This window comes from Athene cunicularia (assembly GCF_003259725.1).
Source record: "Athene cunicularia isolate RWA chromosome 2 unlocalized genomic scaffold, athCun1 chr2_part1, whole genome shotgun sequence".
Lineage (NCBI taxonomy): Eukaryota > Metazoa > Chordata > Aves > Strigiformes > Strigidae > Athene > Athene cunicularia.
In genome coordinates, this window is record NW_020799095.1 from 53,199,247 (window position 1) to 53,271,335 (window position 72,089).

The 72,089-nt window shown below is 37.9% G+C and overlaps 1 protein-coding gene across 1 annotated transcript; it reads left to right on the forward strand.

The window, feature by feature from the left end:
- Positions 1 to 7,404: 7,404 nt before the first annotated feature.
- Positions 7,405 to 47,377, forward strand: RAMP3 (receptor activity modifying protein 3). The gene is made up of 5 exons (XM_026843702.1): positions 7,405 to 7,410; positions 15,209 to 15,238; positions 17,879 to 18,011; positions 28,073 to 28,123; positions 46,022 to 47,377. The coding sequence occupies exons 2-5, from the start codon at positions 15,220 to 15,222 to the stop codon at positions 46,275 to 46,277; spliced, it is 459 nt and encodes a 152-aa protein (XP_026699503.1). The 5' UTR covers positions 7,405 to 7,410; positions 15,209 to 15,219; the 3' UTR covers positions 46,278 to 47,377.
- Positions 47,378 to 72,089: the final 24,712 nt, after the last annotated feature.

Genomic DNA, 72,089 nt, shown 5'->3' on the forward strand with positions numbered 1-72,089 from the left:
TGACGTATGAAGGATTTATCTTGAATTTAGGGAACCAGACTGTAATCTTTTTGTATGGGGAGACGTCCTGATGTTACCGTGACTTTTACAAAGCAAAACTGTTCACTGGAGATTTCTTTTCAGAGAGTGAGTGGAGTGAGGGACAATGTCTCTGTAGCTCAGAAAGCTACAGAAAGACATTTTTCACCAGAGACACACATGTAAATCAGTTGTGCTAGACATCTTTGACTGTGCTAGTTGCTTTCTTACTGGAATAACACACACACACACACAATCTTAAGGGTATCTGTTAACTGCTAATGCATCACTTTTTCTTGGAATTGAAAAGGATAGATATAATCAAGAACTGATGAAATCAGGCTAATTTCCTAGTAGAAAAGCCCTGAAAGTTTTATGATGTGAAATCGAGGTTTTTAATAAGGAAAGCCTATAAGTGGTAGAAAACTGAAGTTCTTCTCTGAGTAATACAAACACACTTTTAATATCAGTTATTTCAAAAGGATTTTTACTTGAATTGAATGTGCTTTCCTACCTCTGATTAAGCAGAGATCCATAACCTCTGTCACTGAGGTAAAACTCTTGCCAGGATTCCTCTGTGTTAGCCCTTACTGAACTCAGTGTGAAGCCTGTCTGGGTGGGGACTGGGACCATACTTCTGTAACCTCAGACCACTGCTTTCTGCCTATCTTTCTGCCTAGAGCTCTTGAAACGTTATCACTATGTAGAACCATCTGTTCTGTTGTCCCTCCTTAGTGAGGATGGCAAAAAAAGGCAGTGTGCTGGAAGCTCACTGACTATAGGAGAAGTTGGATTTGCTGGGGGGGGGAGGGTGTGTATTGGGGAGGAAGGAATGTGTGAGCTGAGGTACCTGGTACACAGGCACGTTATCGGTACTGTTTCCCCTATGAAGTGCTGATAACATCCAGAATGGGGTGAGATGCAGTGCTGGAAACAGCAGCTGTCAGGTGAAATCCTCTGTACTTTGCTTAGCAGAGCTGTAGATACTTAGAAGATATTTACTTATTGCAGGATCCAAGTGACTCAGAAGTAATTATGTATTTACCATAATACCAGTTTCTTGTATTCCATTTCTATGTATGGGAACTGAGGCAAAGAGAAACTTAAGGGCTTGATCAAGACTTTTAATCGACTAAGTAGGTTTTTCACACAAGTCATCGTTTCGGCATCCCTGTCCAAATAGTTGCTCCTTCATCCTTTACTTAATGTCTGCATTTCAGTGGTGCTGTTTGTATACTAGTTGAAAGATGTTACCAGAGTAAAGCTGGATTTTTATTTTTTTTTTTTAATTCTAGAGGAATCTTTCTCAGTATCTGTATGTATACCCATATAGAAAGAGTTGGTGTGATTCTTATCTGGAACAGTTTTCCTATGCAGATTTCAAAGACTGTTTATAGTAGTTCACATTTCATAATCCTGTTTCACAGCTGTTAGTGAAGCTTAGCATTTTGGCCAGAAGTGAACAACTGGACAGTTAGAAAGCTGGGAACAGAGCCTGGCTCCAGGCTCCCATTTTTACTTTATATTTTGAAAACCTTACCTCATCCTGCAAACAATAGTCAAAGACCTTTGTATTAAAGCCCAAATTATTAAGGTGTATTAAGGTCCTGAGCTCTACTTGCATGGAACATGGTGTCTGTAACTCCTGGGGAGTTTGCACTCTAATGAGGATAAAAACCCCAACGACTGGGAAACAATTTTAATGGGTTAAAGTTTGAAAAGGAAATCAAGGGTTTTTTTCCATTATTTTCTTATGAATATGTCATGCTGTTCTGCAGCTGCAAAGGGTAGAATGAAGAAAGGGACACCATTGTGGGAGTCCTGAATTTAATAGACCCAGGCGGGTATGCATGTAAAACAAATAAACCTTTGCAAAGCAGAACATCTGATTTTGAGACAGACCAAAGAGTTTTAACAAAATGCTTCTCTACCAAAACGATGTTTCATTTTTGAAAGACGTGACTTTCAACACCAGGCAAACAGGAGCATCAGCATCCATCCTGAAAGCAAAGCATCGTGTGTAAATGCAGCCTCCTTTCCAACTTGCAGTTGGACTCCATCCTTCCCACCATGCTTCACTCTTTTTTGCGTCTCCCGGTTTCTTTTTCGGGAAGGTGTTGCCCGTTTTCGTGCGGTCTGCACGGACAACGAGAGACAGGTTCACACTGTGTGCACCTGACAGGGCGAATGGCAGTATTCTCTGTCCAAGTTCTGTTGTCTGTGGTGACTGCAGGCGGGCTGCAGGTGGTAGCACAGAGCATCAAATGCCATCTCCAGCTGTCTTGGACCCAGCAGCTCGGAGGAGTGCTACTCCGTGTTGGAAGGTAATTCCAGATCGAAGGTGGGAAGGAAGAAAATGGGCTTTTTGAACCTGATTTACAGCAATGAGACCCAATCCTGAAAAGCATTTAGCTAGTAAACCCTTGTCCTTAAATTGGTAAGATATCCCTACCTATATAGTAGTTAGGGCTTTAAATGCCTTTGAGGTATGAGGCCTTAGCTTTTAGGTTTGTTTTAGCCAAACCTGCGAGGCAAACTGTCAGAGGCTGTGAACTGAAGCTAGAAATATATACTGAGGTAGACAGGCACTGCTGTAGGTACAGATACATGCAAACCACGAGATTTTAAGGAAGGGGTCTTAAACATGCCTGGGTAGCCTCAAGGGAAACTCTGAGAGGTTTTGCCCATTAGGTTGTATTTAAACATTGCAGCACCAGCAGTTTTTGTATGGTATGTTATTTCAGTTTCTCCCTCCTCTCTACTGATAACAGAGATGATTCATGGCTTGGGTTGGAGGCAGACAGATGAAATTCCAGTTTCTCCTACCAAGAAAAGAAATACAGTGAGGGGGTCCTTTACAAAACAGCATTTGATACCATCGATGTCTTTGCTATTGAAATTAGTGCTTGAGAGAGAGGTATGAAGAAAGCAAACTGTGTTCTCATTTAGGGCTTGTAAAGAGATTAATTTTCACAAACATAATGAAGCCTGTTTTAATTCACACCTTTTTGTTTTAGTTAGAAAGCTGTCATATGAACCATCTTATTTCAGAAGAGAAGTGTAGAAGTGTATTACTTTGTGTTTTATAAAAACAGCCTGTACTTTTTTTTTTTTTTTTTTTTTTTTAAAAAAAAAAGGGTCTTTTCACAGCCAGGCTTGCATTGAGATAAACTGGAAAATATAAATTAAGAAAATGACATTATTTTAATTTGACTGTATATGTAGAACAACCTAAAAAGCTGCCTGAAGACCTTTTAGGTCATTTGGGAGGAAGATGTGTGGCTATGAAAAAAGGCATAGGAAAGCAGAATAGGAGAAAGGCTTGTTTTCCAGAAGCTTTTAGGCTTGATCTCAGTTCATACGCTGGCTTTCCTAAAAGCAGTTTGAAAAGAGGAGACAGCTTCATTCCTTTCTAAAGGCTTTTAAAGAAAGTCTGTTTGTGCTGTTAGAAATGGTCTGAAGGCTAGAAAGAGTCCCAGCCTTCGTCTTGAGAGCAGCTTGACATGACCTACCATATTGTCTTGAACAAGGGACATGTCTGCATAACAGTTGGTGGCATCAGTTTATTCCTTGGAATACAGAATATTGTCTGTGTGAAGCCAGATTTATGGCCCTCTGCAGACGGGATGTCACTTGCTCCATCTATGCTGCAAGCCAGGGAGACTGATCTGAAGAGGACAATGTGATAGGCACTGCTGGGGCCCTAAGCACAGCACCGGGCTGATGAGAACACATCTTGTTCACATCTAACCAGATTAAGCTGAGTAAGCAAGGAACTATGCAGGAGCACCACACCCTACAATAAAGCATCTGTCTTATTACTTTCACACCCTAATAAATGTGACTAATTTGCCCTTATTTTGGAGAGCACGATCTGGGGGAAAATTCTGCGGTGTTGTGAGAGGAAATACTGTAATTCACATTGGCCAGTAATGACTGTCACTTCTTATGGGAATTCAGTTTTGTTTCCAAACGTTGGAAGCGACAGATTTCTTTTGCAGCCCTTTGTGTGCAGAGAGATTGATACTAAAGACTTGCATTTTTGTCATCTCAAAATACATAGTTCAGGATTTGACAGGGTGTGCTGCTCTTCCTCTGCATGGCCCTCTGGCCTTTAGTAGAAAGGAAAAGAGAGTTCACAGCCATAGGTTACTGTGAAGAGACTGGGAAATATTGGGACAGAAATAGCATCTTGTAGAATTCATTCAAGTGCTCATCAGTAGGACACAAAATCCAGGTTTCTTGCAAGACTTAAGCTCTTGGACTTTAGCTTTGGTCTGTAGTCTTTCTAGCTCACCCTCTATGCACAAAAGAATATCTTCAAGACTGTGAGGCAGATGTCATCCTGACGTGATGGTGCAAAGGTCACACAAGTGCTTGCAGTCACTGTCACTGCCTGAAGAGACTTGGCTGTCTCTGGGGTACCTGGACACATTTTGCATCTTTGAAGTGGGGCAGACCCTTTGCTCAAAGGGTGTCTCAACATTGGCATCGGAGCTTTGCTGCCTGGTAGCCATGTGGGGCTGTGGAATAGATTTTCTTTCCATGTTTCTTTTTGGTGAGTCGCTGCAAGTGTTGTGCTGTCCTTCTACTCCCCTTGAGTTCTTGAGCTATCCCAGCTTTACACCTCAGGGATCTCGCATATCAAGAACATAGGTTGTCCAATTTAGTACTAGAAGAGATTTCTTTAAATGTATTTATCAATGTGTGATGTACACTTACTATCATGCAGCATTAAGCTTACATGTTCAAGTGAAACTGGAAAAAAAAAATTGTTTTGGCTTTCAGTTTGGAGATGCTCAAAGCTAATATTTCCATAGAAACATTGACTGTCATACAGTATGTGTGAAATCTTAGAAAAGAAGATCAATACACAGGTTTGTTATAAGCTAAATACATACTTAAAAATAACTCAGAACTTACTGCATGATATTAAAAAATCATGGGAATCTCCTTCCTTAGTTTTGACCAGTGGACCTAGGCTGAATGTATTTCCAGGGGTATGTTTGGGGTGGGAAGTGTTCTGCCATAAAATACTTAGTGATGCACGCTGAAGTAGATGTAATGTTGCTGCAATAACTATTGGGCCAGTTTCTCTATAGCTAGCTCTATAAACCAGAAACACCAAGAATGTCAGAGAAATGTGAAGGAAAGGTCAAAGGAAAATTAAGCTCCTCAAATACTTGTGTTTTTATGTCTTTCTGCATCTTAAGATTTTGGAGAGAAATGTCAATGCTTTTTTTTTTCCTTGCATTTAATTAAATATTTTTAATAAGGGGGGGGGGGAAATCTCCTTCTGTGTAGTAACATGAAATTTCAAGCCAGGTATTTTCAGTGAGTTTTAATTAAAGTAGGTTATAAGTCCTCTTTTTCTTACCTTTCTGGTGGGGCAGTACAGAATGGATAGAATATACATTACAACACTGTAAGTATGTTTGATCCTATATGAAGATTTTGGCTGCTGCATGCCAAATATGCCTTAGACATATTTAGGTTTTCTTTTCCTCCCAACTACTTTATCATGCAATGAATTATAAAAAACCTTGTCAAAGAAATAAAAAGTGTTGGCAGAAATAATTGAAAATAAACACCTCCTGTAGGAAGTGAGGGATTCTCCATCACTTGCAATCTCAAAATATGCAGTTGAAACGTTTAAGAATATCCTGTCATTTGAGTTGATAATTGGAAGACTTGCTTTACCTTGTTACAAAGGGGTAGATCTGGATGATCTGAGGTATTCCTTCTGGCCTTGAAGTGTATCACTCCACAGGGTTTTAAAATAAAGGTGTTTGTGGAGGAAAAGAATTGTTGACAGAGGTCGAAGGAAGCCCTCATTCTCCCCTACTGCCCTTTCTACTGATTTCTTGCATGACTCAAAGATCTTGAGCAGGATTTTCCTCAGACTTCAGGGTGAAAAAAAGTTTACCCCAGTTTGGGAGCAAAACTATGGAAGATTTCAGCCCAAGAAGAACATCTCCAAGACTGCAAAAGCAGTCAAGTTTAGGTAAACTTTTTTTCAGCTTCACTGGTGGTGTTTGAGTTAAACAAACCCTTATGTTCTATAGATCAATCGACAATAACCAGTATTGGTCAGATTAAGTCTACATTTGCATTTTAGTTACTGTTTTTTGTACTGAAAGATCTTAATATGCAGTGAAGTGACTGGAGGTGTATCAGGTGCTCTTTTCTTTAAGCCAGGGTGAGTTAAAGCACATAATTTATTCCTCCCTACATCAGTAAAGAGTTAAAAAAAGGATCCCATAGCAATGCAGGGAGGTTGGTTTTATGCAAAACTAAGCAGCCAGCTCTAATGCCACTAATTAGAGCCCTGGTTACAAAAGAGAAGTGTTAGCTGAGGTGACAGTTACACAATAATACAGTTAGCTCTGATGCCTTTTTTGAATAGTGGGACATAAATTTTTTTGCAGCTGGCTTTATGCAGATGTTTATTTGTATAACCCCCAAAAGGAGCTTTCATTTTGTTCTCAAGTCATTGAAGGCATTTTTATTATTTATAGGGTGAAAGCTTGAGAAAAAGACTCTGCAAAGATGTTTTGGATAGTGACCATAATAGGGTGGCTGCGCAGCAAGGTATGGGGCTACACACCAACTCTCCCAGAGTTCAAAAATGTGCAGATCTGAAGAACATCTTAGGATCTCACTCTAGGGTTCATCATGTTCATCATTTCAACCTGGCTGCACAAATAGCGATGAATGATTTCTTTTGCACTCTTTAGCAATCCTCTTAGCTCAGGAAGAAATATGGTTTAACATTCTTCTGTAGTATTTACTTTTTTTGGGGTTCCATACTTGTTCACTGTCATATTCCTATTTTCCCATGTTAATGTAAGCACTGCTGATCTGATGCTGCTGAAATGTCTTTTGGTCTTGGGCTGGTTGAGAAAACAAAGTCAGACATACTGTCCTCTCTTTAAATTTTCTTAATAAAATGCTGACATGAAATAAAAACAAGACAGAGATTATTAATGGCTGTAAAAAAAACTTTAAAAGTTTTACTGTGTTGTTACTTCCGTATACCTTTGTTACTGTAAGGTTTTTTATGGAACGCTTACTAGTAAATGCTTTGTTTCTATTAATCAGGAGTAATTGTAATCAACTTCTAGTACAGTGTTAATGTATGAAGACTGTAGATGGTGGAAGGAAAAAATAGTTTAAATCTTTCACTGTCATTATCCTCTTAGTCCATTAGTATCACATGCTATTTGAAAAACAAAGCAAAAGAACTGTGTTAAGAAATGTGAAATGAAATAAAATACAGAAAGTGCAAACGGCGAAGCACTGGGTTCTGCATGAGCAGCCAGACATGCTCTGCCTTGCCAGCTAGGCACTGTGCCTTGAGAAGGGATACCTGGGAATTTATGCTGCTCTGGGGTTCAGTTCTGCTCCTCAGATACACTGAGAGTAATTATATACTCCAGGATTGTCCTATGTCAGTCTGCTGCTGTGCAAAGTTTCCTATGTGGATATCCATCCAGGGAAAATGATGGTGTGCAGGGATCATGATGCCATACAGGTCTAGCAAGGATCTGTTTTCAGTGTTTATTCCTTGGAAAAAGGATGCTAATTGTAAAGAGCCATGCACACCTACTGTGAGCAGGTACATACATAGCAGTATAAGTAGACATGTGAAGCTCTGAGATTTTGGCAGTGTTTTATTGCTCTCGTGAGTTCTTTATGTCGTTTACAGTATTCTGTGATCATACAGTTCAGTATCCAGAGCTCTGGAGGTGAGCTGGGCTACTGAAGAAAAACAAGCCATGTTTGAATGATCAGGCCAACATGAAAGCATGACTCCACTGCACTTATGTTGTGCAATGACTTGACGTGGTACGTAACAGCATTAGGAGTCTGGTGGATGTGCAGGGTGGGGATTTTTGTTGTCTGGTCAGAAAAGGAAAAACCATTTTCCCAGGCCTTCTGTGATGGCAGTATCTTGATTTAAATGTTCTGCCTGTCAAGGGAAGAAGAAACTTTTAATGTCTTCAAGTATCCCATGGTTTTAAACACTTCCTCAGGAGGGAGTGTGCTGTGACCCTTGTCTGTGAAACCTTTACAGGTCATTTCCCCTTCCCAAGGTTATTTAAAGAAAAATAAAAAAGTTGCTTGGCTTCTCTTTCAGGCTAATCCACAGGAGCAGATTAGAGTCCTTATTTGCCTTGAGGGACTGTTTTTTTATGATCATTCACAGGTGGATAGGTATAGAGTAAAGTCAGTATTATGCTGACTTTGTTTCCTTATTACAGGGAAAGCTTATGTCACATCACATTTTCTTTTGTCTTTTCCTAACTTTTTGACTAATGACAGGCAGCTGGGTTACAATAATGAGCACCCATTAGATCAAATAATGTGCTTCCAGGTGATCAGGTGCTACAATGTCAGACTGAGATCCGAGAAGTGGATGCCCACCTTCAGCAGCTATCATAGTTCACATGTGTCTCTCCACAGTAATTGCAAGCTGTCTGGCCTTTTGCGGGAAATAAATCTGTACTATGCTGCCTCATTTGTTGATGTACCTTTCCATGACTTACAAGTCAGTTCACAATTATCTTTTAGGCACAGAGAGATCATCATGTACTTCAGTTGCTTTGGTAACATTTTCAGAGAGAAGGAGGTAGTGGTGAGACAGGTCTTGGCACAGGACCACTACTGGGGTCACACTGTACTCAGCATGATGGTGGTTCCTGCTTGTGACCTTAGAGAAATGTCTTACTAGTGCTGTCATCATTTCCGTAGTTGATGTAAAGTGGAAACTGCAGTCGTGGCACATAGGCTATAATGAACCTGAAGAAGTGCAGAAGTTTAGGGGACGAAGAAAAGATGTTCGCTTCCTCTTGCTAGGAGCATATTTATCAGTAATCATAAATTATTAAGAGCTATGATCTGTTTGGTTTAGAGATTATACATCTGTGTGCTAACCATTGTATCCCAAGACCCAGAATACCAGGTCTCGCAGGCAGAAGTTAGATGACAGTGAGGAGCATGAAGCCTTTGAAAGGCCTGTAGATATATCCTGAGTAACAATCTTTTCCCTAACATACTGAAGAACACACACAAGTGAATTCAGCCAGAGATGGTCTGGGTTTGTTAGGAAAGCTGTTCTGCTTGTCTCTGCCAGCTGTAGCTCCTCCTGAGGAGCCACCTTAAATCAGATCATGGTCCCTGCATTGTTGCCGAGTGTCATCTTTAAGCAGTTGCTGATGCCACAACTTACTTTCTACTCTAGAAACAAAGGTACTTCTCTTATTCTTCAGTTTTAATCTCTGGAAGGACCTCGAGTTGGATTTCTGTTGAGCACATTTGTCTATACCATTCTTCTAAAAGAGTGTGAAGAGAGTTTACTACAAGCAGTTGATTCTGCTCTTGGAGTATTTAGTTTCTCCACTGTCAGAAAGTCAGTGGCTGTAAAAAATAGCATTTTATATTTCAGTTACACAGCGCTTCAACTAAAACAACAGGACAGAAAAGAGGTGAAGAAAACGTGACATTTCAGGTTGAGTCGCGCAACTTCCGTTACAATACAGACCTTAGTGTTTGGTCAGATTGCTGAGTAATCCCCTCTCTAAGTATGTCATTGAACTGGTATGGTTAATCTAAATATTTAATAAATAGTTAACATATAATAAATATTTAAATAGAACATGCTGGTTATATATTTATATAAATAAACCCTACTGGTTTCAAACAAAGTAGCAGAAAACCCATCCAGCACCTCTGGAAGTAGACATAGACTGTTCAGAAACTGTGAAATATTATTTATATGCTGCCAGCAGTGATTTAAGAACTTCACAAAGGGATGTATTCCTGCTCTGAAAAATTCGTAATTGAAATAGGAGTTCAGAATAATTGTCACATTTCTTTGCAATCACTGGAAAGCTGGGGAACTCTGAACTAACATGAGACTGAACAGTTGATGCCCTCAGTAATGCTGCCTGTTGATTTGCACTGATGAAATGAAAAAGCATAAATTGCTTCCTTTCATGCTTTTCTTGCTCTGCAGGAAGAAGACTCTAATGTCCAAAATTGTTAACAGTCTAAAATTACCTTACCAATTCAAAAGCAATAACATAATGCCTCAAACTGTGATAAAATACATCACTGAACTGTGCTTTCAGTTTTGAGTATTATATTTCTATGGCTAATATACATCTTCCATATAGATGACACAAGAAAAAAGTATTAAGAAGGATTCAGCATCAAAGCCGGGGATAATGCAAAGCTGACTTCTGTGTTACGCTAGCTCTGTAGAGAGCTTCTTGGACATAGAGACAGATCAGTCCACCCTGCCAAAAGGTTTACCTTGCTCCTGCCGCTCCATGTGCTGAGGCATGTTTTTTCTGGGTCAATTTCTAATGCAAGTCTAACACTTCTTTCAAGTACTATATTTATTGTAAGCTTCTGTTTATTCTCGGCATCCTTCCTTTGTGTTGGGTTCCTGTCACTGCCTGGCTTGGTGAACTTCAGTTGCCTCATTTCCTCAGCTGCTTTCACACTATGTGATGACATTCTTGCGTCCTGTCCCTGTCCCCCCCTCCCCATTCTGCTCCTGTTGTCAAAGGGACAGTTAGTAGCTGAGAACAAAAGATGCGCTTCTGAGCCATATATATTGTATACAGTGAGGGTTATTTAAAGACGGGCAGGTGGGGCTTCAGTTTTTGTACCAATAGTGTTAGTTTTCCTTTCTGTACTTTTGCAACAGCCTCTAGACTTGAAACAATATGGTCATTCGTGTTAGCTTTCTCTTTGAGGTTGGGCCTCCTCAGGAGATGTGCTTCATTTTCTCCATAAATACATGCATGCATTTCACTGTGTAGCAGGTGGAGGTATCTAGCAGGACCAGTTTTTGAATCATGTTCATTGAGCCCGGGTGGAAGGCTGCGCTTTGCTGTCTGCTTGCTGTCATGCTGTCAAGACTAAATGCATTAACGGTGCCCTGAACAGCCCACTGGGTTCTCCCTCGCTCCCATGTGTGGGCCTGGGGTCCCCCATCGTGCCCTGAGCTACACTATAAGTGGGCCTGGCTTACTGGCTGTTCTCCTGTATGTGCTCTGGACCTACATACTGGGTCACCTTGTTGAGGGTTTAACATCCTGGTGTGGTTAGCTGGAATAAGAACTGGGCTCAGAGAGGCAATCTATCATTTGAAAGATATCCCAGAGCTGCAGTTTGTGAGGGTGCGAAGTAGGCCTGTAAGAGCAGTAAGCATAAAGGCTTAGATCCTTCAGCACAGGCTGCAGCAGAGCGAGGACCAGCCAGCTTCCTATGACACTTGTGCAAGTGTCATGTGTGGCTGTTGAGAAATACATTGCTTCAAGCTTCCACAGCTCTATAGAAAGCTATCTATGTTAAGCCTCTTCTCTACGAGTTGCAGGTAGTGGCACTGTGGGTGTTAAGCCAATTCGGTTCCGCTACCTTTTATCATGTCTTGTACATGTACGTGTATCAGTCAGGTCCTCAGCAGACTGAGGTCGTCAAAACTCAGTGGTCTTTGATACTAGTTAATGAACAGCCCCTTTTCTCCCACCAGCCAGTGGGGAAGAAATGCTAAGTTCTTTGACATGTTTCTCTTACTGTCAGAAGCGGTTTCTGCACTCTCAGGTCCATGGCTGTATCCTAACTTGGTCTCACCACTGCCCCTCATGCCAGTGCTGTGCTTGACTTACAAAATCAGAATTACAAAAGAAATGTGGGTAATGAGATCCAATCAACGTGAAAAAAATATGTTAATAGAGTATTAACTCTATTAATTCTCTCTTCTGTATTTCCGACAAATCATGGGTGCGTGACTGCAGAGTAGCAGTTGACATTTCAAACTGAGTTTTTAATTGCTTTCATGAACTCTGTGTTGGAGCAGTTCTTGCACGGTTATGTGATGCTATCAATGAAACTTCAGATTCTTCAGAGAGGCAGGTGTTTTTTTAGTGCCTAACTTCCAATATAGATCTGATGTCCTGACATATAGTTAAAGATCAGATGACTGTAACTGGCAGGATTATCTTCAAAAAGAGATATAGAAGTAGGATCCTGATGTGAGGTTTAACTTGAGGACATTACATACGCTTTTTTCTTATGAAAATTATGATTGTAAAATATATGGTTTTGAATGAGATATCACAAATGTCAAAGAACATACATAGGATTACACTGATGTAATTGCTGGTGAAAAACTGCATATAGCGGGTCAAGTAAAACAAGAATTATTTGGTATCTGTATTCTGATTGTTTGATATCTGTTTTGGAGCTGCTCAAAAATCTCACTGTCCTGTCAGTAATTGCAGCATCCTGAAGAAATGTTCTGACCAGGGAAAATAATATGCTAAGATTTCCTTCTTATATACTTCTACAAGGTTTTCAAAACTATTCTTACAAAGTGTTCAGAGGAACATGCAGTAGGAAGAACACAACAATTCATATGCTGCTTCAGATTTATGAAGTAGCTGCAATACAGAGACTTTTAGTTCTACTTTGAAGCCTCTGGGAGAAAATACCAGTGAATAATAACAGTATGGCAGAAAAATAAACATTGAGAAATGGTTATCCATTTTACAGAAAACCAGAAACTTATATACTTGAAAAATTATAGGACAGTTACCCTCTCATGCATCCCAATATTGAATTTACATATTTCTGTGAATCCCATTCTGAATTATTTTTTTAATGTCAGAAGAATGTCTGTTTACAAAAGGAGATTAGAGAGTAGATAAAAAGAGGTTACAGTAAAGGTCTACGATCAGAGCCTCTTTTTTTCATATACAAGATTTTGAAGTAAGCTATTAAAAGCTTGTTTTTTTCTTGGTTTTCTTATTTTCTGTTACTTTATCCTATTTGGCTTATCTTTTCTTTTGCTTTCCAAAGGCTCTTCAAACCTATTTTTCACCGTCTTCCATCTGATGGTGCTTTCCTTCACCTCTTGCTCTGGCTCCAAGCTAGTTGTTTCCTTGGCATCTCATTCCATTAATGCTAGGGGCGATCATACATGATGCTACAGTGTATGGAGAAAATAAAAGTTAAAGGCTGTTGCTGTGGTCCATTATTAGTATGATTTAACGTGCAGGCAACTGGTACAGTTAAACTGAACCTCCTTTTCCCTCCCTTAAATGTTGGTAAAATGGCAACTGTTTGTTTTGGGATCATGACAACATCTTCCAACACTGTGACGCACTTTGGTTCCTCTGTATATCTTCTAAGGAGATGTGATGGCATTAAGCTTTCAAGAAATAAGCTGAACTTGCCCCTTCTTAAAAGACCTGCTGGAAGGGTCATACTTTTTGTGTAAACTATCACGTCCAACAAGCTGTAGTCTCCTGATTAAATGTTTTTTATGAGTTGAATATCTGGGAGCAAAGAAAACAAAGAGTGGTGGGCATTATAGCATGTGGTGGTCTGGATTGTTGTTTTACCCTTCTTTTGAAGGTATCTGAATTCTTTTGGTTGAGGCTAGGTGCAAAACATCCTGTATTAGCTAGGTGCAAAACATCCTGTATTAATTTGTTATGAGCAGACCAGAAAATGCAAAAAGCATGTTTCCCTGTGAGCACAAACCTGTGAGCCTTTATTTGGTATTTGGCTTATCACAGCTTCCCTGTCCAATGCTGGGGTAGTCACTCAGCCTCTTGTCTGTAAAACACAGACACATTGTTTTCTCTTAGTGGTTCTCTTTCATTATAAGTCCTGTTTTATTTGCCACCCTATGATCTTGTGAGGATTACTGAAGCAATAATTGTGAAGGATCTAGAGCTCAGTGATAGGAATTGATAGAAAAAGAATTTGTGTGGTCCTCAAGGGGAGCATCTAGCACACCTATGTGAGTCTAGACTGTTCCTCAGAATGTGTGGGTTTGGCTTCCTCATAAACTGTGTGCTTTTAATTTAATCTTCAGTTTTCTGCTGTTGATAAGACACTTCTTCAAGTTAGGATTAAAGAAAACCTACCCAGCAACTCAAGTGTATTTACTAGTATAACAGCTAATAGCCTGGAAAGAAAAATGCTCTATTTGTAAAGGAGATGCAGCCATCAGAGTGTATAATGGAGTTTCATCTCTGTGACTTTGGATGCAACAGTTTTCTGATACATGGATTCCTGCTCTTCAAAGTTTCAGTACATTCTGGCTCATTAGTAACTAAGAGATTAATGCTTGTCTGGAAGAAAAATATGTTACTTAGAAGGATCTAAATTCCTCTGAGATGTATGTATGCAACAATTTGCAGTTAACTGACTTGAGAGTTTGGCATAGCTTAGTGAAAGTACAGTCTAGATCAGTATGACTGATACTGTGTGTATCTTGATTCATTTTACTGGAGTGATGTGTACGGTATAAACAAGGAGCAGGAGGCACCCATCTGTGTGAAATTACGCATTTCATTTCTGACGCAAAGTTAACACTCTTAAGATTTGTCAGTATTTTTTTTCTTTTCAGTGTGACATCAAAAATAATTGAAGCCACATCCTGCTTAGCTGTATTTGCAAAATCCTAAGCATGGCTGGAGCTGTGTGAACACAGTGGGTTTCTGTTAATTTAATCCATCTGGATGTACTGCAAATAGCTGATCAGATGACTCCTGTTGGCATAGTCTGTGATGCCATTTGGATGATCTTCTGACATACCTGGGTTAGTGTAATGTCCACGTGACGTATTGTTTTTCAAAATGTATGATTTACCTGTGCAAAAGGTGGAGACCATGAAACACAACACAACACAACAATTACTTTTCTAAATGAACAGAGTATGCACTTATTTATGATTCTGTGCTTTCTTGATTTTAATAACAAAAGGATTTTTATTTTGTTCTATAGTTTAGAATGTGCAGTTCACCTACATTTTGAATGAATGTGTTATCATCTCTAACTTATTCACCCTCAAGAAGCTTAAAGTAAAAATTTCCCTGTCTCTATTCCTTAATGTTGGAAGCTACAGGAGAGTGATGTGAACAGACCCATAACAAGTCTGCACAACTCAGCCATTTAAACAATAGATAAAAAGGAATTTAAAAACATAATATTCTCTAACTTTCATTCAGACACAGTCTTTAATAAAACTGAAACTGTTCAAATGAACATTTTGTATTCTATTGAAACCTAAAGTATGCTCAAGTTTGCTTGTAACTGCACTAATTCTTTTATGTAACAGTATGGAGGTATCTAACTCATCTCTTTTTTTTTTTCCTCCCCCTAGTTAATGGTCTAATGACGCTTGGATTTGCAGGTGAGCTTTACTTCTAAAATTCAAAATTCTGTTGCTGTTTTCTTAATGGCAACCATTTGAGAAGTGCTTTCATCCTATCTCATTTCTATTAGTCAACCATCATACATTGTTTTCAACTGGTCTTGCCCATCAGCTGTATAAACAGAGAGTATTGTAGTGTTTTGTAAAGGTTAGTCTCAATAGTGATGGTAAAATTGTATAATTATTCATAACTTTGAACTCCTTTGGCCAGAGATTTAGACAGAAACTCTTGTGTCATCAGGTTGTTCCTGTCAAATTACTCTATCAGATATTTTTCTATAACATTGCAAAAGATTGAAGTTCTGAAGAGAGCCAACCAGAAACACCAAGGCCATGGAAAATCCATTTAAATATCCTGCTGGGAAGAGGCTGGAGTATATTGTCTGCGCACATGACGTAATGGAGGAGAAACTTGTATTCTGTTGGATTTACAGGGTTATAAATCAAGTGATAGCTGGCTGTTTAGAATACCCTGCCAAGGAAGGCAGCTTTGCTTAACTTTTGTCAAAGCATCAATGCAGGATTTCAGTTGCCAGCTATGCAGTTTTCATATCTGGATTTGAATTCTGCCCAGCTTTAGTGTTCATCTGCAGATCTAGCTGTGGAAAGTATAGTTTATAACTGATGCAGCTGCCAGATGAATTGATGGGAATGCCTAAAGGGTCCATGCTGTCATGTTAGCTTCCCAAGGAAAAAACTGTGCTGCCCCTTTTTTGTAACTTCCACAGTTTCTATCACTGGTGATTAACTGTGGTTCCGATTTTATTCTGACATGGATGAATCCGTAGTGTCAGCTCGAAGAGCTTTGACAATCAGACATGACGAAGGACGTGGGGTCAGGTCCCAGTAAGACAGCCATACACCTGGAGAGGTTTGTGGTCTGTATGGCTTAGGGTCTCAGGTGCAGCATAGGCTGTCCAGTTATGGGCCTGATGCTCTTGGAAAGTATGTGAAAGCAAAGTATTTCTTTGGTCTGATGTGATGGGTGTCTCTGCTTGGCACATGGCATCACTGAGTCAGTGACTTCCCCAGCTGTGGAGTTAAATTGCAAGGTGCTCTTGCCTAGGCTCCAAAGGAGCCATCTCCTTGGTGGGTGAGACGCTTAACATGCATTCCTGTTTTACAATCACATGCCCCATTTTGAATGGAGATGTTCAAGTTTCTGACTGATGGCTGGGTCATGATGTGAAGCCTGAAATCAGTCATCTTGACTTAGTTTTTTTGGACCAAATAGTAAGGAGAAGTGCCCTGTTTAGAGCGAGAGCTGTGCCTCACTTCTCATCAAGCAAAGGCTTGCACGCCTTTGACCTCACTTCATCTGGCAGTGTGTTTGGCTGTCACCACACAAAACTAGAACCGCTGTCTATTTGCAGCAGTGATGGGATCCTGCTCTCAACATAACTAACAGAAGGAAAAGAAATACCTCCTCTCCCTGCTATAAATTAGGGTCTCAGTGAAAATGTAGGTTCAGAAGAAAAAGGTTCAAGATCTGATTCCACTTAGACTTCCTTTTTCTATGATTAAAAAAAGGATGAAGTGGTCTATTCTTGGCTTTATTTTTTTTAAAAAAAAGTGCTTCCTCCAGAGTTCTTGGAGGATTGCCTGACAGGTTTGCAGTTTTTTTCAGGTAAATCCTTTTCTCAGATTTTTCTGATTTTTTTTTTTTTTTTTTTTTTCCTGACTAATTTAATTTAGACATTTATATTAAATGTATTGGCATACATATACTTACAGGTAATTTTTAATGGTGTACAAAATGTATGTATTTTGTATATAGAAGAACAATCAAAATAGTGGCAATTGTAAAGGTAAAGCAAGACATATTTAACTACTTAAATGTTTCAGTCTTATCAAAATCAAATACTTTAGTTAGTCTGAACAGAATTGTTTCAGATTTTTAATTTTATAAGAAATATCAAATTACTACCTTTGTATTCCAGTGCAGGCATGGGCTGGATGAGAGGAACATTTTACTTTGACTCTAAATATTGTGGAGTTGCCGTTACAGGTTGCAAAAGATACAGGGTTAATCAAGTCAAGGTTAACTCTTTCCTTGTGAGTAGCTGTATGCTGTAACATCAACATCTGATAATGGTAGATAATTCCTTTAGTGACCATACTAAAGAAGCATCTTAATTTTGACTGGGAATTCAAGGCCTTTGCCTGATGAAAGATACTCAAATGTTTCTGATGAAGTACATTTACAGTCATATAGTTAGTTGAACAGGATGCATCTGTGTAAGCTTGGGAAATGCTTTCTACACTGAAGTATATGATCAGTAACTCCAGTTAACTTTTAACTAAAAATACAAATGGGCAGTAGTAACTTAGTATGAGTAGAAGCTAAGTAAGATTAGAAAATTGACTAGGTAGGTTCCTCTATGCTAGGTCTAAAAGATGCTACTATATATGGTAATGTACAGTATTACACACTGTTATTTTAAAAATAAATTTACATAGAGGTATATTTTATCTATTTTCTAAAGTTGTTTAGAAAGTTGAATGTTAGGTTTACAATGATGTAAGTGGCAAGCAGAATTATGTGAAGGAGTGAGTGATGTGTTCATGCTTCTTCTGTTTCAATGTTTCAGATTTAAGGGGCTTTCTGATTTTACCTAGGTGCATGTCAACAGACTAATCTCTGCAATGAATCTCTCATGTTAGAAAAGTTGCCTGCCTGTGGAAAATCCTTTGAAGACATGATGAAGAAAGTGGACTCTAAAAAATGGTGCAACCTGACAGAATTTATCATGTAAGAGTTTGTTTTGGTTTTGGTAGTTCTCACCTTACAGTGGTGTTTGTCCTTTAAAAAAAGGATCGCCTCAAATACCTACCACCCTAATATATCCCTAATGCATGTAAAATGTTTGTGTTCCAGATAAACTGAAATCCTCCTATATTTGCCAGTTGCAGAGGGCTCAGCTGTAGCTCTTAAGTCCCTGTGGTATGGTCACTTGTGCACAGAGACCCAGCTCTTAACTCCAAGAGTGAATGAAATAGAGCACTTCAATAAAAACTAACTAGTGGGCTAATCAGCACTATCTGCTATTGCTTTTACCTCAGACAGTTGTGTTTATATTTAATCCATGTTTCTGTGTATTTTAGGCAAATGTTACTTAAATTTCTTTTCTGTGAAACCGCTAAAGCAATGCACTTTTAGAATCATGCTGTTTTCTCTGTTGGTAGCAATGCAGTTCCCTCCTCTGATTTCTTTTTTTTCAGTAAGACGATAGGAACACTTCCTCAGACACAGAAAGCCACCTCTTGTGTGAAATTGTCTTGTCCAAATGTAAAATGATTTGCTGTATTGAACCTTGCTGTGGCTTGTTTCTTTGCCTGCCAGATAGCATGGAGAGAGTGAGCACCAGACACTTTATTTTAATGAGTAGAATAGTGCAAGACTGACAGTAGCGACCGTGGCATTTTTATTTTCTTATATCTATTCCTGTTCTGTAGTTGCTGGGAGTATTTAAACATTTCTCTCTAAAGCTGCACACTTCAGATTCTGCTCTGAAGGGAACTCACAGGGCTTGTGTTATCGGTGGCATTTTTGGCTTTGTGGAGCATCTGCTTTTTCAAAGGATGTCTGCTTGTGCATAAGCCTTGGTTTTAAGAAGTGATGAGTACCCTCTACACCAACTGAAATCAGAGGAAACTGCAGGTGTTCAGCACTTCAGAAAATGAGACTCAAGTGAATTCGCTCTGGTGTGGTGTGAGCCAGCCTGAAGCAGAAAAATCTTCCTGGATTTGAAACTCTGCTAGTGGTGTTTCAGGAGCTGGCAGGGTAGCCACAAGCTAGCTGTCACCACATCTGTTACAGCATCGTTTAGCCCCAGCTATGTTCTTGTGTCGTGTGATCTTTGGTTGTGTCTCCTATTTAGTATCACTTCATGTGATGCAAGATTTTTCGGTCACCTTATGCAAGATTTTAACTAGCTGATCACCGATAAACACGATAGATAATGAAGTTCTATGTTGCAGCACTTCCCTGTTTTAATTTTACGTCTGACACCTATGCTGAGATGTCCCACCTGTTGATAATGTTTCATAATCTGACAACATATTAGCAATTTAGATACTATTCCTTCTTAGCACTTTAATTTTCATACCCTATCTAGGGGATATCTTCTTATCCAGCTGTCAGAAAATGCATTCAAATGTGCATATACAAAGGAAAAAAGAAAATCCTTGCAATGTAGGTACTGCTAAATTTATTTAAGAAATACCTGTATGTTAAGGGGCTGTAATTCTAATTTTACAACTCATCTAGGTACAAGTTGTTTCACATATTTTGAAGGAATTACTGTAATTTTGCTCCATTTGATCTTCATTACAGTTGTATTATAATCACAAACCAGTACTTTACTAGTATCTTGTTCATATTGATAAGTGTCCTCAACTGATGGGACTACTTGCAGTAGACAAAGGTACCTACAGGAGTCAAAATATTAGACTCTGCCTTTGTTGATGCAGGTGAAGAAGCAGGCAGCTTTTTCCAAGCCTTGCATGAAAATTTCTTCGAGTTTAAATATTTTGGTGCAATGTTCTTCCAAGGTTTGGAGGTGACTGAAGTCTGAGTTATCTTGACTTTCAATTAGAGTTAAGAATCCACCTTGCTCTCATTCTTTCCAATAGCACTTCCTGTTCAGTGTCACTTTTATTCCTGCCTATCTATGGGGATTGTTTTGTCTGAACAAATCGATCAGTCTGAGGCTTTGCTCATTTTTCTTCATATGCAGTACCAAAAGAAGAATTCCAGTCTCTTCCAAAGAAAAATATGTTACATTTTTACATAATATACAGTTTTATAAAACTTCTTTTTATCACATATATTTCAAGTTCTAGCTTAGGAGAAAGTAGAGGGAGGAATTTGTTTTGCAATTATTTCCTGAATTGAGTATTATCAAGCATTATCCATCTCTTTACAAAGTTATCGTAAGAGTTCATTGCACTGAAGAAACAGCACATTTACATCTACCTTTAGAAATTTTACCTTTTGGAGGACATTGTGATTTGATGTCATGCTTTATATAAGAATTTTATAGGCTAATTTCTTCCAGCTCATTGGAGCAACCCTGATGGATGGGCTTGAAACAGTTCTTTATTTAGAACATTCTGACAAATTAATGAAAAGACGGTATATCTAGCCATAGTCACTTAAAATTCAGATATTTAAACCTGGTAGTATTAGTTTACCCTGTTTTTACATCTAGCCTCCAGCTGTAAAAATTAGTCAGTCTGGATCAGATAGTGGGTTAAAACTTTGAGTTTTGTATGAAAGAAACTTCTTCATACAGTAATTTCTGCACGGCACTTTTCACTTACAGAGATGTTGCAAAATTTGGCTTTGTATCTTATATCAAAATGTATTTATTTATGGAAATCTGCTTAATTTCTAAACTCTTTGTTTTATGGTGGATTTTTAGCTCTTCACAGTAAATGGCTGTGGTTGGTTATGGGATTATAAATAGCAATTACCTGCATTGCTTCACTGTTTGGCCAAACAGTCATGAGAGATTTCAGAGACTTCAATTTTCTGTAACTTAACTATACTGTAAGATTTTCTGACAGCTCCTTTACTTATTTCTTAACTTTATTCTTGACAAACTTGTGTAATTTCAAAAGCAGCCTTTTGACTGATTTTAAATAGAAGAGGCTCTCATCTGTGGCAGCTGGTACTGGAAACCAATATAAGAGTTTTAGCCTCTACAGCTGATCTTGGTCTTGCTGGAAATGTATAACGATGACATATAGACCCTAAAATTTCAGGTAAAATTTTACACAAGCACTGTCAGGAGAAAGTTTTCCCTATTAGTTTTCACATTTTTCTATGAGGATTCATACAGAAATTAGGATACAAATACTCTGAGTCAGATTGTCCAAAGGTATTTGAATACTTAAATATGATGAGGGATCCAAGTGGGATTTAAAAATATTCTAAGTCATTTAGACATGTGGGTTTCAATGGTTCATGCTTGGACACCAGAATGTGAAGGACAACCAGTAATACTTTACCAGAAAGATAAAACCTTCAAAAGACAGCTGGAGACGTTCACTGACATGAGAGGAGGTGATCAGCTGTTCACAGTTTTGCTGATGCTTTTAGGCTATTCAGAGGGAGCCCTGAAGATGGAAATGTGATTGAGTGGTTTAAATGACAGGAAATTATGGTACATGGAAAGTGAACAAGCAGAGTCTGAAGTGTGGGTGAAAGCTAATGTGGGGAGTTAACGAAGGCAAATAGACTTTTAGTTTGCCAGAAGACTGGAAGCTGCAGAGAAAGCTTTTTCTTTTTAAGGTATAATATAATACTTCTGTTATGTTTTTATATACATATATATGCACTAACATATATATATTTCTGCATTTTATATATATTATATATAGTAACATATACATTTCTGTATTCTATTCTTAATATTTAGCTAAAGCAGTTAAGTATATAAAATCTACTACTGTCCACAAACCTAAGCTCCTTATTAATGGTCAGATTTTTTTCACCATGCTCTATGTGATAAATCCTGGACTGCTTACAGTGGGACCACAGTCAAAAGGCCAGGTATGACTGATTCCTTAAGCAGGAGCCCAAAGCTGCCTTACATGAACCTGAAAAAATGTTGCTTATTGTAGTTGTGAAGATTACTTCCTATTCTTAGCTAATGAAAGGGTTTTCTAAATATTTTTAGCTAGATCCTGGAAACAATTTAGCTAGAACAAACAGTCTCTCAACAAATCTCCGTGTCTCTCTCAGCCCTAACCTGTATGGAAATATGGGACCAAAATGTGATCATGCTGGTTCTCAGTGGCTCATTCAGTTTTTTGGCCTGCTTCCAGGCAATGGTATCTCCTCTCTCTTCTGCATCCCCATTTTCCAAATGTTTCTGAGTGTACTTACTAGCATTTCAGTAATTTTCAGGCCAGAGAGATGGCTATGGCCATCTAGTCTGCACTGTTGAATAATACAGGCCATGCAATTTGCTCATTAGTCACTATTTTAAACCTTGTAAGGGTTTTAAAGTGGGTATCTTATGGGAAGGCATCAACTCCTCATTTTAATGGTACCAAATGAGTATTAATCTGTTACATCTACAGGCAGATTGTTCCAAAAGGTTCACTGTTCAGAGGAAAACGTGTCTTAATTTTCATCAGTTTGCCTGACTCCAGTTCCCAGCAATTATACTTTCTTACATATTTCCCCGATACAGTAAAATTCCTTTTGTTGTCAGAAATCCTTTTTTCTCAATTAAATACAAGCAAGTCACTTTTATGTCACCTCTCAATCCCCCCTTTTTTTTTTTTTTTTTAAATTAAGTTCAAACTATTAAAGTCTGTCATGATAATGCATTTATTGCAGATAACTTGAACCCCCTGCAAGTTTTGGTGGCTTTTCTTTTGGAGAATGGATTCCAGTCTAGAACTGAACATTTCACCCAGCAGTAGTTTGCATAGTATTATGTACAGACTCCCTATTTTTACCTCTAATTCGACTGGGTATTCAGCATTTTTCTTCTGCCAAAATATATGTGTATTGCATTAGCACTCCTAGCTACTTCCAGGAGGACGTGCTCTAAAAGCTGTACATGATCTTAAGTCCCTTTCAGATTGTGACTTTTGTGGTGTATATTATTTGTTTCTGGATCTATCATCTTGCATTTACCAGTCTTAAAATGTATATGGTTTAGATAAGTCCCCATTTGTCAGGGATCCAAATCAGTCTGTATAACAACACCAACATCTACTCCTTCATCATTTACTATACTATTTGCATGCTTAAGCAACAATTATTTGTTTGCTTCAATTCGTTGATTAAGATATTGAGCCAAAAGTTTTGCAGCTGTCCTCCACAAATGCCAATTGTTATTGTTAGTTTTTCAGTTGCATTTAATATTAATTCAAGGGCTACTATGATTTTTCATGTTTTTTTTTTTATCACAATCTTTTAAACAAAGTTTGATAAAACATTCAGTCTTTAAACATAAATGAATGAAATACCATGTGCTTCCCTATAATGACTGTATCTGCTCACACAAAAGTCCCAGAAGATTAATTTGAAAAATCCATTAAAAAATGTTTTGGACTCCATGTATGCATTTCTGGTTGATTTGCTGCTGTAAGAACAAACCCTATAGAGGTTAAGTAGTACAGATCTATAAAGCTTTAGTACCAAAAAAGAGGCATATATAAAGAACTTTGATGAATTAGAAACCTTTAGTACATTATACTGTCTTGTTGGATTAACTTTAATTTTTGCTGTTGGTTAATCCTGTGTTGCATTCCTTATAGACAAAAAGTTATACTATATATATTTTATTTTTTTTTTTTAACAAGGGCATCCAGTAACTCCATTCAAAGACATCAGTTAAAAAAACCCAACCTACCCAAACTGAACTATACCGTAGCATAATCCTCTCACCTTTCCTGATTTTATTATATTATTTTATCTAGAAATAAAGTATTTTCAGTGGTAGCGACAGGGCTAATGGCATTGCTCTCTGACATTCACATCTGCTTTTTGTTGAGATACCACCAAGCACCTCTGCTTAGATGTATGTGGATCTCCTTATCATAGATTTGGGCTTGTTTAAGTTTTTCTGCAATAAAAATTCTTAGGCTGTACGAATACAGAGAAATAATCAAGAGGTCCCTACTGAAAGAGTGAAGTTGATCGTGGCATAGATACTTAGTCACAGGTCATCTCCTTTCTTTGATTGAAATGTTAGAGTTGATGCTTAATTTACTTGGCTCCCAGAAGTATTTTCTTTTAGGCAGAAGATGCACATTGTGTGTCTGGGGCACTGAGCAGCAGATGCCACTAAAGAACATAACCCTGTGGCCATCATTCAGGCAAGTGTATCAGGAAATCAAAATGAGGGTGGGATTCTGCATGGTTTCGGATGGGGAAAGATACAGTGCAGAGAGCATCTTTATGTCTCTGAGTAGAGCTGATCAGTGTCTCTTCGATGTTGTTAGGGACAGTGATAGCAAATGAGCCTAGAAAGTGATCTTCCATCAAAGACACTCCTTTCACTAAAGAGAAGTGGTTGCCTATATGTGTTATATGTGTTTTATTCTTCACACTTACTCAGTTGTATCCTTACACATCTCGTCTCTACATAAAAAATCCTATAAACAGAAGCAATAGGCTTCAATCCCATTGAAAATGATGAAGGAGGTCCACCCATGTTCTGTGCAGATGTTGAAGATTTGAAAAAGGAATTAAGGAAAAAAAAATGTGCATGACTAGAGCCAAATTTGATCTAATCTTCTGGAAAAATAATCTTAAAGCTGTTGCTCAATTTTAAAGTCAGTGGGAGTTTTGCCTGTTATAATTTGGCCCAACTAAACTGAACTAAGCTAATCATAGAAGTGCCTAGTTGTCAAAGAAACATAGTAAAATATTAAAGAAAAGAAAGCCAGATGACATTAAGATCAATGGGAAAACAAACTGTGGAAGAAACATCTGCAATCCAAAATGAAATTATATGCCCCCAATTCTTACAGCTTGAAACTAATAACTTCTGCTGGCTGAGTGTGTATGTAAGAGCCCTCCAAACTGAGTCATTTTCTTGGTCGGTTTTATAAGGTTTTTTTCATCTTCCTCATTGACTGCTGCAGGAATTCTAATCTAGATGCTGATTGATGATTGCATCCAGCTGCTAATCGCAAAACATCTGTAGAAGATGTACTGTGAAAATCTCAGACAAATTACTGGGTTTGTTTTGCGGCTAAGGTGAGGCATGTGGGATAATTGGTTCCCGTGGTAACATGTCTCACAATTAGACAGTGGACACCTTTGGCTCATTTTTTTTTCCACATTATCAGAAAATTCTAATTCTGTATTTTTGCATGTGATTTTCTCACATGAAAGACGAACCGGGGCTGCTTGGAGCTGAACCTTTGAGTGGCCAGTACATCTGTGATTTTAGATCCAAAATAGTACTGATTAAAAGGAGTCCCATTCTTCCTCAGCTGTGCCATGTAGGCATGTGTATGTATTTGTGTTTGGATTTATATCCCAGTAGACAGGCTAATATGTTGGTTATGCTTTATCTTGTGTAAAGTCATGCCCAAGAATGTGCTTGCACAAGAAAAGCTCACTGTAGTTGCCTGCTTTCCAGATTATCTTCTGCAATGTTTTTGAGTAATGTTCTGTATGTGTCTGAAGAGTAATTCTGGTTTTTCCCCAAAGAATTACTGTGGAAGGGAACCAAATTTCCTTATTTAGCCTGGTGTAACTCCTCCCAGTTTTGTCAGCCCAGATTTTGTAGAAGAAAATAGTTTGTCAGCTTAGTGTCTCTGAAGGAAGTTTGAAGAAACCTGCACTTTACGTGGCCTCATATCAGTGTAATTTATTTATCATTAAGTGTTTGTAGCAGTACAGGAAAAAGGACTGCTGTAGTAGATGCTAGCATTTTCTACTTCTTTAATAGGCTGGTCTTTCTTTGGGCCTTCTGTACAGATACAGCTGCTGCCTTTTTTTTAAGCTCTCAGTGAAATACAGATAATGCTGATATTTCTTTTATCTCTTCAAATATCAAAACTTACAGTAATTTTGTATTAAAAAAATCCTGCTAAAAACTCCTAGAGGTCATGGCAGCAGTTGCAAAACCAGACTGGTACTAATTACCCCCAATAACCTATTATTTTCCTTCTGTGACTCATGCCTTTCTTTTCAAAAGCAAAAAAAAACAGCTTGCTAATCAGTTAGGTGCAAGCAAGTAAAGCAATAGAAAAGAATGTCATATTTGAGCAGTTGTGTTGCCATCAGGCTGGTAGCTGACAATAGCAATTTTTCATTGCAGAAATAGTAATGTTTGCCATCTATTATTTAAAGATATGGAACAAAAAGAACACTACAGTTTATAAAATAACACTGGACTGCCAGATGCCAGGCTGTGCTGAAAATCTGTACATTTGTATGCTTTTTGCAATCAGCCGTTCTAGCCATGAAGTTAATATGTGTGAAGTTAGTGCAAAGGTACAGCTTTTCTCTGAATGAGGCTATATTATAATAACTCTTAAGAGGAACTGCATTTCAGGTGAATCTCCATTACTTTCATATGAAATATATTAGCTTTGTTTTATGTCCTGTAGATAAGAATATGTCCTGATGAATGTGAATAAAAGCGTGAGTTTGAATTCAGAGATCAGGATTCCACATCAGGAAAGAATATATCCCATTACTGCATAATTGCTTTCTTCCTGATAGATGCAGAGGCTGAAGTATGATTACGTAATACAGTTGTAATTTTTCTCATTTACTACATAGGAGAGGGAAGGACATCTTATACAATTCATGTCTGTGAAAATGAACTCTACCTTTGATAATTCCAGGTAGGGGACTGAATAGGCTTATGGCTTTGGACACTTACTTCTAGTGTATTTTGTCCCTTTAGTGAAAAGGTATGGTAATGCACTCCTAAATCTGTGTCTGCTGTGGCCACCTTATGTGATGCAGAAACATGGTGAAAAACATTTATGAACTTTGAATATTTAATGAACTATTCTAAGTTAGGCTTCTGCATTTTAGTGATGTATTAAGGATACTGGCATTTATGAATTCTGTGAAGACCTGCAGACCATTTTCCTTATAAATGCAAAGCTATCACTTTGTTCTGCAGCATATTTTAGCAAGGGTGCTGTAAGTCAAATTGATGTGTTACTGCAATAGATACATCAGACTGATGACTGGTAGCTTGCGCTCACAAGGTGGAATCGGTATGTCAGTGCTTCCTTTACCGAGTCAAACAACAAATAGCTCAAGATATAAGAATATAATAACCCTAATGAGTAAAATCATTTGTAAAAAATAATGTAAGCAATGTTAGCAAGCACTCCTCTGTCAAATGTTATGACTGTCAACTGATAGGCCGTTTCAACACCTTTTGTGCCCTCTTTGAATGGCAAGATCAGCAACAGAGAGAACAGTCTTCATGGAGCTAATTATTAAAGATTGTACTTCAAAATAAACAATACATAAGATTTCCATCTCAAGTTACATGGTGCTAAAATAATATGGCATAGCTGAGAGACTGGTATCAATTATGCACTACAAATATCATGGACAGTATATTTTTAGAGGCAGTGAAAATGCAAAAGATAAACATGTTATGAAAATGAATACTTAATAAAAGCTTTTGTGGTTCTTCTGTTTTGGTTTGCAAGACAGTTTATACATTCTTGTTTTCTAAACAGATCAACCACAAACATATAATAACGCAGATTAACTCAGCAGAGGCAAAAAACTACATTTTCTTCCTTCAAGCTACATGTGGTATTAGTCATGTGGTTAACTGCTGACAGCACAAAGAGGTATGAATTAATACTACCCATTTGTTCTGTATTCAGAGTCTTGTTTCAATTACCAAAGTTTATTATGTAATGATACTTTAAAAAAAGTATTTTACATGGTTAATTGACAAGTCTCTGGCATTTCTATTTGCCCTTGCAAAACAGTATATAATTCAATGTTGGAAAATATATCCAAGACAGCAAATGCAGTGTTCTGCATTCTTAAAGATATGAGTCACTTTCTTCAGCCTATTGTATAATTTTTAAAGGGCAGACATATATGTTGCTAGCTGCATTGATAAACTTGATGGCAATGTATGAAATTACTGTGGTACTTATGAAAAATATTAGGGGTACAGCAGCTTTGTAAAATTAAAGATTTTTTTCTATGATAAATGCTGAACGTGTAAGGGGTGGAAAGAACAAAGGTTGCCATGGCATAGTGAATAGGTGAACAATTTAGAACACCATTCTTTTCAGCTTTCATGAATCTGAGGTTTTAGATTTCTCTTGGGTATACAGATGTCCTTCACACACTTCAGTGACTGCTAAAATGTACCATTTCATATTAAGGTGAGTATCGGTTCATAACATAGATAAGTTTTGGGAAGGAAAATGTTAAAATGAACATTCTGGCACCCAGAGATGGGTTCTGTGTCTGCTTCCATTACAGAGCTTGTGGGACTGGGGTTATCACTGACGCCTTGAGCCTGATTTTTGTTTGCAGGAAGGTAGCTTAAGAAGCAGAATTATGTTGAGATGGTCTATGTTATGTAAAATTTATCACGTTCCACTGTAATCTATCATGGATTTTTGCATCATATTACTGGAGAGTATATATACACCTAATACATATCTAGGGTGACATGTAGTATACAGGAGTAAGGTATTAGAGTTATTACTTATGAAAATATAGGTACAAAAATGTAAGATTGTTTCTGCTTTTGACTATTGCTGTGCATGGAAAAAAATAGACTTTTTACCATCAGTGTGAAAGTAAGGCAGTGTTTTCATCACTCAAAGAGGGATTAGATAAAGGCTAAAAAAAAAAAACCAAAACAACAACAAACCATACCCCATAATAGTTTTCTTATGGCCGGGGTTTGTAATCTTTCATGAGTGATGTGCCATATTACACTGTTCTTTCTCAAATTAAAGTAGAGCTTAGCAGGACCCAGAAGTTGTGTAAACTCAGCAAAGCCAGAGCTGAGAATCAGCTGCCTCTCTCAGGTGATGCCCTCAATATGCTGGGTCCCCTTGCTTCTGGTCTGCAGCCAGTCTTACTGAATGTCATCCAAAATCTCCCGTCATAGTATTTTTTTACCTGCTTAAGCGGCTGCTGACTTGTTTTTAAGCAACTCCATGGAGTGTTGCAACACTCAAGTCTTCCATAAACAGTTGTGGAGGAGTAGGGCCCTTCAGATTCAGCATTTCCTTCTGTTGTAACCATGTACTTGAATAGTAGTTAAGCAGGACTTTTCTATACATGACGCTTCCCCTATCAGATCTTTATGCTATACCTTAAATTATTTTCTACTGTTGTTACTGTTCCTCTGATTCTGTGGTTAATTTTTGATCAGTTTTGGTCTTGCTTGTGAACTGTCCATGGACAGATTTCAATTTTAAAGAATGTTTATGATGCAAAACTGCAGAAATAATTTGTTCTTTAACTGGTAGTTGCCATGATCTGAAATTTAAGATCTGTAATTAGTTTCCTGATTTTTGACTTGCATTATTTATGTTCTGCTTGGAACAGAAAACAACTGCCACTCTTCTCCCAAAGCAAATGGTTTTTGTAGTTACAGGAACTTTATCGGTGTATATAAACCCATTTTCCATAAATAATCAGAAAAAAGTCTACATTCTTGGCATGCTCATAAAAGTTAAGTAAAGGAGGGATATGGAAATTATGATGGAAAGTTCAACGTAGAAGCAGATGAATTTTGTTTCTATTTTATTTCTTTTTCACTCTGTGCACATGCTGCAGTGGGTGTTTCTGAAAGTGTAAGCTTGGTTGACCCGTGATTTCTATTTCACTGCTGGATATCATCAGCTATTAAGAAATGATGCTGTGGTGTTAGAAAAGGCTTGTGCTACTTTGGACTGAGTGGAACCTAGTAACAGCTTCCACTCAGCAAATAACACTTTAATATCCTTTTTAAAATGGAATATGAAGCAGTTGTTTGTAGATACAAGCTGGAATGAATGAGGAGGGCTTTTCTGTTATTTCTTTCCCTGTGAGTTTTCATCTGCTGGTCAGGAAAATGACTATGTTCACAGGTGCCTGTTTTGAATTGCTGTCTGGAGGCCCAGCTGTGTAGTACTGATCTGGATTAGAGCCACATTTTCTCTGCTTGCCTGTCAGCTTGGTTCATCTAGATGGAAAGAAAAGCCTTGTGCTGCTGAGTTGATACAGACAGTGTGCTGCGAACAACTAGTTCAGAGCAGCTCTGGGCTGGGGACTGGCTCTTCCTTCCTGACTGACTCCTCTCCAGGTGCTGGAGGATTGGATTGAAGCTGAGTGAGCATTTAATTTTGGAAGCAGTGGTGGAATAATGGTTTTAGCATGGAGGTGGAACATTTTGAGAGAAATGGTATCGAATAAGCCATTATTCAGAGGAAACTTTACAAGGTGAATGAAAAAAAGTGACTGCTGTGTTTGGGAGGAGGCAGAGTTGCCTCAACAGATGACTGATGCTAGTGACTAACCTGAATACCTGCATGCATTAGGGGCATTTGTACTTGGGTTGACTGGGGGGAAGATTGTGCAAACCGGTGGAGACTCTGATGGTAATACTTTTGGAAAGCAGATGAGCTTAAGTAGATACAAGGAACAGCATATTGGTTGGATATTTCTCCATCACTGAGAGTGGCATATTTGAGTGTAATTCTTGACTAGCTTGCTTTTTTTGTGATGGCTTTTTTTTTTGCTACACAGAACAGGTGTGGGATTCATCTGTCCATTGTACTAGTTGTCCTGGACTGCCTTCCTAGTCAGTGGAAACTTAAGGTAGGTGTCTTAAGAGATCTTACATATCATGCCTTACATGTTTACAATTATTCCAGTGTCTCCACTGACTATAAAGGCATCCTAGTTTCCTAAGCATGCAGAAGTTTACTTTGAAATCTAACCTGACGAGAAATAGTGGGAATGCATTTTCAGATGGTGTTATTAGCTTCTTGGGGCTCTCATCTCCTTCATGCTTGACCTTTGAAGGAGGATATGAGCTAGAAAATAATAATAATTTTGCTAATGAGGCTGAAGGGAGAGGCAAAGCTGATTGTGCCTCTGCGATTTTCAGCACTGGGATGTATTTACTATAGATTAAAAGATGTTCTAATCATTTGAGTCTGAATTTTGGAGTACTTCCTGATTACCTTCACATGTTCTTGTACAAGGATTAAAATTTTAGCTGTAAAATTTTAAATACTGATAAATATAGTGAAACAAAAAAATGTGGTGTTTCAATGCTTGCTCTAGAAACATGCTGTCTCCTATCATGAGAAATCCAAGAAGATGAAGGGTTTTCACTCGTTTACCAACTTGACAAAAAGTTACAAACTCAATCCGTGAGTAAGAAGTTCTGTAGTTCACATTTCACTTACAGAAACACAAGCCTGATTTGTTTGACTGTAAGGGGTAAGTATGTAATGATTTGTGCTACTTGTAATCAACTGATGTCACTTGACAGATATGCATGTGGTCTGGTAGAGTACATATCTTCAAGTCCAGGGTGTTCCCTAGTATGTTGTCTGGCAAGTTGTATTCTTACCTAGGTGATACTTTAATTGTGCAGCTGGCACAAATTGACACACATGAACCCTGTTTATTTCAGAACCCTACCTCATTTTTTTGCCTTTCCTCCATTTTCTGGTTCTGTAGTTTAAATATGAGGTGTTTTGTGGATATTTGTTTTTTGAAAGTTAAAAAGGGTTTTCTAAAGAAAATGCTCTGATACTACTTTGAAACAGAAGAGAGAATTTATATTAAATATATCGTGGGTTAACCCTGGTGGGAGGCTAAGCACTGCACATCCACTTGCTCAATTCTCCCCTGCCTCCACCACAGTGTAGCAAGGAAGGAGGAAAGGAAGAATAAAAGCAAGAGAAGTTGGAGGTTAAGATAAAATAAAGAATTGTTTAAAAAGTGGAGGATAAATGGAAAGAGAGAGAAGAATACAAAGCAAAATAAGTGGTGCAAAGGCAATCACTCACCACTTCCTGTGGGTAGACAAATGCTCAGATAGCTCCCAAGCAAAAATATGGCTGACCTCCTTAAACTCCCCTCTTTACCCTTTTATTGATAAGCATGATGTTACATGGCATGGAATATCTCTGTGGTTGGTTTGGGTCATCTGCCTGGTTGTGTTGCCTCCCTATTTATTGCACACTGACCAATCTGTTCACTGAAGGGGCAACATCTGAAAAATAGAAGGTCTTGATGCTGTGCAAACACTGTCCAGCAAAAGCTAGAGCATTAGTGTGTTACCAGTACTGTTTTGGTCAAAATTCTAAAATGCAGCACCGTATGAGCTTCTGTGAAAGAAATTAACTATCCTAGCCAGGACCAGTACAATCTCCACCCCTTATTCCATACCATTTACATCCTGCTTGGGCACTACCCTATCCAATACATCCCTATCCAATGCACCCTTCCCATCCTTTGATTTATACACACATATTGTGTATATGAGTTCATTTAGTCCATGACTTGGGTTCTCTCTGTTATGGTGGTTGCTCTGAACAGGAAAGGCATGTTGTGCTGAGTTACTGGAAACCAGAGTCAGCTCAGGTTAGGTCACAGCTGCGCTTGTTCAGCTTTTGCAAGGCTCTTTCTCTGTTGCTTTAGGCAATTCCTGCTGTAGTGATTCCTAAAATAGACAACTCAAATCATGGTTATTTCCCTCCAAGGTTAAATCTCCTTGAGGTACATATTGGCTTTCCCCATCCTTCTGCATTACTCACCGAGTGTATTGGGTCCTTGAGCAAAAGCAATCCCACAAGCAGGTCTGCCTGTTCACAAGGGGAAGTAAACCATGCTGTCTTTCCCAGCCAGTTTCCCACATGCATTATAGAGACCTTATCTCCTTCTACAATATGCAGGGTTTTTGTTTGTTCAGGGCCAGGTCAGTTACCTGATCCTCTGGTATTAATTAGCCAAGTGGCTTCTGCTAAATTTGCATCCCACTGCTTATATGTCCCAGCACACATGCCTTTCAGTATGACCTTTAACAGTCTGTTATATCTTTCAGTGGCTGGTGTGTGATAGGGATTGTGGTACACCCAGTCAGTGCCATGTTCCTTGGCCCAGGTGCTAATGAGGTCCCATTGTCTGACTCAGTTGTTTCTGGGGTGCCATGTTGCCACAGAACTTGCTTTTCAAGGTCCAGGATGGGGTTTCAGGCAGTGATTTGGGTTTTTATTTTTTAGGCGAACAGTAATCATCACTGGAAGCAGTCTTTTATCCCCATACAAACTTGAAGGTCATACAGATGATGTGAACAAAAAGCTTGCTTTCCAGCAGCAGTCCCGTCAGCTCTCTGAAGGAGGTTTGGTTTGTTGTTAGAAGACCTTTTCTTTTAGGTCTTGCCAAGCAGAAATCTCCCATGAAAAAGTATTCAGTGGTTGGAGACTGTTAAATGTTTACTGAGAGAAGAGGCTTCTGTAGCAATTCTGTTTGCTGCCGCTTGTTCTATGTATTGGCTGTTCCCTTTCATTAGAGAGGTGTCTAACAAAATTGCAGCATGTGATCCCTCAAATAAAATTAACAATTCTATGTAATGTCCTTGCTGCTAAACTGAAAATTTATTGCTTGCATGCATTGAAGATATTTTCTACTGATAAGATTTTCCAATTCTAGAGACAGCAAAATACAGCTAGAACATTCTTTTTTTTTGAGAGAACTGTCCTTAAAAAATATTTCTTTTCCTCAAAAACTGTGTTATGTCACACAGTTTTGGAAGTACTTAGTGCTTTTACAAAATCTAGCGTTCAGACTCCTTTGGCTTCAAAACAATAATATGAATTAATTAGGCTGATTTTGGGGGGAAGTGTGTTTTTTGTCTATTTGTTTTCCTTAAAGAACTGCTGAACACTGTTGAATTGTTCAGTATAATGTCCTTGTATCAAGGTAACTGTCCTCACTTAGGATGTTAATTAAATTGTCTGAGCCACTGAGCTACCTTGTGCTTTTGACATTTTTTGCTTTCAACACTCTGTTAAGTTGTGGGGTTTTTTTCCTCTACTGACTGTTTGCAAGCAAATACCTGTTTGTGCATGGGAAGTCCACAAAAGATACAGCGTTTCAACTGGGAGGTTAAGACCAATGCTGAGCAGGAAATGACAAATGTAAGAGTTCATTTGTGATTGGGGTGGTGGTATTTGAGGGTGCAGTGTCACAGCCAATTTGTAAACTTGACCCAACTGAGGTTTTCTCCACACAGATAGTGCTTCGTGTAGTCAGAATACTCCAGGGAGAAAAACATCTATTTTGAACTCAGAAGAATTCAAAATTTAGCCTTCATGGACATTGTTCAGGGTCCTTTAGTTTTGTTATCTTCGACTCTGCTTACTTGAAGACATCGAGTCCCCTTTCCCTTGGTTGTTAGATTCATTTATATTCAGCTTTGTTTTTCTTGAAAGAAGCTGGAGGGGCTATAGAAATCTTGGAACAACGAAGCTCAGTAATCTTGTACAAATGTTGCTATGGCATTCCTTAGACCTCCAGTGATACTGCTTTGAATATAAATGGGATAGGACTTGATCAACAAGGGCACTTACCATGTGTCTAGATGATGTGGGTCTTGCTATTCTTTGTTTCCAAGTAGCGTGGAAATGCTACTCACTTTGCAAAAGCATAAAAATATGTTTACTAATAAGTTGTGATGTTCACTATTGGCTACAGTTCTGCAAACGAGATCCTCATTCTTCAAATGAGAGCAAACAAGTTTTCATCATATACATTTTTGGTTTTGGAGTTCGTAGTGACCTGTGCTTTGGTGGACATGTCCACACAAAAGCTCCTGCACCAACTGCAGTGTAATGTCAGCTTAACTGCCTTCCTTTAAAACCAGGTAGATGGGAATGATGCCAGTCCACTCCAGGAGAATGGAGCTGAGCAAAGCTGTCTGCAAAAATGAGATACCTGAGCTTGTTCTCAGGTGCATGTAGGTAAGGCTAAACTGTTTCTCATATTCAGGCTGGCTTCCTGAAAGTTAAAGTGGTATAACTGTATACCACTGTGCACTGTGTTGGTTTAGTGGGATCCATTTACCATAGGAAATACCATAGGAATAAAGGTTATGGACTAATGTTGTATAATTATAATTACAGGGAAAGTTGCTGTGTTAAGAGATACCTAAATTCTTTCCAGGGAAAGTTTAGTGAGAAATTATTATCTTGCTGCTTGGCTGGATTAATACAGTTCAGTTCCTTGCCACTTTGTGGTACTGAAGGTAGGGTTTTTTTGACAACATTATGTAGGCTGTTTACAGGGAGGATTTTTTACTGCCATTCCCACTAGGACATCACCTCCTTTATCGAGGTCTGGAAGTTATTATTTAAAGAGCAATGAAACATTAATGTTGAGGAATTCCATTCTAGGTCTGTGGTTTAGCTGTAATTTTGTTTTTCCTGTTGCTGAATTTGAGGGTTAGGATTTTTCAGTGTGTTCAGTGATTTGGCTGGAGAGGAACTCTGTTCCTATGGGAACACTAAGTTTCATTAGACATAAGTTTAGCAGAACAGTGCTGCAGCTTAGCAGTGACTACTCCCACACTGGTTTGCCAGTAAAGCAGTTAATGTCTATGCTCATCTAGATTTTCATCAACATTTTGAAATAGATTAACAGTAGTTTAGTTTAATAGTAGGATTAATTCTTAAAGGATTAGGGGCTAGTTCATTGCTGTAGAGTTTGATGGAGAGGAGCACATGTCGTTTTTGCAAATCAGCAGGAGTTTTGCTGGGAACTACAATGTTAGGGAAGGTGTCTTTGTGGTTTTGTATGCATTTGTTTTGCTCTTGGGACTTAGTTATTCAAGAGAGTTGACTCTAACCAGGGCCCCAGACAAACTGCAAACTCTGCTGCTCATGTAGGTTTCTGTCTTTTAAGCTGCTCCCATGCATCATTTTGCTTATTTTAAAGCTAGCAGCACAGTGTGTCTTTCCAAATGTAAAGCTTGCTTCTGCATTGTGGGTAAAAGAAAACGGCCAGTTAACACTTGGAGAGAGTAGAAGTCTGTTGCTAACACTCACCATAGCAGTACTTCATATAATCTTAGGACAAACAGGCCTGCAAAACAGATCCTGTGAGAAGTCTGACATGTTTTGAAAGTACAGAACCTAGCTACCCATGAGCGGGTACAAAACCTGCTTTTCATTTGTCAAGGACCATGTTCCCTTTTTGCAGTACCTAGAGAGGTGCTGAGTAGTCACAGATGAGTTGATGGTGACAAGATTCCATAGATGACAGCAATCATGGTGCACAGGTATTGCCAGGAGCAAAAATTTGCATTGTACGAGGGAGTAAACTATTATCAGGTGTCCATGCATTTTTCTGTATTTAAGACTGGAATCTGCCCAGAGTTTATTCTGAAAGATCACCTTCTTTAGGGCACGTAAATGCTGTCAGTCTCTTAACATTCCTGGTTTCATGTATATAAGGAACACTGAGATTTCTTCTTGTATGGTTGAGCTGAACTCAAATGTATGGTCTGTTGTTAAATGGAACTATTTTTTTCCTGACTTATTCTTTTCTGCAATGAAATGTGCGTTTTACCAGACATTAAAGATCTTTGACGAGGTCATTGTTTTAATGAGAAACTGTGGAAGGGAGAAACAGTAGGTGTGAAAATTCCGTTTAAAGTAGTCACAAAAGTATTGTGAATTCTTGTATCTGTTTTACCTTTGCACCTTTATGGACTTATTTGCAGCATGACTCAAAAGTATGATTTCAGGTTGTCAGGATATGCAAGTCTATGTAACATAAATTTCTTTTAGTGAATTTTGCAGGATCTGCACAGAACTTAAAATTGATAAGCCATTTGTTGAATGTAGACAGGGGTTTGATCTTTGTGTGAAAAATAGAAACTTGATGTGTTTGCAGGGGAATGAAGTGAGATGAAAGAAAGATGTAATGAGTCCCACCTTCATTTGTGTCTGATTTCTGGTGTTGTGCTGTGGTTCACTTGCTGTCTGATGCTCCAGGTGGTTTCTCTTCTGATAGCTCATTATTAGGGCTCTGTTGAACCATGGGGTCTCATCTGGCCTGTGGGCTGAGGTTGGCTTTTTGTGGAAATAAAAGGGAGAGAGGAGATGGGTAACTATGCAGAATTAGTTTGTAACTGAGTTCCCCTTAACCTGGAAACTGCGCTGCAGTTTTCCGTAACTTAGATGAAAGTGGATTTTTATATCAAAGCTTGCACGAACTCTCTAGAAGCAGAGCCTCTTGCATGTGCTCAGGACTGAGGTACAGGGTGTCTTTTATACTTTGATTTAAAAATGGTAGTTTGTATATTCCTTAGTTGCAAATGAGCAGGTCTCGGTCACTCATGGATCTCCTTCAGACTGTTGCAATTTTATGTATATTCTGAGATAATTGCTCAGGTGTAACTTTGTGCTTTGTTTCTGATCCCTGAGCTCAGTGTGGACAACATTTTCCTTTCCTGTGTATGTCAGGTGCAGGGGAAGGAGCAGAAAGAAGTTCAGGTTATCCTTCTGTTCCCCTCTGTCAGGTTCTGGCAGAGCTGGTGCTTTGTTGTCCAAGTAATCCCCAAGGACTGAGCTTTTCTGGATCTCCACTTTCTCTGAAAAAACAGGCCACTTTCTGGCCTGTTTTCCTAAGGAATTAAGTCGTATTTAGTTACGTTCTGTGTGTGCGTAGCTCAAGCAGTGGAGATTTCACAAGGAGAGGGTTTTATTTAATACCCTAGTTGCAGAATAACAATTAGAGTCCGCATAAGCAGTGTGAGTTGTATCTAGAACCTGGTCCTGAGCCCAGGAGACCCATGCTCTGTTCCCAGTTCAGCCATGAACTCTGCTGTGGGCAAACTGTGATTCTGTTATTATGGTTGAGTTATCTAGAAAACAATAAGGACATTTGCTTCATTTGCAAATTAATGAATGAAAGGCATTAGATGGCATATAGGCATTATTAGCAATATTTTTTTTTTACCTATATCCATTAGTTAAAAATACAAACCACTAAAATGTTTGCATGTCGAAGCCAGTGTCTGAAATAGCAGTCTTACATGCTTTTTTTTTTTTGTGTGTGTTACCATCTGTTATTTAGAAATTAGTTGTTTTATTTTAGCTAGCGTTTTATAACTGCTCTCTGACTTTGAAACCAAAACTATACAGTTATCCATACTGGTTTTATTTGTGTATTCATTTTTCAGTGGTAACTGGTCTCTCATTGTCACTGCAGGGATACTTACATGTGTGAGGTATGGAGTACAGATGTTGTGAAGTGATAACAGAAAATATGCCAAATTTGTCTGGTGCTTTTATAGCAGAAATTGTAAAGGGAAGGCTTTCTTTGCTTTGCTTAGCCTCCTACCTACAGTTTGAGCAGCACAGCAAACAGGATTGAGAATGAGAAACAGATACAGCTACCGTGGGCTTCATTTTAACACTACAAGGCAATCAATCAAATAATACAGGAATTTTTATATACTTAAGAAGTATTGGACAACTAAACTGGGTGCCAACTATTTGTATATGACACATGGTCCCTATTAAGGTAGCCATGAGAGACCATATTTTCTTTTATTACACAGTATTTTTGTGAGGTCGGACAATGCTACTTTAGCTTCAGAGGAACAAATAAAGGACAGAGATGTCTAACTCATGAGCACATGCAGGTTGGGTTGGCAACACATCTCCTTCATGAGCATTTGCATGACAAACTGCCACAGTTCCTTGTGTTGCTCTAGCATCCTGATGTACAGCATGATGGTTCAGAAACTGCGTCATGAAGATTGTGTATTGTGGTGCTGGAGGAGGAGGAATACAGCACACTGTAGAAACCTTGTCATCTGTGCCAAGTTAAACCACCCTTGCTTTTTGGTTATATGACCTGAATTCTCAAACACTTTTGGAATGATTGTAGCTGAAATTACCAATAACACACATGATTTCAAGGGCTTTTAGCAACTGTCTTTAGGGATTTCACTAGTTTTAAAAATCTGTCTCTCAATAACTGCTGTAGAGCTCATAAGGGCTCATCTTTCTCCGGACCCAACGCAACACACTTAAGCTCTGCTCATAAAATAAAATTAAGCACAAAATATTAAACAAACAAATATGCTTCAAACAACCCTTCACAGAAGACAGAAGAAAGGAGAAAATTGAGAAAATACACCAGAATTACTGTTACCTTTCATTAGCTGTAATATCACAGTTTTCTAAAATGAAAGGTACGATATAGTAAAAAGGTACATTTTTCATTAATCCTCTTTCTCTTCCACATACAGTCTCATTCTCTTTCCAAATACCATTTTGTGGTTAAGCTTTCTTCTCAAGGTTTGGGAATTGGAGGTGTCTTTTTTTAGCTCACAGCACTAAAGTCTGTTTTAAAAATTACTCTGCTTTCTTTCAGCTTTCAGTGAATAACAAATAGCCCTTCTTTCCCCCTTGCTATTCTCTCTGTTTTCCATCAAATGTCAGTGTTACTACAATAGCTGCTGGTGTTGGACTGGGGCAGAGAGCAGGCATCAGACTTCCTAAAATAGTACCAGATCCCCAGTCCTGTTTGCACTGTTACATGTTACGCTCATTCTGATTTGAGATAGCAGGGTTGCTGCTGCAAACCTGGGGACATCTGTTTACTAAGGAACTTGCTAACAAGAAACTTTGCTGTCTCAGGAGCTTATTGCAGAAATGCGCTGCAGTTGTAACTGTGATCTCTATAAGCTGCTCTATCATCAGTTGTAATTCAAGTCAACTTTAGAAACTGAGCAGTGATGATTTAAAAGCAGTAAGTCACAGATGACCCTATTCTTACAATAAAGAAATGTACAGTTTTAAGCCAGAAATGCCAAGTGTCTGATGTGTATGTTAATTAACATAGTTTAACATCAGTTGTGTCAAACTGGTGAAGGGGTTTGCCTCAGCTTGGCAACTTCCAGGAGAATTCATGTTTACTACTAAAATAGCATGTATTTCTTCATTGCTGATCTGAAAGCTAGCTCAAAAAGGATTTTTTGGAGAAGTTCAGCCTTCTTCATTTTAGTCCCTCATGAGTTCATGATTAAGTAATGTATTCTCACATAATTCATTGTTTGTGCAATAGCATATTAAGTAATGGTTTAGACAAACTATATTAAAGCTGCAGCTCTTGAGCCAGATCACTGCACAGAGCAGAGTGACACTGCAATGTTGTAATCATCTCTAAGGAGCAACCCAAACTCTTATCTGGAAGATACAGCACATGAATGAACCTTTGCAAGCCAGACATTTACAGAGCATTTCAGCATTCGGATTGCAGGATGCCAATGCCACATGTTGCTCTTGCATTCTGCATTTTCCTGTAATGCATTCACTGTAGCTGTTTCTCTCTCAGCTGGAGAGGTGGGAATTCGTGAGGTGGCTGACAGCATCTGAGACTCAGTGCAGACTCTTCAGTATATTAAGTACATCTTTCTTCCACACATCATCACTGATAGTGATGGCTACTTCAGAGGTGCTGTGCATATAAGAAGTTGGATACTTATGCTTAAGTGTTGTGGGATTAGGATTTGCCTTTTGATTTTTGTATAATTGAAGGGAGTTATGGCTCTGGCTTCCATAGACATGGTGTAGTGATGGCTTCAGAGAGTACTTCCCCTCTGAACTGTTTCACCAAAGATGGGCTGAGTTTATAACTAAGTAATCATTAAAATATAACTCAGGAGTGGTGGCAGGCAAAACCCATTTGCTAGTAGAAGCTTCTGGCTTGGTAAAATTCCAGTGCTACTAAATTTTGTTCTTTATAACATAGTACCTGGTGTCAGGTTACATTTCCAACCTTGTTCTGTATCTGCTTAATGTAGTACTTTCTGTTGCTCTGTTGTTGTAGGTGGATATTAGGTATATAAACTACTGCTTAAATCTACAGTTGATCTTTATATTTACATATTTTTTTTCTGCATCTTTAGGCAATTAGCAACAATTTAGTAATAGTTATGTATTTTAAGGTTTTCAGTTAGGTTTGTTCCATCATTTTTCATTTTCCAGACAGCTGTTAATGTGAAGCCAAGGGTGGAGATCTGTAATTATTTCAAAGGACACCAGAATGTATTTATTCTTTTCAACCTAAGCGAGTAAATCTGTCACAATGCCCATTATTTAGTTGTCATTAAACCAGCAAGGGGTTTTTTTACCCCCCCACCCCCCATTCATTTTCTTCCTTATGTTTTGTAGTGGATTATTTTCTTCTGGCTGTAGTCTATATTGGAAATGCACAACAGCAGATCTGATTAGGGAGGTAGATGTGTGTCTGTGAGGATACTCCTCTTGGCAGAGCATATGTGATTAAAGGAGTGGTGAGATACAGCCAAAAATCTGTTTGGAGAGATGTTGAATGAAAAAATCTTAGAAATATTCCACTGTTGTATTTGTAGGCTCATAGCTGATTATAAAACTAAAGCTTTCCTTTTAATATGATGTTGAAACGCCAAGAAGATCTTAAGGTTTGTATCCTTATTTGAAGTTCATCCAGACTGTTACACCCTTAAGTTCTATAAAATCTGGTGACATATCCCACAAGAACAGGCTTTTTTTGGTGAGGTTGTTTGGTACTTCCTGCCTCCACTTCATCTGGAAATGCTGTAAGAAGAGCCTTTCTCATCATATGATATTTATAATTATTATTATTTCAGCATTTCTCATTCCAGACTGGGTGGAGGTTACAAGGATGATCATTCACTTTGAACTCTGATTAATATATGACTATGTATAAAGAAATTTCTTGGTTGAACCATCTGGGGGGAAAAAATAAAAGAGTTTTAAAACATTGTTATTAAAATACACCACATAACTTGTACTATCCTGGAACAGTGCCTCTAGATTCCTGTCCAGGATTGTAGAGTAGCAAAAGGAGTGAGTGTCCCTGGAGTATCTATTACCTGATTTACATCAAAACTCATTTATGCTAGAGAGAATTTTCCCCATATTTTCTGAATCCTTAGTGGACTCAACAAAAATTAACTCATAATGTACGTACTTTGCTGTACACTTCCATATTATATCATTAATCATGAGGCTGATTTACATAAAATGGGATAGTGAAAGTGTGTTGATTCTTTTGATTTTTAGTTTCTGATCCATCTTGTAAACTAACGGCAAAAAAAAATCCCTGATTGCATAGTGTCTCTGGGGTGGTCTGTCCATGAGTGCTGGAGAGGTGGCAGAATTCTCTTCCTGGAATTGCCGGTGGGTCTGCTGGCTGCAGACTGTGAACGCTTTCAGAAATTTGTCTTCAGTAACATGATATATGGCACTCTGTTTTTTGGGAATTGTTTGCGCTTTTTTTGAAAGAACAATTTTTCTTTGGAAAGTGCTCATTTGTTGAAACTCTTAATGAAACAATCTGTTTGTTTTCTTGGTCTCATGAAAATTTGGAGGAAGGAGTTGTATTTTTTGTGTGTTTGTAAACCAATCATCTCTGCAGTTTTTCTGTTTAGGGATGTTGAAGAAAGAGCAGGAATTTACCACATTCCTCCCTGGGGATGTGGGAAACTATGGATGAGATTTAAGCCCCCACTTACCCACTCAGGGCACTGCTCAGTCTAGAAAACTGGGTACCTGGAGATGGGTGAGATGTAATACATCCAGGTGTCTATTTAAATAGTTTGAGTGGGCACTCCATGGAACACTGTCCCATTGAGGCAAATGTGTGCACTAGCATTCCAGATAATTGCCTGTTGTCCAGGTTCTTGGTTATAGGTAAATATATATAAATATGTTTTCTCATGGGTAAAATAACTCAAAAATAAATTTTTCCACAGGTTTTACAAAAACTAACCACACAATTGTTATTATCTGTTTTAGTGGGAACATAAAGTACAGGAGAAAAAGTGTTTGTGCTCTGAAAATGAAGTATTGTTCTAGATTATTGAAAGTTGTCTTTCATGACAAATATGTTACAGCTCAGAGATTGCTCCAAAGAGTAATTAAGTATTTTTCATGTTCTTTGTAAGTAAGTATTTTCAATAATACGCAGTATGACCAAGTAGTTGGTTCCTCAATAAAACTTAGAAGGATTCTCCTGAGAATATCAGGGGAAAGCATATCTTTATATGAATTTTGGTGCTTGGACTATGCTTAGTTTTTGATTTTTGGTACTGGCCTACTGACCTGAGTTGAAACTCACATAAAGTAATTTTTCATCCCACTGATCCCAAAGCTTGTGACCTGGTTCTCAGCGAATATACCTTTTCTGAGTGCTAACTAACTAACTAATAGCTAGGTCCTTGTGTTATCCTGAAAGAGATGAAAATGTGACTCTGCACAGAGAATAATCATCTTCCCACACCTCATAATCCAAGAGGAGAAGGAGCTTGTGCTACTATACAGCTCTCCAATTACTTGTTCTGGGAATAAGTAGAAAATGTAATTTCTTGTTCTTTGCTTTCTCAAAGTGTGTGCTTTTTATGCATTTGTGTTGAAGTATTTTCAGTCAGAGGCCAGGGCATCTTTGCGATAGTAATTTTATTATTATACAGAATGGAAGGGTTTCCTACTCTAGCCTTTACCATTTGAATAAAGAGAATTGTGTAAGGCATAAGAGAATTATGCATAGGAGAATCAAATTGAAATGAAATATCTATAAAAACCCTATCTCTTAAAGCCCAACAACTTCCAAACCAGTTGATCAACTACAAAACACCCACGTCATAGTAATGAGGGTTCAGTTGCTCCTGTCTGAGGTAGCTGTTACACAGTACCATGCGGAGGATTATTTTTTTAATTTTGTGTTGCAGTGCATAAACTCTCTTTTACTAAATTATATAAATATTTAAGTGAATTGAGTTTTACTGGCAAACATGTAATTCTAAAGTAGTTGAGATTTTTTTTCTTATCTACATCCTCACAACTGTGTGAAAAAACCAGTTACAGTGCAGGTAGTTTTTTTGGGGTTTTTTGAGAGAGAGGGTATTAAGGGAAATTTGTAAGGGATTCAAACTGTCAAGATAACATTTTTGTTCTGTTCTGGTTTTTAGGTATTCAGTCTCTCAAATACAATATAACTCCTTAATTATTTTTATCTGGCCTTTTGGCAATGTTTAACCAGCTTTTTCTAGCTATGTTGTTCTTGAAATGCAAAACCAGTGGGAAATGTTTTTGTTTACTCCATCTATGAGAAAAAAAAACCATCTACAGAATTCTTGGAAGAACAGTGAACTTTCTATAGGATTTTACACCTGGGGAAAAGAAAAAAAAAAAAAAAAAAGTTTTTATATTGTTAAATCTTTCAGTTTAGGCTTCTTTTATATGAATTCTGCTCAGGTCACCAGGATTTATTGTTTGTTTCGTTATTTGGCATGAACAGATGGGCAAATTGAGGTGGCTGTGACAGCAGGGAGCTGAAGCAGCCATTGAGAGGACAAGCTTGCTCACCAGAGCATGGCCCAGAGCAGGGCTGGAACAGAGCCCGATGCTTTCTGGAGCCCCGCCTGGTGTCTGTGCTAGACAGACCACTGACCTGTCTGGGTAACTGCACGCTAGCTCTGCCGCCTCTGCATTGTAGTCTGTTGAACCTTGTAGGCGCGCCTTTAGATGTATTATGCTTCAGTCCTCTGGGACTGTCTCTCCCATATTCAGCAAGACATCTTCAGTTTCTAATTTAGTCCAAGGTTGTAAAGAAAGGGTGCTACCGGGTCGCATGGAAGAATGACTATTAAAATAACAAACAGCTATAATATTTGTATTTTATTTTTAGCTTATTTCCTGTTGTTTCCCTGCAGCTGCTGACATTGTCGTAAAAGCTTCCTTTGTAGTTACTTTGCTTAAAATATACATACATTGTGCATATATGCATCTGCATGCCAGAGCATCTGGGTATGGACTTCTCAGATCATGCAGTGTATTTGCTTATGACTAAAGCAGCATCAGCCCAAATTCCCCAAGAATGAGAACTATGAGGAGGTTGCAGAAGGACCTTTCTGTGAACACAGCCCTGCGAACGTAGATGCTGTGCAGCCTGTATTCTTAACATACGTGCTTGTAGCATGGGCAGACACACATTTCCCCTGAAAGACCTGCAGTAGACAGTGGACTTCAGTCTTCACCCAAACACTGAATGTCTCACCCGGGCTACTTCACAGCAACGGGTTGAGTCAGCATTAGTGCCCTGTGGTACTTACAGTCAGAACAAGTCATTCATCAGGAGTTTACCATATTTATACATACTGAAAGGGAGGGTGGGACCTTCAGATAATAGTGCAGAATGCTATCCCTTGAGGTGTCATGTGTTTTCTTGCTCTCTCCCTTCTATTTTTAATTTCCCTTTGAAGTGAGTTCATTGAGTCATGCAAGACTGAAATAAATATTTTAAAATGCAACAGGCAATAATTAGTCTTCCTTATTTCTTACCCTATTCATGTACTGACCAGACACCCTTTGTCTTCCTAATTTCCAGTCTCCTCCCCCATACTCCATTCACTTCCTGAATTTCTTTGGCTTACGATAACACTACAAAACCCATCCAATTACTCATTTAGTCTTCTTTTTTTTTTTTTTTTTTCATGGGGGTAGCCAGTTTTCATAAATACAAGTTATACCTGGACACATGCTGAGTTGAAATCAAGTGTTAGGCATTACAAGGTGTTCCAAGTCTTTCATGAGCATTGCAAAAATGTGTAATTAGGAATTAATTTTTTTTCCTGCTGGGCACTTGTTGGAGCTGGCAGAAAGATAAAGGTGGTCAAAAGATAACTTACTGTGTGTTTATTTTCCTATTTTCTTCTTACTGCCTAAGGGTACAACAGAACTGAAATTGTTACACAGCAATAGGTGTTTTGGTTCAGTTCCAGCACCACATCATCATTTTTGCCACAACGTCATGTCCAATAGCAGATGAGGCATGAATTATCCATACTTTGCTCAAAATGTCCTGTTTCTGTCACATTTGTGTTTGATTTTTAAAGATACTGTAGATATCTCTAGTGAGGGGTTTCTAATTCTACTTAAGTGGCATCAGGAGGTCCTGTCTATAGGAGCAGCACCTTAAAAGACAGGGTTTTGACCACTGTCTATCTGGGATCTCAGGATTTCACATGAAATCTCTCAGTTATATGAGTACATGTGAGTCAGCTCTCCTGGCTTATTGTGTAGTATTTGGTACCCACAGCTGCTATTGAAGGTCCTTCATCAGAGTATCTACATGATAGACCCACTTTTATAGATTCTATATGGAACCCCATGTATCTTTCTCTAAGGGTAATATGCATATGCATTCTGTTTAAACTTCTGTTAATTTTTTTCTCCTTCTAGGTATTATGATAACTTTACCCAGTGCACTGAACGTGAAGCCAACAATGCGAGTTGCTTTTGGCCAAACCCCCTCGCAGAGGGCTTTATCACTGGAATTCATAAACAGTTCTTTTCAAACTGTACTTCAGAAAAGGTTCACTGGGAAGATCCACCAGATGAAATTCTCATAACTCTGATCTTGATCCCTGTCATGTTGACATGTGCCATGATAACACTGGTGGTATGGTGCAGCAAGAGAAGTGATATCCTGGTGTAAGTTGTTCCTCTGTTTTTGTTTTTTTTTTCTCCATTTCCTTCTTCCAAAAACATTGAGAGGAGGACGAAGAGATTCAGATCTGCTGAAATGGAACCTGTGAGATACTGAGACAGAGACAGTGCTCCTGTGTACAATGAGCTGCCTGCTGCTGCTACTGAAAGTCACTGCTTCTGAGCTTGGCCATTGGTGTTGCTGGTGCAAAGCTCTTTGCTTCCATTGGGCCTCATCATCATGGAATCCACAGGCATCTCCCAGAAACAGGAGAGTCCCCAGGCAAACAGACCACTTAGCTGCAAAAGGGATAAAGTTACTTTCCTATGGGTAAAGCTGATGGGTAAACTAGGTTTTGCAAAGCTGTTTGTAAGTATATGTACGCATGGTGTAACACTGACTGCAGGAGTGGTGACATCTCTTGAGTTTTTGTGCAGAACACTTGGGGTTTTCATCTGTGTACCACGTGACTTGGATAGAAGATCACTGGCAAAGGAACTGAACATGGATGTAACGAAGTGACAGCTTTCCCTGGAAGCTAGTCAAAAACTTCATTATCAAGAACTGGAAGTATTGTCCTGGCAAAGGAACAATTTATGTGTTCAGTGACTATCCCCACGGGAAATTATCATGCCACGTTATAAAATAGTTTATAAAATGCCTTTAAGCATGGCTACTTGGAATTGTATAGCTTACAAACAAACTCTGGGAAGATATATAGGTCTTATTTTACAGAGCTGTAAAATATGAGGGGGAAATTGGTTGATTATAAATATACTAAGGAGTAACGAAGAAACTTTAATATGCCTGACTTTATTTTTCTTCTTTTGTAATTATTATTATTGATGACTTGTGTTCACTGTATACTCCCCACTCTCACTTCAATCTGTGCAGGTGATATCCTACAAATAAATATAAAGGAGTCATGTTGATTGAGGTGCCTTTCAGAGTATAATTTTGTACATAAATAATTCTTCATCCTGTGAAACATATGGGAACTGAAGTATGTATGAACTTAAAAGCTTGGAGCAGGCATAGGAGGAAAGAGAAAAAATTCTACTCAAATCTTAATTCTATAAAGCTATTCCTATAATAAAGATCATGTGCCCCCCCCCAAACAAAACACAAAAACAAACAAACAAAAAACCCCCAAAAAACAAAAACAAAAACAAACAAACAACATTTTATGTTTGTGTTGTAACCTTTCTTTTCTGTCATTTCACAAAATGCCTTTCAGTTGAATGTTCTTCTATTATAAATGATGAATATCTATTACAAGTGACTCTTCATTTTTCCATACTTTATGCACAGAAATAAAATACAGGTGGAGTGGGCAAATAATGGTGTTTCATATCTCTGCCAGTTAGATTTTCTCCTTTAAGATTCTAGCTCAGTGAGACTTACATCTGTGTGTATGAGAAGTATTTCCAGGCTTGAATCAAATTAGAAGTGCCTCCTTTACTACAATTGCTTATATGTAGATAGATAAAGAACACCTGTAGCTGTACTGGTTTGTTCTCACATCCTTTCTCAAGGATTGAAGGCACTGGCTTGTTTTTGCATTACCCCAGAATGATAATGATTAATTTTCTAAGGTGTTTCCTGTGTGTTTTTCCAAAGATACTTCTTCATTCTCTAGATGCTAGCAAAAAATTGCTGATTCTAAAAAAGAATGAGATGTACTAAGGATTTTGGTTTAGTTTTCTACTTAACTATTATTTTCTGCATTAAAATGTTTTGATGCACCAAATCTAATGGTGAAGTAAAAAAAGCAACCCATTCATTTGATCCAAAAGATTGTTTAAGCATTTTGTGTGGCCAGAACCAACTAATTTTATGTTCTGTATGGAGTTTCATTTTAATGCTCATTTTCCTTTAAATTTCAACAAGCTTCAAAGCAAGTTTGGAAACCACTTAGCATCAATTTGTCTTTTTCAAAAACATGAAATCTCAATCTTATTGGAATATTTGGTGCAAATTCTTGACCAGTTCTGGCTCACTTGAAACTGTGTTCACCTGATCAACAGGTCATCTGAGAGATATCAGCCAGCTTCATTTAGTATAAAACAAATTAGCCTGGGTACTAAATGGAGAAGAAATTGTCACCTTGATGACATCATACGACTATATGTGTACTGTGGTCTTTATACAAATCCCATGTTTAAATGGATTCTATTTAATCTGAAAAGAAAATCTAGTGTGAACTTTTCGAAGAGTCGTAAGAAATGTAAGAGTTAAAGAATAAAACAGTGGATTTTCCTTCATGTGCTGTGAGGGAGGGGGGGAGTATTCTGTTGCTGCTGTGTGCTTTGGATGTGAAAATTTAACCCTTTTTTGTGTGTCTTCTCCATCCAAAGTGTGATCTTCCACTATTTTTTTATATACTTGATAGAAGGCAGATAAATTGAAACAGTGCATAGGAAATTACACCGCTAATTTAATGCAGCCTCGGTGGTTAAATCTGGAGGAACATTTATAGTGTTCTGAAGAAAAAAGCAACTACAGTGTCCAGTTCTTAACAGCTGTGTACATTAATAGGGAACTAGAATGGTAACTAGTGGATCTTTTGACATAATTTGTATGTGTAAGTGAGAGTTAGTGGTTATTTTCTATTGCATGAAGCTTACTACCTTTCCCCCGAAGCCTGTTTCTATTACCAAGAAAATCACATCTGAGACCAAGAATCTAGCTTGTTTTGTAATTGTGAATTAATTCTATGTTACAACAGAGTCTCAGAGGAAAAGAGGCAGACATTCAAACAGAAGGAAAAGAACTGGTTCAAAATCCTTCCTCGAATTTGAGCAGTGGTTGGTCCCAAGTGATGCTTAGGCCAGAAGAAAAGTGACAGGCTTGCTAAGCAACTAGCTGACGTTGCTTAATTTTTGTGAGTTGTGGGATTTTTTACATAATGAACAACTGTGAAAATGTGTATTTCCATGGGCTATAAGAGCTTCAGCATAGAAGTGACAGAAGATGATGCAGGAGAAAGATAAAGGTTGATAGGGCTGTCACCTTTTCAAAAAAGATATCAAGGGTGAAGGAGGAAAAGAGCTACTGAAGTGCAAGGAAGAAGATGGTCAACAACACAAAACAATTCAGGACTTCATTCCAAGAGGATGACCTCACCATAAGCAGGGTAGTAGCAAATGCTAAGGAATGGTGAGAAAATCCTGCATGCTTTCTACATCTTTTCAGAGTTCATGCAGAGGGAAGCAAAAGCCTGTATTTCACCTCTGGCATCCCCACAACCACATGAATGTGGAGTGTATAAATGCCCTTCTTTACATAGCCTGGACATCCAAATTACTTCACAGGGATGCCCAGCAGCTGTGCCCAGTGCACGGCCACCAAGGGCAGGGACACCCTGGGCCCCCCCGGGCACAGAGACAGCCTCAGGGCCAGAACCACCCAGAAGCAGAAAGGGCTGCACATGGCAGACCTGTCACCCCCATGTCACAGTGCCACCACCCGGCAACACAGCAGTCGCAGTGCCCTGGGAAGTATAAAAGGCAGCATCGTCCATGTCCTGCTGCCAGAGCTGGCCTGGGGACAGCCCGAAGATATCTGAGAGGAAGTCCTCAGGGAGCCAGTGGAATTATTTGGAGGGGCTGAGGGAGGAAGGCAGGAGGCTGGATGAGGCTGCTGGAGAGGAGAAGAACCAGGAAGAGCTGGAGGTGCCCGAGGCTGTCAGGCCTTTTCATCTGGACAGCAGTGGCAAGACCAAGGGAATGCCTTCTTGAGGAGCACTGAAGAGCTCACCACCCTCATCCCCTGCAGAGCCAGGGGAGGCAGCTGTAAGAAATGGGATGTCTGAATCCTTCAAGGTGGAATATTTTTTCTTTGTAAGTTTTTATATCTAAGTGTAGATATAAACATGAGAGCAGTCTCTCTAATCTCATTTTCATCACATTCTAAGGGAGACACCTGATTTTGGTCAGATTAATAGTCAGAAACATTCTCTAGTAATCCTCAAATGACAGTCTCACTGTAGTCATCGCTACAAAGTAGATATCTAAATGACAGAGGACATTAATCATGCTCCCAAGTGCCTGAGTCCTCTATTTTTCAGTGTCCTGCCTGCAAAGGGAATAATCTTAGAGGGGTGTTGAGGGTAAAAACACGAATGATCACAAGTTACTTAAAGGATACTGAGTACATTGAACATATTTACAGCATCTAATGATTAAAACCAACAAGAATTAAAAAATCAATGGGAAATATATGAAGGGAGAATTTTCAGGATTCAGTCAATTTTGCTAATTGTTTTTCTTTGTTGTTATTATTTGCTGTTATTTTTCTTTTCTTTACAGTTAGTCTTTTAAAAAAATAAACGGAGTAGAAGGGACAAATAAAGAGCCTATGCTGTTAAAGCACAGCCCTATATATTTGAAAAATGCCATTGTGTTTCCCATCTATGATTAACATTAGCATGGGTCTTTTGTCATTTTCGTCCTCCCACTGCTCAGAGCAGCAGGAAAATGTAATTTTTGTCTGACAGTTTCAGTAGCATTAAAGATGTAGAATGACAACAGTGGAAGTTTTTTAGCACATAGCTGCTTAAAACTGAAATATGTTGACTGGTTTGGAAACAAACTGAACTGTTCCTGGGGAGTACACCAAGTGACTGCATATGTGTATCTACAGACAGTGAGTGGGGACACTCAGGTGATTTCACTGGCAGAACTTCACTTTAAATCTTAGGAAGCTACAATACATTTAATTGCACACCTCATGCAAACACCTCATCTTAGTCATTCAAAAACAGCAGAAGAAAGCCTATTTCCATCATATATGTAAGAAATTACCTTTATTTCTCCCTTCCCTTTTAACAGGACTGTAACATAGCTGCAAGGGGATGTGCTGGTGTTTTCCAGCTGGGCTAATAGTTTGCATACACCCTGTGGAGACTGTCACTGTGTGCGTGAATGGCATTGTTTAACGTTTGATGCACAAACACACTCTGTTCCAAACAGTCAGGTGTGTGCTGTGCTTGTCACTGCGAAGAAATCCCACTACTTTATCTGCGTGACAGCCATTGGAGGCATGTATGCCATTTCATCATGTTTCATCCACTAGCAGGAACACAGAACCAAGCGTAGAACCAAAATACTCGGGGGAGACCAACTGATACAAGTCTTGAAGCACGCCTGTGTCTGATCAGACTCCTGTAACACCGTTACCTACAGATCTTGTGAGATAGAGCTGGAGGGGGCTGTTAGGATTTTTATATTCAGTCAGCTGCTGTAAAAGCAAAGATATGTACTTTATCAGAACTGAACAAACAAGTGGGTTTTTTAGGAACTTGAATAGGAACCAGTTTTGAAGGTGAAGTCACATTAAATCATTTGTATTCCAAATGACTGGAAAAAGGCTTGGATTTGAGTAAGTTGTAGGAATGTAATTAAACTAAATATTCACTTCTAAATAAAATGATGGATGCAAAGTTACACATTGATTCTTAAGTGTCTTCACCACTTGCATGAATTTTAACCTCAGTGAAGAGTGAAGAGAGAAGGGTAAAGGAGAAGGAGAAATAAAAATGTCAGAATAGTCTATGAAGTATCAAGGATTTTATTTTTTATATAAACAATTTATTATTGTTTTGGTTTACTCTGCAACGTAGACTGTATAAAAGTACATTACTTTCTTTAAGGTCAATCACGTACTTTTTCAAAGGCATGAAGCTATTAAGCCAGCCAGCTTTGGAAATGTAGTGTCTTGCTTTCTGTTTAGGAAATGGGGAGATGTCACTGTTGTTTGCTGGTTAGTCTTCTGGGACACCTCTAGCTGAAGATGTTGGATACAGTTGTGGCAGGGTCATGGTCAGAGCCAGTAAAACTGAAGAAAGAGCAGGGATAAATTTTAGGGGAAATCCCGTTAGTCCTAATGGGACACTGTAATAGGAGTGTTTCATTCAGATTCAGGCTACCTGGAGTCAGTCTTCAGACCTAAAAGCCTCACTTGGGAAGGCTTGAGTTTGCTGGGTTTTGACAAAGAGAATAATTTCTGAGGAAGACTACTAATAATTGAGGTCACAGTTTATAGAAGTTTTATAGGGTCAGCATCTTAGAGAACAATGTACCTTTGCTGGAGTTGTGAATAAATAGATTACCATGAGCTTGAGTCTCTCAGGAGAGATATTTCCGTAGAGTATACTATTTATGAGGTGATTGCAATGAATTTTCCTGTGAGCAATGAGTGACTCCCTGCTCTTTTGGACTCCAGGATTATTTTAAAGGGAAATGTTCTAACAGCAAATTTTACTCGTTTTAGGAACTAACCTGGTCATTAAAACTAGTTCTAAAAACCTTTGGAGAAGCACCAGTACTTGACAACCATGCTGGCAGAATATTTGCAGACTCTCCATTTTTTTTATGCCTTTCAAAAATTTGATTTTACTAGCAAAACCAGCATATTTTAGGAGTACTTTATTTAGCAGATTAGCAAAAATAGCAGTCCAAATTTTAAAACATATTTGTAATAACTAAATCTCTAATACTTAATGCAAAATACTCTGATAAATCTACTTTTCCTGAAACGAAAGAAATAATGAAGAAAGTCAAACCAATAAGTATAATTCTAGTCCTTCAATTGTGGTGATTGATTACTGGATCCTCTCCATCTGCATGCCATATATAATCGGAAATAATTATGAAATAGTGTTGAATAATTTTGATTTAACTGCAAAAAGTGAAGGAAAATGACTCTGCCTCTGGCTACATACACTGAGTTTGGGAGATTATAAGACTGAAAGATACAATGTTTTGTGTAATATGCAGTACTGCCAATTTATGCTGTAGGGTGGCAGTTTAGAAATAATAGAAATAAAGGACAGTAATAGGTCACAAATATTTCTGATACTGCAAAAGTATACTAATGAAACTGAAGGATTTTCCTGACGAAAACCCCATAATATTTGCTTAGATACATCAAGGATCCAGTAAGTAGTTTATGCCAGTTGAGGATTTTATTAAAAATAAACAAACCCCAAGCCCTTGTAAAGGAATGCAGTTAGATGAATGCTTGAATAAGCAAAGACCTAGATCTGCATCAACTTATGAATTTTCCAAAATATAAACAGTGTTTGATTTGAGTCTGTCAAATGTTTTTGCCATACTGTGGATTACTACAATTAATAGTCCTAGTTTCCAGAAATTTTAAGAACATTAAATTCAGGAGAGTAAACACAGCTAATCAAATAAAATTTATAAAACAAAGTGAAGCTTAAGTAATGTAGATTCCAGAGACCATAATGCAGTGAATTAAAACCCCCACATTGTTAAAAATTCCACATTTCTCATTTTGTGTTTTTTTTTTTTCTTTTTTTTTCCCACAAATATCCCTTCTCACATTCTCCTAGTGTTATCTATTGTATTACAGTTTTAGCCTCTGAATGTCTGTTGATCTGAAGTGAAACCTGAAAACCAAAGGATCTGACTTCAGAGCGAGATCTGAGTATTTAGGTCAGTAACCACCATAATGGCAAAGTTTACTTGGAAGACTCTGTATGCAAATGTGATAATACTCTTCAGTTATACTGCTGAAGTGCCAGTGTTAGATACACACTGGAAAAGGATCAACATTCATCTAGTCTTTCAAATCAAATTATCTGAAAATATCATCAGCTGTGAATGTGTATGGAGGAATTACAATATCTCTTGTATCAGTGCTGAGTGATTAGGTTCTACTGCATTAAAAATAGTTGATAATAATAATAATAACAACAACATTCCTTTTTTTCTCTGTAATGGACCTGTACAATTAGACCCAATATATCAGTCATTATAATTTTTGCTGACAGCAATTCTAATTTTAAAAAAATCTATGCGATTGGCTGGCTAAAAGAAAAGAAAGTGGGTAAAAAGTTTCCAGATTAATCTAAAATTGCAGACACTGAGAATTTAGATAAATTGACTGATTGTTGTTAACTCAGCATGAAAAGATGATTATGGGAAGAAATAAAAAAGGTGCTTATGGAAAGAAGCAATTTATGTCTTATTGAAAATACCTGAATCCTAGAAAGCATGACGAATAGTCTTTTAAAAATCTAATTAAAAATATACTTCTCCAAGGAGCATGAAAACCTTGCAAATAAAGGTTTGGATCTTGCTTAGGCAGAACACTGTGTAACATTTCATGGGTAGAATGGAAAGATTTAATAAAATCTACTACAAAGTGTATGTAATATAACTGAAGTTGAAAAGTTATGGTAAAGAAAGAATACACTGAGAGCTGCTTCTCCCAGATTAACACATTTTAAAAAATTGCCAACAAAAGACAATAAATGTGCTCACAGCATGTTGTATATTGCATATAAATCAATGATGTACAATAGGCATTCTGAGATCTGTGCATAAATCCCTCCTCAAGTAGTGATTTGTATAGCTAATATATAAATTTATGTGCAGTGAATGAGTATATTACTGAAGACCACTGCTTTATATAGTTGGCTGTGGTCCATCCTTCTGAAAATTCTCCAATATTCTACCTATTAAGACATTGCAGTAATGCAGTAAGTGAGGGCTGGGTTTTTTTTTTGTGTTTTGTTCTGTTTGTTTGTTTTTTTAAGTGTTAATATTTCTTCTTAAAAACACAATAATCAAAGAAATTTATCTGAATTCTAGTTCTTTATTTCTTTACTGTGAAGTCTCTTTGCAGAGACCTGTGCTCCCATGCTGAACATGTTCTGTGATTTTTAATTTTTTTTAATTTTTTTTTTATTTTTTAAATTCTAGTGCAGTATGATTGAGAGATGATGCAGTTTTGTGGCAGGAGTACAACATAACCTGGATAGTATTTTTTGAAATCAGCCAGCTGAAACAGACTATGTTTCAAATGTGGAAGTTTTTATTTCACTGAGTTGGAGGTGGGAATAATTGTACAGGCTCAAACAGAGCTTTGCATTCTCTAAGTGCATAGTACTTGTAGAGTGTTATGAAAATATTCATTTTCTTGCAATGTACTTCATGGTAAGACATCAGAGTTGGACTCCTTTGCTCTCAGAGCAGTACAAGGAGCACCAGCTCTCTGAATGGAGACACATGGTGCTTTCTAATGTTTTCAGCCTCTGGATGTTAAGTGTGCAGATTAATATCATCCTTCTGGTCATGTTAAGAAGATTCTGCAAAAAGCATGATAAGAAGTAGAGGAGTGTAGACTTTGACAGTCATTTTACATTCTCTTCTTGTGAACAGCCAAAGAAATACACTTCTGGATCTGTTCTTTCCTGGTCTTCCAGTACACTTTCTTGGCTCAAATGTCTTTGAGTCCAGTGATGAAGATACTCTGCAGTCTAGAGAATTCAAAGAACAAGAACTTCCCTTTTGGACTTCAGTGTGTGACCATCTTAACATCCTCCTTTAAAGAGGTTAACCTTCAGTTTAGTTCAATGGCTCTAAGCAAATGTCAGCCAGCTCCACCACTGCATTTCTCCACTCTCAATGCAGACTGCAGAGTCTTACAGACTTTCGCCCTCCAGAAATAAACCAATCAGCATTTAAGGTTCTTTTAAAAAGTTGCTGATATTAATAAGATGCTAGAAGATGGAAAATATTATCTATATCCCATTATCTTGACTTCTAGATAGGTTAGAAAGATGTGTATAAAGAGAAGTAACAAGAAACAGTCACGTGTTGAGAAAATAAAATGATGAGAAAATTACCAGTTTATGTAAAACTTGATGGAAGTTTTACAACAGCTCTAACAAGTGTGTTGTCAAAAATCATATGATCCATGTAAGTATTCATTTAAATTTTCATTTTATTAGTAAAATTAATTTATGCAAAAATAATTATACACTGATGATTTCCCTTGGTTTCTAAATTTCTCCAGTGTATTAAAGTAATGTACAGAGGTTTTATAACACAAGTAGGAACAAGTAGGATGAATTTGTCATACTCTTATTCTGTTGTGCCCAAAGCTATTATTAAAATCAAAGTGTTCAGAGGAGAAAGGCCAATGCACTAACCAATTAGACCACCCAGCTCAGAGGCAAAAATAGAAGCAGCATTCTCTTTGTTGACTATATGCTATTCTAGCTCATGGGGATACTTCATTGGAGGGAAAATTGTGGTGGTTGATCTTCCAAATATTTCTTATAAATTGAATGCTTCACTTCTTTTCCCCCTTCTGTAATGTACTACTCAAAAAATAAGCACTGGAATAAAAAAAAAAAAAAAAAAAAAAACCCCAAAAAAACAAAAAAAAAACCCCAAAAACCAACAAACTTTTCATGGTGTCTTTTATGAAGCATTTTTTCAGTGTTCAAGGATACAGCTAAGGAAATAGATGCCTAACTGGCTTTGGTGGAATTTTCAAATGGCCAGCTATATAGTATAGTGAGTATCTAACATAAGCTGTCTCTATTTTGCCCTTATTCAATGCACTTTATTGATGTGGAGAATGAATCTGTCATAGCAGATTGTTATCACTTGTGATTGGTGTGCTAGGGTTTCCAAGTCATCTTTTTATGTATGATCTCGGTGAAGTGTTGCATTTCACTGATAGCCAGCCCAGGCAGTAAATATCCTGGATCAAAACTTCAAAACTGGGTATGACATTAAGAGTAAAATCTTCTCTAGAAGGTCCTTCTGAATTTTTTTTAATCCAGCCAAGAGGAAGACTCCTACTGTCAGATGTGAGCTGCTTCTCATTTACTGTTACACAGAAGAGACTCGTGGGCGTTGCGGAAACCCCAGCCCTGTGGTGGCACACGAGATGTTGGCATCACTGTTCCCTCAGCAGAACTGTGTTGTTTGACCACTTAGGGAAGCACACAGGGTTTTGGGAGACAGCCTTTTAAAAAAGGGATGATAGTGAAGTCAGCATACAAAAAAAAAAAAAAAAAAAAAAAAACCTGCAAATGAATAGCTGAGAATGAGCGGTGTTGTCTCCCCTGCCTCCCCGGGCTCTGCGGCCTTGTCCCTCCTGCCCTGGGGGACCTGGCCGTGGTGCCCAGCCAGACTTGCCAGGGGCTGCCTTGGGGCTGGAACAGGATGGCTTGGAGGGACTGTGTGGGAGTGGGCTTTGAGGAGCCACCGTGGGGCCTGCCTGCTTGCTTGGGGGCTGGTTTAATCTCAGCCCACATTGCATAGCCTAGCAATGTTTTTCTCGACAGCATGGCTTCCCAGCCAGGCCTCATCCCAGGGTCGTCCCTACGGCCCGCTGACCACAGCTGGGCCCTGCGCCACCTCACCCGGCAGGGTGCCGCAGGCTCCCTGACACCTGGACACTAGGAAAATGCTGATTAACTTATACACACTTTCACACCTCAAAAGAATATAACATAGAGTTATTATTTTCACAAGCCTGTGATTACTGACAACCACGAGGTGCTTCTGTCCCATTCCCATTCCATTAAATAAACCACTACAAATCTGGGTGGAAAGTTATGTTACTGATATACTACTTAGGAGCAATCTGCAGGGCAACTGTCACTTGGTATTTGTAAGTTAACGGCAGTAAGAGCAGTAGAGCTAAATCACCTGGTGAACCTGGGAATGTTTTAATTTAATTGAAGCCAGAGACCAAACGAGTTAAAGTGCATGTCTGTAAATGCAATTTACATGTCAGTACTTCTAGGGTTGCTGTAACCCCCTGACCTGGGAAGTTTGTTTATTTTGGTTCAGAATTTCAGTATCTTCAATGGCTTCAGTTGCATGCTGTATGGGCTTGTGAGCTTGTACATTTCCAAAGTTCTTTTCTGAGTTGTTCTTAAATGACTTAAGGAACTACTCATGTACCAGTGAAGTCAATAGAGGTGTTGATCCATTGACCTGCCAGAAACATGACATTTATACAAAGCAAAAATTGGATCCAGCTCTGACACTGGTGAAAGAGAAAGAGCAATACTAAAATGAAGTTTGACTGACTGATGCTGCATTTTTAATTCAGCATTAATAACCCCAATTGAGACTTGAGTTCCATTACAAATGAAACCTCAAATACTGTGGGGAAATTTATTTTGCACTTTTTGGTGGCTGAAAGGCATTAAAAGGGAAGTGGATATTACCAGCTGCAGAGGAACTTTCAAACCAGATATACTTGCTTCTTGCACCAGTCTTTGATACTGTGGAAATGGTTAATGTGTGTGCTAGCAGTCATCAGCCTCTTGGAAAGTTTTGTTTTGGAAGAAGGAAACACATGGGATCTAGAAATCAAAGAAAAGGGAGAGCTGAAAAAATAATCTGAAACCGAATCTCAGTTTATTGTCTGTTACAGTATCTTGTCTTTCAGCTTTGTATATAGTAGCAAAAAATACACCTGAAAACACTGATATGGAGATCTGTGTCAAATATTTCTCCTTTTTTATGACACACTACAAGTTCCTCTTACATTCCCCCCACTAAACACAATGTAGCTGAAAGAGGCACAAGTCTTCCAAAATGGAAGGTCATTTTTAGTAGCAAACCAAATATGAGAACAACAGTGGTAACTATGAAGCATGCTGCAAGCCACACATTTCCTGACACAGATGATCTAGGCTAAAAGTTAAAGACTGTTGCTAATGTCACCAACACATACTGTTCATTGGGCTCCCACCAGAGACTGTTCATTTCAGTACTCCCAGGGTCATATGATCAGTCTCCTCAGTCTTATTTCCACTCTCTGGGGTAAAAAAAGTGCCTGAGAAAAGAAGAAAATGAATTATTTATAGCACTGTGTTATGTGTTTCTCAAGTAGTTAGCAGGGTTTCTGGCTGCTGCAGTACGTCAGAAGCCTGCAGTGACTATATCTTGCTCTATTTATATTCCTTTTTCAAGGCTAGCATTAGATTGACAAGGAGTCATCTAAGCAGTTGAGAAGGACAATACAATTAGTAAGAAGACTACTTGATTGTGTAGAATCACTTTTAGTAATTCATGAGAAATTTAGGTCATTTTTATTTCAACTGGCTTGTATTTTTGTAGGAGTCCAAAGAATTGCAGGAGAGTTCACTCTGACCATACCCTTGCTAAGGCTTTTTTGGGTTGATTTCTTCTGAATGTTCAAATCACTCCACTGGTGCTTAATGTGAATGTCCTTTGCCTCTACCGGTTTGGGCTCTTTGCACTGATGTTGAAGTCCAAACCAGGCACTCCCCACGTCTTCTAGGCATCAGTTTGTCCATATGGACCAGGATGGAGGATATGTTTGCCTGGTGGATATGTTTGCCCTGTTAATCACTGTGGTATCTGAAAGCTGCTTTTCTTTAATGTGTGTAATATAACGATTAATCTCCGAAGAGAGAGTTGAACCTCTCTCAAAAAGGTGCCATGTTTTTTATCTCTGTCAATGCAGTCAATACAGAGGGATGACACACAGGTTATACACCCACAGCAAATAATCTGAATAGGGGAGCCTACCACTTTGTACTGTCTTTACAGGTCTGGACTCATCGGTGCAGATGTTACAAAGCACACAGTAGGTTTGACAGTAATTAAACCAGTCATAATTAGCTTTATTTTGCTCAAAATACAGTTCCTTTGAGTTCAAAGAAAGTATGTTCACGACGTTGGTAGGAAAATCTCCATTCATATTTCTGTCCAACTTTTTAAACCACTGATGACAGAACTGTGCCGAAGAATACATCACATAATTTGCATGAAATACAGTAGATGATATGAGAAGTCTTGGGTTTTCCAATTAGATTTTTTTATTAACCACATTTTCCCTGGTATGTAACACAGGAGCTGGAAATATTAGGTAGATTTAACAGGTACAAAATTCTAATCTAGTGGACTTCTTTACATGAAGTATTGTTAAACTGTAAAATTTACTGCTCCAGGAAGTTGTTGAGATAAAGATTTTAGTGACAATAAAACCCAGGTTGACTTACTGTATGGAAATCAAGAATATTAATGTTATCAAAGCATACAGGAGTCCTTGTTAGTTTTGGAGACCATACAGGTGTCTGCCTTGAAATCTAAATCAGTGGTTCCCAACCTGTGGTCTGCAGACCCCTGGGGGGACATCACAAGGAGTCTGTGAAGGCTTAAAGCAGGGCTGAGGAATGTCAAGCCCAGAAACATTTGGTCTGATGGGCAGCAAGCAGGAATCATTGCAATAAAGATATTATAAAAGCAGTGTGGGTATTAACAGATTAATTTACTTCCCCTTCTCTCCAAATTTGAAGACCTGTCATGAGAAATTTGAAATAAATATTTGATGGAGTCTAGTGCTTTAAATCTTGAAGTAAGTCTTGGTGATCCGCACCCACAAAAGATATTTAAAGGGAGTCTGTGGTGAAGGAAAGATTGAGAACCTATCTAAAAAAAAAGATATCTAATGAAGAAAGTGGCTTTGGAGGAGCAGCAGATATTTTTGTGTATGTATTTTGTTCTTGATGTATAAATTTCTACTTTTATTTGGTTTTTTGAATCTACATATTGCCTGCTGGAATTGAGAAGGTACTTTCAGGAGAAGTATCAAATTTGCTGAGTATGACCTTGGAATAGAAAAATGTAAGTTGCCGTTTAGCCCAGAGGGGATTGTACTTGAAACCGAAGTGAAATTTTCCCTTAAGGAACTAATTTGGCTTTTTTGCCACAGATAATTTCTAAGCTATTTCTGTGAGGGGAAAGGAAACAGTAGAGAAGGGGAGAAGAGTTCTTAGCAAATGCAGCCTACAACATTCCTCTACTTATCCAAAGGTAAAGCTACTGACAGCAAAAAATATCTGTCTCCTGGCTTTGCCAACTCAGTTTGAAGTTTATTCCTACACAAGTCAGCTAATTTCCAAAAAGTTTTGATATGTTTGCAGCGTAACTGAGGTGCCAGCAATCCTAGAATGGGGATGGGATAGCTCTGGTGACCACTAACTACCATTAAGTAGCTACTGCTTACTAACTACCTCTATCTATTTTTAAGTACTTTTTGCATTAAGCAATGTGCTTTGTTCTTTGCAAATGTGAGATGACTAGAAATTATATACTTAGTTGCAAAAGTGTAAACACTATTGAATATATAAGTAAGGGATTGGCCCAGCCTAAGTGAAAAAAGAATGGCAAACGATAGAGTAGGTAAATTACTGTATGTTGTACTATAGGTAATTTGCTGAGCAACTCAGGGTTTTGTCATTCCATCTGTCATTGATATTTGTGAAGGGAAAGTGCATCTCCTTGTTATTCAGGCCATTACTTTCAGTGGGACTTGTAAATTAAATGATAACACAAATTAAAGTATTAAAAAGAACAAGCATTTGCTTTAAGGTGACAACGTACCTGGCACATAGAAATATAAGCAAGTTGCCAAACCCTCTTTTAATAGGCTTGGAGTTATTTATGTGCAATTGTGGTATTACTGGTCAAGCCCTGAATTCAGGCTACAAAACTTTGGAAGTGCTTATTCTAATAGTCACCTCCTTATTTTCTATACTGTTTCAGCCAGGACCATCCCATAGGCATTATCAAAAATCTTCTCAGTTTTTGGAACCCTTTGGGATTGCATCTTAGCCTTAATGTTCTCACAAGGAATTGGCTTTCACACTGATAGAAATTTTACAAATGGAGTGTGAATAAGCTTAGGCCCTGAAGAAGGAATTTGCCACATGAAGCAATGCTGCTTGGTGTTTGGTACTCCTTAACCTTTCCTAGGCTTTGACTCGCTATTTATCATGCCACTTAGGAGGAAAAATAGTTGATGGTTGCTTGCTTGTTTTGCTCAGAAGGAACTGGTTACCTCAGTGCTCAGGACTGTTGATTGTACAAGAAAGACATGGATGGACCTGTTAGAGCATGTCTGGAGGAGGGTCATGAAAAAATAGCTGAGATAGTTGGGGTTGTTCGGCCTGGAGAAGGGGGGAGCCCTTATTATGGACTTTCAGTAGATAAAGGGGAATTATAAGAAAGACAGGAAAAGACTTTTTATCAGGATGTGCAGAGACAGGACAAGGAGCAACAGTTTTAAACTGAAAGATAGTGGGTTTAGATTAGATATAATGAAGAGATTTTTTTGTGATGAGGGTGGTGGGACCCTGGAACAGGGTTTCCCAGAGAAATTGTGGATGCTCCATCATTGGAGGTGTTCGAAGTCAAGTTGGAAGGGGGTTTGAGAAACCATATCTAGTGCAAGATATCCCTGCACATGGCAGGACGAATGGTCTAGATGATCCTTGATGGTCCTTTCCAACCCAAACTATTCTGTGAATCTATGTTTCTATAACTTTTCAGGATTAATTTTTTTACAATTCAAAAAACCCCCACAATTTTGGTGATCAAAGATTTTGGTGATTTAATGTTTATGTTGCGGGACTATGTTGTCTGAAAGAGACCCCCAAATTCAGCAAGATATTTATGCTGATATTTTGTTATGTGAAACAATGTTTAGAAAGGTAATCTACTTATGACTTTACAAAAATGCAAACCCTGTATAACTGTGGATCAGGTATTGACTTTCCTTTTAAGATTTTTCTTCACCATTTTCAAAACTTCTCAGTAAGAAACCTACATTTTTATTATGGATTGTGAGAATAATTTCTTTATCACCTAGTCACAAACTTGCTTACATAACTTAATCTACATGATCCTCAGTTTCCATTAAATTTATAATTTCCTAAATTTCTTTGTGATCTTTCCTATAAATCTATTCATGCTGTAAATTGTAGGGAAACCAAGATAAAAAAAAAAAAAAATTAATTGCTACAGTGATTTTGTAAGCAGCTGCCATTTCACAGGCCACAAGTAACCTGAAATTTCCAGAGACCAGGAGTTTGATTCATCATCAAGTTACTCCAATTTTATTCTGCTGCCATTCTACTGATTCAACTGAGCAACCATGAAATAAAGCTTAGTGGTAAAGAATTATGTCCTTGATTTTTTTATTTCTGAGTGTAAAAGTTGTATAGCAAATAAAGTTTGCTTCTTACAGAATAGCTATGAGGGGAAATATACTTTTCCTGAATATTAAAGATACAAACTTGGCAGCAGTTAAAAGAAAAGTATTAAGAGTGTAGAGGGTTGGATAGCTCAGTGAATATTTGCTCTGCAGTGCTGCTGTTGACGTTCTTGCTTCTCTCAGGACCCTTTTGGAAATAAATTAATGTATCTCTTGGGAAAGAGGCACATGAAACAGAGCTAGGGAAGTGATTATAATTAAATTAATTCAGAAGTGTAACTTGAGTATATTTTGTTCCCATAAGCAAAGGAGCATCAACCACTGTGGTCTGTGATTTCCTATTACCTTAAATTGGCCAGCTTCTCAGAGTTTGGATACTCAGTGCTTCCTAAAACTAGGGTCCTTTAAGGCTAATGGTGGAATCAAGCCTCCTGAGCCTAGCTCTTGTGCCCTATTCCCAGGACCACCTTCCCTCGAGCGTTTATTGCATGTTCCAACTAATCTTTCAACTTTGAATATTTTTCTGATTCTATTATTTCCAATGCTTTCATTCCATCTTGAATACAGACATGTTCTTTATGTTTTAATTCAGCTTCCTCTTGTAAATAGTTTTTAATTTTGCAAATAAACTTCAAGCAACTTAGTCTTGCTCGACTTTATGTTTCTAATAACTGCCTCACTCATTTGGCTTCTACTTTGCTTACCCAAAGACCACACTGTGATTTTCTAGGCCTGTCTACTGAGGTGGTCTGCCGGGGGAGAACAGCTGTATTTTACTAGCTGGCTGTATGGATTCGGACAGTTATGTAAGGAACATAAAACTTCCCTTGTGCTGTTCAAAATCAGTGATATAAACTTTATATTTTTTTAAAAAAATGAAATATTTAAGTTGGACTGAAAGACGGTTTTAATGAACCATTCTCTTCTTTGCAATGTATGAGAAAGAACCCTGTGATATGCTTTACCAATGTAGTCTTCTGGGAATCATTAAAGGTATGACAATTTATGTCAAGCTAATAGTTTTAGGTAGATGATCACAGAATCATCAAGGTTAGAAAAGACCTTGAAGATCACCAAGTCCAACCGTTAATCTAACACTGACCGTGTTAGAGAAAAGCAATAAAATGTTTGTTATTTTTTTTAAGTTTCTCTTTTCATAAAATCCTCTCACTGTACCACTTAGACCACATCTCATTGAGACATTTACTTCCCATCTGCAAACTATAATTTCCTATGGGATTTGTAGTGGAAAAGCTGGATCCAAATGTAATTTGACAATATTTCACTGTTCTCAGAAAGTTTATGACATCTTTGCCTTGGAACCCATTCTCTTTTGGAAAATGCTTCAAAACGACTCTCATTTTTCAGTTCATATTGAGCAGAAGTAGCTGTACAGCTAAGCTTTAAATCCTGTACTCAGACTGCTGCATGGGGATAGCAAAACTGCAGTATAGATCAACTGTAATTCTGTCACAGAGTCTGCAAAGAACAACACATGTCTTTAAGTATTATGTTCTGGAGAGCTTTTCAGTGGCTGCTGAGTATATGGATCCAAGCACGATGTATGGCTTTGTGTTCTGCTAATTTTATGTGGAACTGACGAGCCTGAGTATATGCATAGTTCTTAACAATCACATAGGGAGAGGAAATGTTACATTTTAATTTGTGAATTGCAAGCCGACTTTCTAGAAACAGAAAAAAAAAATCTTTGCTTGTACACTGGGTTAATTTCATTTTTTAAAATTCATAGTCAAAGGCTGAATGCAGGAATCATAGTATCTGTTTAGGGTAAGATCTGTATTAAAAATCAGCTCTGTGAAGTGGTGAGTTGTCTCAATTTCATCTGACTTTAGAATAACATTCTATTATTTGGTATCTATTAAAACACTCAGCATTTTACAGGGTGAAGCTTGGAAAAAGATCTAAAGCACTGGTAACTTCAAACCATTGTAGGAATAGAGAATATCTGATTGTACAAGTCATTAAAAATCAGGGTTTTGGGGGCTTTTTTTTGTTAAGTGATACTCACATGTTCCAGAATAATGTCTTTTGCTCTATCTTTCTCACTCTATTACTATACCACTGTATAATCTACAGGCCAGTTTTCAGAAGTGATTATCTCCAAGGTTCCCTGAGAATATGAGAGGGATAGATATTAAGTCAGAATAGATGAGGAGGGCACAGACTTATGTACCCTTATCATAAATTGCTGTCTCTCTGCCTTAGAATAAAATGAAAGGATTCAGCAACCTATAAGAAATGGGGAATATTTGGTTGTATTGCAAGTGGGTGTAGGTTATGACATTATTATAGTAAATATGCATACAAAGAAAGTTGTCAGATTAGAAGAAGAGCAATGGAAAGAGCCTGAGTAATCGCAGATCAAACCCATTAGATTATAGAGGCAATAAAGAACATAGTACATGCCATCTCATTATGTAGTATGAGAGCATATGGCAACAATGTAAAAGCAATGGGAAAAGATATTAAACAAGAGAGGGGGAATATTGGGATTTCTAGAAGCTTACAATGTAAATGAAGTAACAGTTTGGCTACGTAGTTTACAGGAAGATTATGCAAAAGTCTCACAATGACTGTGTGATCCTGAATGGGACAAATTCTTCTTTAGATTCCCCTAATCTAACTGAGAAAAGTGTTTTGAAATGACTGCTTGTAACAAAATATTTAGTCTTTATTGCATGCTTAATAGGTTTTTCTGGATATGTAGATGAAAAGGGGTGATCTCTGATCCCTCTGAACTTGAGTCTACTTGAGTTGTTTATTTTTGTTCCAAAAAGGAAACATGCTCATATATGTGTCCATTGTGAACCTTCCAGACTTTCTGAATGCACTTAACTCCAGTACATTCACAGACAGTATCCCATAGTTATTCAGTCACTTTAGGGAAAGTGGGAGTTGCACAATAAATATTTATGCTGACCTATAAATCCCAGCAGTTTCAGAACAAAAGCTCCAAAATTTCTTATGTGTAAAGGTACAACAGCATCGCCACAATAAAATTTCCAATGGGGTTCATTAAAATGGTAAGGGCAGCTTGGTGGCTGTAAGAAAATATGTCAAAAGGAAAAGAAAATCAATACTTACAGAGGCTAACAGCAAACTTAATTATTTTCTTTTAGCACAAAGTTAGAAAAGAAGGCCCCTATCTCAGCATGAAAACTAATCCCAAAGGGATTAAACCTCCAGTAAAATAGAACTATTTCAGCTTTATTCAGTGTCTTAACTATAGTTCTACAGATAAGGATAGCAACATCTTATTTGATTGAATACCTATTTGAAATACTTGATTCTTCTGTAAGTCTGATAGTGTGGTCTCAAAAAGCCAGACATGCAGTTGACACTGGGCTACCCACAGGACCCTAAGCTAGTTTACCACAAGGGGAAAATTTATGTCCTAATGGAGCTAGCGGGGAAGTAAGGAAACAAAAGAACCATTATTTCAATATATTATCTCCCTCATCAGACTCAAACAACTACTTTTTCTTTATTGGTCCGTGCAGTACAACAAAGTTTGATAGTGCATTACTGCCAAGACCATTGTTCTCTTGAACAAATACTTCAAATTTGCCATGTTGTTATTTTGTTTCAACAAACATGCAAACTAGAAATTCTTAATCAGGCATCACCTGATATAGAATAATGAAATTACTATATTCCTGCTGTAGTGTTTGACAGTGGATTATAATTATTGGTTTTACTGCTGTAAGCAAAGCAATTCCATATAAATATGTATTCTGTGTCTCTCTCTTTTTCTTTAAATACAAAATCAAGTTGCTTGCAAAACAGAAGGTAAAATTGTGTTGGGAGAACTAGTGAAATAAAATACTAACTGGAGGCAAGAGGACTTTCCCTTTGTGTTATTTTATAGGACATGACAAGCAAAGACGACTATGCAAAAAACCAAATTACCTTCTGATAATTTGGCCCAGACTCTCAGAACAAGCTGACCCATTCTGGGTTATGTGAGGAACACACTGTATAAGAAAACATTCATTTCACTTTCTTACACTACAAAAGTACTTTCAGCTATATCTCTAGATGTTACCATCATGTTTCTCCCTAGGTGGCATGATTCATATGACAACATTTGCAGTCATTTTTCACTTTCAGTCCTTTTAACAGTAGAACTGTGACACCATAGAGTGATTCCTTTGCTGCAGATGCAAACTGAATTTACAGTAAACATGGATGTTCCAGAATAGAGTTAGAGTCTGTAGCGGCTACAACCCTATTTAGCTTTTGTGCTGTGGTGGAAATCTGATTAGCTTCCTTTCAGGCAGTATGCCAAGTTAGTTATGTATCAAGATATAAGACACATTCAAAACATGACTATTTTGAAGTCTTATTTAGACTCCACCAAAATGTTTCACTGAGGAGAACTGAAGATTGGTGTACATCCTCATCTTAGATGATCAGTGTTACCTACAATTAGTATAGAAACTGAATTAGTATGGGAGGAATCCTCTTTTTCTGAGTAGCACCTTCTATTTGAATGCAAGTGTATGTCCTGTCTAAATTATATATCCTCTCCTATTCAAGGATTTGGCCAGACATGTTGCATTTATTGCATATTGCTCCACATTTCCAGTCTTTAAAATTAGAAACAGTGTTTTCTTGCTCCTCCTCAGGGGACACCTATCTGTATTGAGTAGCTGCTGTAAATAACGCTTGCACTTTCAACAGTGCATGAAGAGTGCTTATAGGCAGCTCTGTTTGCCATAGTCCAGATACACATGGTGCTAAATACAACAAAGTCTCTATTTTTTGACATAGAAAATGTGTATGCATGTGATCTCATTAAAGAACAATACCTTAAGAATTAATGGATTAATTTAGCCTTTGGATTCTGTGTGAGAATTTCTTGGTGGTTTAATTCTCAGCAAATCTATGAGTGCGAGTATAGAAGCCTGGCTATGAAATAAGTATGAATTATCTCCTGCTTGCAGCTTGCAACTGGCCTCATGGGCCTGGCAAAACAAAAAAACAGGGCCACATTAGAAGCTGATTTTAATATGGAAGCCTAATTTTAAAATTGAGGGAATCTTGACCAATTACTTTCTCCTTTCTAATTAGTAGTTCTTGAACATTCATTAAATGTATTCTGTTCAAGAACTGTAGTACCTATTAAAACTAAAACATATTCTTATTTTCAGAATCCATCTTTTAAGTTTAGAATTTAACTTTGTAGAAAAATTAATGGGTTTAACTGTGAATTCTCACCTGTTGTCAACCAAGACTTTCAAGTAATTACATCTAAACTGTTAAGTTATATAACAATGTGATTATGTATTTGGTCCTGGGCAACCTACTCTAGCTGATCGGGTTTAGAGCAAGAGGGTTGGACTAGACAATATTCATATGTATCTTCCAACTATGGTGATGCTCTGATTCCCTGATTCTACTCCTCATTTCAAGTGTAAGCTTTCGCTTAATTTTACAGGTATTTCAAATGGTGTAGGTACCCCAAAGTTAGATTTATTTAGGAAAAATCTTGGATGAAATTAATTGGTTAATTTTATTTACCTTTCTTCAGGCATGGTTTATGGAACTATACAAAAAGAGGTCTTCAGCTATGTAGGAAGAAAGGGCTATTTAAAAAAAAGAAAACAAATTATGTCATTTAATAAATTGGTGTTGATATTCTAGCTATAGTAAATGAAACTATTTCAGATGTAGTGTGGACAGAGTATTCCTTAATCTAGTTCTAAATTAACTATGTTCTATGTCTGAGAATTTTCTTAGTTGTTCGACTCATTTGTACTTTTCTAGAAATTAAATATTTTGCTCCGGTAAGAGGACTTCTCGTTTAATACCTTACTCCTTGGCCACATATATGTATGTTGCTCAAGCCACAATTTAATAAATTTCACAATTTCCATAATTTTCTATGAGCAGAAGTGACTGGATTAGCCTAGGAAGTGTTAGAACTGAGTGAAACATGCTCTGCAAGGGCACACAAACCCAGAATCAGACTTAGAACAACACACTCAAATCATTAACACACTCTGAAGTATTTTAATGTCTTTAAAGCATTGGAACTGTGATTGACAAACGAGAGCTGTGTTTTACATGAACACATCCTGAGCTATATTTCTGGATGGAAGCCAGTGGAAGTTATTCATATAAGCTTATAATATGAAGACAGTGTACTTCACTGCTTAGATTTTGTGCTTTGCTTCATAACCCAAAGACAGAGGAAAAGGTTTTAAACACAAACCAATCAATGTTTCCAACCAGGCTCTTAGCTGATGTAAATTACTTCCAAGGATGTCCATGATTTACAACTGCTGATGACTTGTCCCAGATCATGATGCTGAGTTTTGAACAGCTCTATTTTTGATTAGTTCTCTCTTTGAGTGTGCTGTCTAAAGTAGGCTTTAGGACTAGTGCTTTTTAATGCTAGTACTAAAAGTCTTAAATATATTTACCTTGATAGCATGAAAAACTAAGAAGTATTTTGAAGAATGTTTTTATCAAGTAGGGGCATAAGAAATTGCAGTCTTAACAAGAGAGGGACCAAACTGGAGATCATCCTTGTAATCTTCAGATTATACTGGAATTGTGTTTTACATATTTGTTTTTAATGTAATTTGAAACACTTGCAATCCTGGCTTCCTTCCAGTGATTCATAAACTGTTATAGAAATGAAAACTCAAAGACAAGAATCCTGGCAAATCCCAAAGAAAACATCATATTTTACCTCATATCTACTGCACTTTATAAAGATTTGTCTTTCAGAATTGTTTTGGAGCACACTGAGGATGTAACATTATATATCAGTTAAGAAGTAAAACTCCTTAGCAAAGTCTGAGTTCCTTTTCAGGAAGTTTTAAATATTATGTTAGTTATTCTCATTTAAAAAATAATAGCAGTTTGTCATGAGACCTTATATATTTATGAAGTGAATAATACCATTGCTTGACTAAAGAATCTGAAAGACAGTCCAAATTGGTGATGTTACTGTAAGGGGATTCATACATGTTAGACCTCATGAGCTTAAGACACTTTAAAAGTGACTTGCTTAGTAAGTACATTACTGATACCTATAGGAAGATTTCCAACATTTCTGAAGTGTACGTAACTGGTTTCTTTTGAAAGAAGCCAAGAGGCAAATCCTACATGAAGTTTCACACTGTTTTGAGAAGCCATTTTGGGCCTGATCTAAGCTCCTTTGAGCTCAGTTCACTGATCCCTGAGGACTTCAGTCAGCTTTGACACTCAATGGAGTTTTTGCTCCTTATTTGAAGCTTAGAAACATGCTATAGCTCTGCTCCATGTTCTCCCCTAAAGCATGCTCTCCCAGGATTTTCTATGGGATTTCCAGTGCTCTCAGCTCTTTAAGGTGGGCAAGAAAATACTCCCACCAGTATTGGTATGTTTTAATCCAAATACACCTTTGCCTGAAATAGCCAGCTTGTACAATGGACACGATTCAGAGCTCCATGCATTGGGTAAGTGGATATATATATATGTATAAAAATGCACTAAGCAAATAAATTGTATCAAATTGTATTATTAATGCTGTGCTGTTAACACATTAATAACCTGAGGTGTGTGTGCCGCCTATTGTTTTCATATATGGGAACCCAGTTGGTTTCTTTTTTTCGACTAATGTAAGGAGGAAATGTTTATAAGGGGTGATTCGCCAGGTCTCAAGGGTCTCAGAGGGTCTCTAGTGTCTTGGACCACTCAGGTTTTGTCCCTTTCCTATTTGATCTGTTTCCATTTTGTGATTGCTTGGGGTATGAAGGATTCAGTTTGTTCAGCTGACTGTTTACATCATATTGAATCAAAGTTATACATATAGAAAACTGTCTTTGAAATGGAAAAAGAGGAAAAATAGCTGTCTTTCTGTCCCTTTTCCATCAAACAGAATAAGAAAAACCTTGTGGTCCAGTCTTGAAAGGTGATGAGACTTTCAATATCTGGAAATCAAGTTGTGAGAGGCTTACAGAAAGGAACAAGTTCCACATCTATTGACTTATCTAGTGTAGTTGTGTGTGCCTTTGCCTATGCAAAGTTCACTGGGGCTTTAACAAGGAGTTATAATTTCTCATGTTTTCGTGCGGCAGTGTGCAGTAGGTAATACTTTAATCACTGAAGTGGATGGATGAGGTGGACAAATAGAGACAATATATCCTTTGCAATCTTTATGTAACTCTTCAAACCAGAACAATTTGTACTCTCTGCGGCTCTCTGATTCACTGAGCTGCCAGATTACCTCTGACATTTTGTACTTTTAGAAAATAAAGGATAGAACTGGCAAAAAACTCTATGGGCTCCTCCATGCAGGCTTCAGATTTTTCCAGGACACAATCTGTACGCCATCCTGTCAGTGGAAGCATGTGCTTTACTCCCGTGTTTTTGAAATGAGTTTCATGTGACACTCACACATGTGGTCCTCTAAAATGTGCCAAAACTCCTATAAACAAAATAATTTGTACCTGTTGCAGTTCTGTAACAATTTTCTTAAAGCATTTATCTTCTATTCTTTTGAACCTTTCTGGAGTTTCATTTCCTTAGAAAAATTTAGTCAAATTGGCATAGCAACTGGTAACAATTGTGTATTCACCTTGTATCCTTTCTTTGCTGCAATCAAGCTTTTCTCATCCATTTACACAACCATTTCTTAGCAATATACTACTCTAGACAATCTGAATTTTGAAACTTCAATATTCCATACAATTCTCATCAGTCTTTGCCTCTTTACTGCCTTCTGGTATTCAGCTTTTCTATTTGTGTCTTTCCTTTTTAGTGGATGGGGAGAATTGGCATTTGGCAAGAAAAAGTAATAAAATTAATACACTTGTATTTGTATTTCATTTATATTTAATTCTTTGTCTCCTTTATGTAAATAGACAAAGACTTCTGCAATTTGGGCTGGCACGGTTAGGTTTGCCAATGGAAGTTCAACGTGGGGTTAGCTTATTTTAAAATTCACTAGTCTAAAAAACCTGATAGCTATTTTTATTCTTTAACTCCTAATGG

What these genes read in the sequence shown, in the direction of transcription:
- RAMP3 (XM_026843702.1), top strand. An exon ending in AACCTGACAGAATTTATCAT is followed by an intron (nt 18,012 to 28,072) that starts GTAAGAGTTTGT and finishes TTGGGTATACAG; the next exon opens with ATGTCCTTCACACACTTCAG. An exon ending in ATGTACCATTTCATATTAAG is followed by an intron (nt 28,124 to 46,021) that starts GTGAGTATCGGT and finishes TTCTCCTTCTAG; the next exon opens with GTATTATGATAACTTTACCC.